The following is a 72,089-nucleotide window of genomic DNA, read 5'->3' on the forward strand; positions in this document are numbered from 1 at the left end:
GTTAGAGGAGTGCTTCTTCACAGGGTCAATCAATCAATCAATCAAGAGTATTTGTAAAGCGCGCTACTCACCCGCTAGAGTCTCAAGGCGCTGGGGGGGTGGGGGAGGGGGGGCGGGTGCTACTGCTGGAAAAGCCAGGTCTTGAGTTGCTTCCTGAAGGAGAGATGGTCCTGGGTGAGTCGTAGGTGGGTGGGAGGGTGTTCCAGGTCTTGGCCGCCAGGTAGGTGAAGGATCTTCCTCCGGTGGTGGTTCTGCGGATCCGTGGGACGGTGGCGAGGGCGAGGCTGGCAGAGCGGAGCTGGTGGGTTGGCGTGTAGAACGTGAGGCGGTTGTTGAGGTATTCGGGGCCCAAGTCGTGGAGAGCCTTGTGTGTGTGGGTGAGGAGTCTAAACGTGATCCTCTTGCTGACGGGGAGCCAGTGCAGGTCCCTCAGGTGGGCGGAGATGTGGCTGTGTCGGAGGATATCCAAGACGAGTTGTGCTGAGGCGTTCTGGATGGGCTGGAGTCTTTTCTGTAGTTTGGCGGTGGTCCCAGCGTAGAGGGCGTTCCCGTAGTCCAGACGGCTGGTGACGAGGGCCTAGGTGACCGTTTTCCTGGTTCCAGTGGGGATCCAGCGGAAGATCTTATGGAGCATACGGAGTGTGTTGAAGCAGGAGGAGGTAACGGCGTTAACTTGCCTGGCCATCATGAGGGAGGAGTCAAGGATGAAGCCCAGGTTGCGTGCGTGGTCCGTGTGCTTGGGTGGGGGGCCCAGAGCAGGGGGCCACCAGGAGTCGTCCCAGGTGGAGATGGATGGGCCGAGGATGAGGACTTCCGTCTTGTCTGAGTTCAGTTTCAGGCGGCTGAGCTTCATCCAGTCTGCGATGTCTTTCATTCCGTCCTGGAAGCTGGCTCTGGCGGAGGTGGGGTCATTGGTGAGGGAGAGGATCAGTTGGGTATCGTTAGCGTAGGAGATGATGTTGAGGTTGTGCTTGCGTGCGATGGCTGCGAGGGGACTCATGTAGACGTTGAAGAGGGTGGGGCTGAGCGAGGAGCCTTGAGGTACGCCGCAGATGATCTTGGTGGCTTCTGCGAGGAAAGGCGGGAGACGGACTCTTTGGGTTCTGTCGGAGAGGAAGGAGGTGATCCATTCCAGGGCCTTTCCTTGGATCCCGGCGTGGTGGAGGCGGGTTGTCAGGGTGCGGTGGCAGACCGTGTCGAACGCAGCCGAAAGGTCGAGCAGGAGGAGGGCGGCGGTTTCTCCGTTGTCCAGCAGGGTCCGGATGTCGTCGGTGGCCGCGATGAGGGTGGTCTCGGTGCTGTGGTTCGCTCGGAATCCGGACTGCGATGGGTCGAGGGAGCCGTTCGTCTCCAGGAAGGCTGTCAGCTGTTTGTTGACGGTTTTCTCTATGACTTTTGCAGGGAAGGGGAGGAGCGAGATGGGGCGGAAGTTCTTGAGGTCTGAGGGGTCTGCAGTGGGTTTCTTCAGGAGGGCGCTGATCTCTGCGTGCTTCCAGCTCTCCGGGAAGGTGGCGGATATGAAGGAGTTGTTGATGATGTCCCGAAGTTTGGGTGCGATGATGGAGTCGGCTTTGTTGAAGATGTGGTGTGGGCAGGAATCGGCTGGGGAGCCCGAGTGGATGGTGTTCATCGTGTGGGTGGTATCTTCCGTGCTGACCTGAGTCCAGGCGCACGGGGTGGTGGTGGGGGGTGTAGGTTCGGTGGTGGTGTACGAGTTCTGAGCGCCGAAACTGTTGTGTATGTCGACGATCTTACGGTGAAAAAAGGTGGCCAGAGAGTTGCAGAGGTCTTGAGAAGGCGTGATGTCGTTGTTGCTGGCATTGGGGTTGGAGAGCTCTTTCACGACGTTGAAGAGTTCCTTGCTGTTGTGGGTGTTGTGGTCCAGTCGTTCTCTGAAGGATGACCTTTTGGTGGTGCGGATTAGCTGGTGGTGTTTGCGGGTGGCGTTCTTGAGGGCTATCATGTTATCCGTTGACTGGTTGTGGCGCCAGGCTTTCTCGAGGTCACGGCAGGATTTCTTGGAGTCTTTGAGATCGTTGGTGAACCACGCGGCTTTCTTGCTGTTGAGGTTGCTGGGAGGGTTTTTCAGTGGGGCAAGGGTGTTGGCGCAGTCGGTGATCCACTGTGTGAGGTTGCGGGCTCCTTCGTTGGGGTCTGTGGTGTTGGTGGGAGGGTTTAGGCTCAAGGAGGTGGTGAGTCGGTCGGTGGTGATCTTGCTTCAGCATCTTCGGGGGGTTTGTTGAGGGCGGTGGTGGGTCGTTGTTTTCCTGAAGTTGAAGTGTACGCAGCTGTGGTTGGTCCAGTGGAGCTCGGTGGTGTGACTGAAGGAGATGTGGTTGCTGGAGGAGAAGACGGGGTCGAGCGTGTGGCTGGCGTAATGGGTGGGGGTGTTGACCAGTTGCTTGAATCCGAGGATGGCGAGGTTGTCTAGTAGGGCGGTGGTGTTGTTATCCTGGTCGTTCTCCAGGTGGAAGTTGAGGTCTCCTAGGAGGATGTAGTCGGGGGAGGCGAGGGCGAGCGGACTGATGAAGTCTGCGATGGCCTCGCTGAAGTGTGAGCGTGGTCCCGGGGGTCTGTAGATGAGGGTTCCTCTGAGGGTGGTCTTGGGGTCGGTGTGAATCTGGAAGTGCAGGTGCTCTGCGGTGGCGAGGGTGGCGTCGGTGTTGGTCGTGATGCGGATAGTGTTTCTGTGGGCGATGGCGATGCCTCCTCCGGTCTGGTTGACGCGGTCCCTCCGGATGATCTTGTAGCCGTCCGGGATGGCAATGGTGATGTCGGGGGCTGAGGAGGCATTCATCCAGGTTTCCGTGAAGAAGGCGACATCTGGTGCCGTTTTGTCCAGGAGGTCCCATAGATCGACGGCGTGCCTGTGGATGGAGCGGGTGTTGAGCAGGATGCACTTGAGGTGGTTGTTGTTGGCGGCTGTTTTGGCTGGCGCGGTGCAGGACCGAGTGCAGGTGAAGTAGCAGGCATGGCAGGTGAAGGCTCCGTGGGTGCGTTTCGGGGTGGCTTGGTAGCAGGCTGGATGTCCGCCGGTGTTGAGTGCGTGGAGGGTGGCGGCATCGTAGCTCAGTCGGGTTGGCTGGCTCTGGCGGGGTCCAGGGGTTCCGGCGCGTGGCGCGCTCCAGGCGTGGATGGGCGTAGACGGGCTTGCCTTTGGTGCGCCTTCGGCGTGCAATCGGCGCGCCCGCTGCGCATGGCAGCTGCGCGTACGCACAGTCCCCGCCATTTATGGCGAAGTGGGAGGGAGGAGCAGCTGGGAGGCGGGAGCGGGGCGGCTAATGGGGAGCGGGAGACAGGAGAAGGGGGCGGGGCCGCAGGAGAGCAGCGGCATGGAGCAGAGGGGGGGGGTTGGAAAGAGCGGGAAAGCGGAGCGGGGGAGAGCGAGAGCATGCCTGGGCAAGCCTGGAGAGCGAGGGCAAGTCTGGAGAGCAGGGGCCCTAAGGAGAGGCTGCAGCAAGAGGGCCAAGCAGGCAGCAGCAGCAGAATCCGGGCATACTGGGGCCGTGCGGTAGTGGAGTGACCGGGTCAAGGGTCACCTGGCACTTGTTCACCTGGGTCCTGGCACTTGTTAACCTTGAGCTAGAAACTTAGGCCCAACACTCCAAACCCATTTAGCAGTTGCAAAGCCTGAATTGGCTAAACAACGAGTTGTGAGACCCATAGCGGCTTTTAAGCATGTGCTAAATGCATTTTGCGATTCAGTAAGAGGGTACTGAGGGCCAGATGTATGTAGGTAGCATTTTGCAATTCCCTAATTGCGAATCACAAGGATTCGCAATTAGGGAATCGCAAAATGTAATGTTTGAGGGTGTATAGTACACCTTTATCGATTCCTAGGGGGTCTCAAATGGCCTACCTCATGAATATTAATGAGGTAGGTCGCAATTTGCCATCCCCTGGGGAATCGCAAAAATCATGGGAATGGTGGCCTGCTGAGATCAGCAGACCACCATGTCTGTGATTGCTTTTTAATAAAGCCTGTTTTTCTTAAAGGGAAACTAGATACTTTACAAAACGAAAAATGAAAAGTTTTCTTTTCATTTTTTAAGAGCAGGCAGCGGTCTGTGGGACCACTGCCTGCTCTTAAAAATGGTTTTACAAACTTTCCCAAAGGGGCAGGGGTCCCTTCCCATTTGAGAATGGGTTACCACCTACTTGAAGTAGGTGATGAAATGCAAATGTTTTGCGACCCCAATTGCGGTCACAAAACATTAATACATACTGATGCGATTCGGTATTAGGAAGGCACGCCCTAAACCGGCCGAATCGCAAAATTAGGTTTGCTGCATCGGAAAAGCAATTTTTGCATTTACAAACGGGTGAATCTGCCTGTTTGTAAACGCAAAAATTCTTGATACATCTGCCCCTGAATAACAAAATGGGTGTATAAAGGTGTAACCCATGTCTAGAGTCGACTATTGCAACAGCCTGTATTTCAATATACAGGAACATTTTGTGAATAAATTGCAACTGCTCCAAAATGAGTGACTCTGTTTTCGGCAGTGGTGTTGTCTAAGTGTCTCTGAAAGTAACATCGACCCATTAGCCTGACAGAAGCTGCTTCCATCCGCTGATGCTGCGAGGATTTCCAAGTGTGGTTTCTTGGCATTCCCAATGCTATGGTGAACTCATTTCCCCTGCCTTTTCATCTTTTATGTGCACATTCCACCATTTGTTATTAAAGGAGTTGACAGACAAGGCTCCTCTGATTATTTGTTTCTGTTTTTTCTTTTTGATGTCGTCCTATATGAGATTCCCAAGATGCTGCTAGGCAAGGGACGCCTACACCTCTGCGTTGTGTGTGTGTTGGTATTGTACAGTATAGTAGGACTGATATATCGCATCGTACTCCTTACAAGGCTGTGAAGCGCGGTTTCACATGGATGTACCTGGTCATCTTTTCGTAGCGCATGGTTGATATGGGCGGGGGTTTAGTGTGGCATTTATGAAGGGTTTGGTTGGGACGCATGCGCAAATCATGGTGCGATGAAGTGCTCGCGTCACATGCGCGTGGAGGTTTGTATCACGTTACAATGCATACTTTTACAACGCATACCTTTACAACGCATTTTTTTACAACGCAACATCCATTACAACGCATTCCATTACAACGCATGCCATTACAACGAATTAAAAAAAACTACCTTTACAACGCATTCCATTACAACGCATACTACTTTTACAACGCATACCATTACAACGCATACCATTACATTGCATGTATGGTAAGTATTGGATAGTGTAGGGGTAAAAATTGCTATTCTAACTCCAGGGGGTGCAACAGTAGGGTAAGTGTTGGATAGTGTAAGGGTACTATGCGTTGTAATGGTATGCATTGTAATGGTATGCGTTGTAATGACTGCGTTGTAATGACATGAGTTGTAATTGTATGAGTTGTAGTGTCATGCATGGTAATGGTTGCGTTGTAATGGCATGCGTTGTAAGGGATGTTGCGTTGTAATGACTGTGTTGTAATGGTAGTGCGTTGTAAAAGTTGCATTGTAAAGGTTGTTTCCCGCGTGGAGAGTTGCAGTACGGTGTGAGGATAGACGTGCTCGCGCATGTCAGAAAGGTTGAGGGCGAAAGTTTGTGTGTGACAGAGAGAGAGACAGAGTGAGAGTGTGTGAAAGAGAAAACGAGAATAGCGTGTGTGTGAAAGCAAGAGAGACGGTGATCGCGTGAGAGTGAAGAAGAAAGAGAACGTGTGTGAGTGAAAGAGGGACAGAAGGGGGAGAGAGAGAGAGGGAGAAAGGCAGATACAGAAAGAGAGATGGTTGTACTGGCGGTCTGAAACATGTGCGTTGTTTCTGTCTGTGAAAAGGCAGGCACGTGTCTACTTGACGCCAGAAAAAGCACTAGAGATTTCTTATAATTCACCTATCACTTCTGCCTCTCTTTATTAGCGAGGGTTAAATTGTTGACCCAGATTTTGCTCGTTGTTTTTTTTGTTTGTTTTTCTGTTACTGAATTTTCCGGGGCGGGACCTCCAGTTCCTGCCTGCTGCTGGTTTCTGGGGGCACAGTTGCTGCAAAACCAGCCTCAAAGAGGAGATAACTCTGTCAAGGCGCTCTATCTTTTCAATAAAGATTTGTGTATCTTTCTCCAAAAGGTGCGTGTGGTCGTGTTTAATCTTTGTGGGGCTGTCTCTGGGTAGTTCTGCTCATCTCTCCCTCACACTGCCACCGACCCGGTCCCCTTTCCCTCACACTCCACTGCTACCTCTAATCTCTCACTCCAACGGATCCTGTGATATCTTCCTTGCACTCCCTCCGACCATGTCATCTCTCCCTCACACTACCACTCCCACTGGCCCCCTCTCTTGCAGTTCCACTGCCACTCTCCTCTCTGCCTGGCACGGCACCCACACTGCCCCCTCTCACACTCCCTGCCTCCTCTCTGAGCTGCCTGCTCACATATGCTGCCTTCCTGCAGCACCTCACGCTGTGCATTCATCCACCTCTGCCCCCCCCCCCCTCTCTCTGGGTGCCCCTCCCACTCGTCTGGATGCGGCTCTCACATACTCTGAAACTGGAAGATGTGCACAACCCATCTCTTTCTTTGCTTTCCCTGCCAGCTGGAGGGTGGTCATTACCTCTTTGAACACCTGCCTGACTTTGAGGTCAATAGGGTTTCTTTCGGAAGAGCAGCTAGTCAGCCCCCCCCCCCCCCCCCCCACACACACACACCCTTTCTCGTACTCTCCCCCCACTCTGCCTCCCACTTCTAGCTCTCTCACACACTCTTCCAACCTCTCTAATCTCCTTCACTTCAGGTCTTCAAGGTTTTTGTCCCTCACTCCCACGCTCTCCTCCTCTTCTTGAGGTGTCTTCTTCGCACACAGACGCACCCCTTGCTGCGTCTGTCGCCTGCTCTCTCTTTCTTTCTCACGAACTCTTTCTTCTTCTCTGCCTGGAGTTTATTCAGTGCTTCCCGCACACACCACCCTTTCCTCTCTGTCTTCCTGTCTCTGCATTCTGTGCACCTCTCACCCCTTCCACCAGTGTCCTCTCCTTGCAGTGTACGCCGCGCGCTCTGACGCGCCCTCCACCCTCTGGCTCCAAGCGCTATGTCCGGGACCCCAGTTCCAAAGCCCAGGTGCGTCGCCGCGGTCCTCGCCATCGCTGTGCTCCTCGTCATCACCCGCCTGCTCTGGTCCTGGACTGTGGTGACTGCCCTGCTGCTCCTGTGTGCCACCCTCTTCCTGCTGCTCCGGACCGGTGTCCTGCCTCCCACGAGCCTCATCCAGACCGGGGTCGGCGCGCCTGGCCAGGGCCCCTCCGCAGAGCCAGTGCTCAGGTGCACGCCGTCCGCCCTGGCCAGCTACCTGCTCGTGCACTGCCCCAGCTTCCGGGGCCCCAGCTGGAGCGGCTGGCCCTGGTGGGCCCTGCCTTCCCTGCAGACGTCGGTGTCCCTCCTGGCCCCCCCAAGCAGCAGAGTTCACTTCGTGCGGGAGCACCTGCAGCTCAGAGACGAGGGGCTGGTGGCCCTGGACTGGGCGGTGGGCCTGGGGGCGCGGAGGCGCAGGTCATCCTCCAACTCCAGCGCCCCAGTCCTGCTTTGCATCCCAAACTCCTTCGGGAAGATGACCCGCAACTTCACAGAGGTGAGTTTGTCGTCAGTGGGGCCTGGGTGATGCTGGTGAGTTTATCACTTGTTGTGGGTTCCCGTGCATCACTGCTTCCTTTGGTATACAGAAGACAGGCTCGCGCACCCGAGAGCCGCCAGCACTGAGCCGCAGATGAGTCCATCATCAGAGGAGGGCTGGGTGATGCTGGTCAGGATGCCACCATGGCCATACCGGGTCAGGCCTGTGCTAGGTGAAGGCATCAGGGCCAGGGTCCGTGGGGTCACGCAAGTGAGTTTATCAGAAGAGCCAGTTAAGACTTTTCCATCCGATCCCATGGGTTGCTGGGAGCAGCCAGGGACGGGAGCAGTGAAGGACTGCCCTAAGAAGGGACACCGGATACTGTGTCTGGCTGTGTTTAGCCAAGCCTGCCTACGCTTCCGTCACCCTCCACTGGTAGCTGTGGGCGGTCTAAGCTTCTTGACCCTCCACTGGTAGCTGTGGCCAGTCTAAGCTTCTTGACCCTCCACTGGTAGCTGTGGCCAGTCTAAGCTTCTTGACCCTCCACTGGTAGCTGTGGCCAGTCTAAGGTGCTGTGGCCAGTCTAAGGTTCTTGACTCTCAACTGGTAGCTGTGAGCGACCCACGCTTCCTTGACCCCCCACTGGTAGCTGTGGCAAGTCTAAGCTTCTTGACCCCCCACTGGTAGCTGTGGCCAGTTCAAGCTTCCTTGACTCTCCACTGGTAGCCGTGGCCGAGCAGTCAAGGCTTACTACTAAAAGTAATGTGAACGTTTATCATGGACCCAATGTATCTCACAAGTAACCAAAGTTCATGAATTTCAATGTGCAGTCAAAGACATTTAATTGAAGAATACACATATAACATGAATAACAGTGAAACACAGAGTACCCGGCAGTGGTGTTTGAACAGAACGGGGGTGTTCACCTCACTGAAGGCATAGGGGTTGTTCGACAGCCCTACTTTGAAATATCACCAAATGCTGTCCCGAGAAAAATATTTGAATATCCCTTTAATGTGCGTTGTTCTTCTAAACCCCTCTGTACAGCGCCTCCCGCACCCCTAGTTCCAGCGCATAGGCCTTTTATTTATTTTTGAAGTTTTTTATAACATGTCGTACGTCGTTGCCCAGGACAGAACACTCTACATCTAGTAAGACAAAAACGGAGAATCCTTTCAAACCAACATTCACGCGGGTCATCAGAGGCACAGAGTCGAATTCAGCGCAGAGACGATGAATGCACACAGTGACCTCACCCAGCCGAGCTCGAAGGTAACCGTACTGTGGTAACGGAGGAGATTTTCATCACACGCCTTCTGTAGTATTACTTAATAACAGCAGCAACTCCAAGAAAATGTTTACAAACCCAGGTCCTTATTAGGCGTCTGACAGAGAGGGTACCCCCACCGAAGTCCTGCGCTCTGGGGGCGCTCTGGGGGAACTGTGTTTCTTCTGGCAGTCTCTGATGCTGGAAGCCTACGAGCCAGGGCTCAGATCACATCAGGCCATCATTCTAAGGGGCCTATTTACAAGCCCTATCGCCACAGGAAGATCACTTTTAAAGACGTTCCTGTGGCGTTTTATATTTACAAGGCAGTTTTTAACCCCTTAACGTGCCTTGTAAATAAGGTACTAGCGTGAAAGGGTGAGCAAAGGGTGTTGCTGTGGGCATTCCATCGCAGCACCCATTGATTTTGACACTGCCCTCTATTTACAAGTGTGGTGTAAATAGGAGGCAGCGTCAAAATCAAGATTAAAAAAACCCTGGTCTTAACATTGCGAACCGAGGAGAAATGCTTCATTTCTCCTCGTTTTTGCTGTTTCCATGTGTGCTGCAGCACACATACAAACAGCTAAACGCCATGCATGATTGTTTATGTGCAGGAAGGTGACCCTTACTGCACATAAACATTAATTTTAAAAATATTGAGTTGCAACTTCTATGTGTGTTGCACAAAGCAGCATACATAGAAGTTACAAATGGCCATTTAAGATTGTTTATGTGCAGGAAAGGACACCTTCCTGCAAATAAACAATCATTCCCACAACGCAGGCACCGTTGTATCGGCACCCTTGCTCTATGGTGCAGCCCTGCCTTTCAGAAGTGGAGGAGCGCTGAGTTAAGCCATGAAGGCTAACGCTGCTCTCCTTCACTTCTTCATAAATATGCCCCTATGTACCTCAGACCATCTGCCCATGTATATGTAGGAGCCAGTGCTTCATTTTTAAAATAATTGGTGCCGGTGCCCAAAGAGCTGCTCTGACGCCTGCACTAATAGATGTCAGTGTGCTGAATACCATGACCACCTCATGTTTCTGTAATCCACAAAGAGACACTCCCTGACCCTTAATCTCTCTTTTGCAGGTTGCAGGTCAGTGCTTTATTTGTAAAAATATAATGTCAGGTAAGAAAAGATAGGTGTCAGCCCCCAAAAACGAGTGCCGGCGGCACCCACCGAAACCACAGGCTCAAATTAAGCACTTTCACTCTGGAGGACGTGCCACTGTCCTTTCTTCCTGTTTTGGACCGCTAGGAGGAGCCTGCAAGTCCCAAACAGGAAAGCAAACAAGCATTTGTAATGCAATAGGTCTCACATTTGTCAGAGTTAGAGCTATTGGCACTGTACATTACTGTTAGAAAGGCGACCCCGGGGGAGGCAGAAGATGTCTGACTGACCACCCCTAGGTCCACCTCTCCGTCAAGAAGTAGCCGAGCGTTACTGAGAGGCCTCCTGGGTGAGGGCCCTCTCCTAGGATCGTACAGCAGAGTAACCACACACTACAAATGGACACCACACCAGAGGTCGAGTTCGTACGCTTTATCAGGAAATAAAGGCTGCTGGTTCTCAGCGATAGGTACAAGTAGACCGAGGGGGTCTGTAAAGTCTCGTGAAAAGGGGGGTCAGGGTAGCGGGACAGTCTCGGTTGGGGTGTATGGAGGGATACCCTGCGCACAGCTCTCAATCCTCGAGCCGGGGGGTTCCGAGAGGTCGAGCCGCGGCAGCGCCAGCAGGCTCACAAGATGGTTCGGCAAAGGTGGGCCGCGGCAGCGCCAGCAGGCTCTCGAGATGGTTCGGCAAAGGTGGGCCGCGGCAGCGCCAGCAGGCTCTCAAGGTGGTTCGGCAAAGGTGGGCCGCGGCAGCGCCAGCAGGCTCTCAAGGTGGTTCAGCAGAGGTGGGCCGCGGCAGCGCCAGCAGGCTCTTAAGATGGTTCGGCAAAGGTGGGCCGCGGCAGCGCCAGCAGGCTCTCAGGGTCTCTTCAGGTTACAGGCAATGAGTTCTTCTGGTGTCGGCCGTGACAGCGTCAGTAGGGCTTTCCAGTCCAGGATACAATTGCCGTCCTACTCCGGGGCTGGCCCAGATATAGGACTGGCGTCCTTTGATGTCCGGACCCTCGCGCCTGGGGGGCCAGAGGGGCCGGGATGATGGTGTTCAGACACCCAGCAGGGGGGTGGAGCCAGCACCCAGGGATGCCGGAGGCGATCGATACCAGGCGTCCGGGGACGGCTGGAGGCCCATCGAAACTCCCCTTCCTCCGGGATCTGTTGAGTGGCCACTCGACCACCTGGGTAGATCTTGGCGCCTCGATGTCGGGGCTTCGCTGGGGCCTGGGCCGGGGCCGAGGCCATGTGTTCGTGACGTGGTGGTCCCAAGATGGAGTCAGGCGAGACCTCGTGCTCAGGACGTGATGGGCCCATGATGGAGTCAGGCCGGTAGTGGGGGTCCGGGATGGTGGCCGGACCGGTAGTGTTGGTGCGTGCAGGATCGGGCGGAAGGGTCCGCCCGGGCTCTGTGGAGGGCCGATGTCGTACGGGGCCCGCCATGCGGGAGGGGTAGGACCACGCCAGGAGGCCGGGTCCAACACGCGTCCCCCCCAGCTGAAGGCAGAGGAGAGTCACCCATCTTCTTGGGGATTCTCCTCGCCGAGGCGGAAGAATCGGGACAGGCCGTCAGCATTGGCGTGGTCGTTGCCGGGGCGATGCTCCACCGTGAAGTTCATCCCTTGGAGGGAGATGGACCATCGCAACAGTTTCGGGTTTTCTACCCGCATCTGCATCAGGCACCGTAGAGGCCGGTGGTCGGTCTGGACCCGGAAGTGTGTGCCGAAGAGGTAGGGCCGGAGCTTCTTTAGGGCCCACACGACGGCGAAGGCTTCCCTCTCGATGGTGCTCCATCGTTGTTCTCTGGCCAGCAGCCGCCGGCTGATGAAGGCAACGGGACGGTCGGCCCCTTCAGGGTTTACTTGGGAGAGGACCGCCCCAATGCCGTGCTCCGAGGCGTCGGTTTGAACCACAAACTCCCGGCTGTAGTCGGGGGCTTGGAGCACAGGGGCGGTGCACATAGCGGTCTTTAGGGTGTCGAAAGCTACCTGGCACTCGGGGGTCCAGTGCACCCTTTGTGGTAGTCTCTTTGAGGTCAGTTCTGTGAGGGGCCCCACAATGCTCCCATAGTTTTTGATGAAGCGCCGATAGTATCCAGTGAGCCCCAGGAAGGCTCGGACGGCGGTCTGGGTGACCGGGGGCTCCCAGGCCTGGATAGCGTCAATCTTTGGCTGGAGGGGAGCCACCTGGCCGCTCCCTACTTGGTGTCCCAGATAGGTCACGGACCCTTGTCCGATCTAGCACTTGCTGGCCTTTATGGTCAGTCCGGCCCGACGGAGGGCCGTCAGGACCTCCCGGAGGTGGGTCAGGTGCGCATCCCAGTGGAGGCTGTACACCGCAATGTCGTCTAGGTAGGCGGCGCTGAACTCTTCTAGCCCGGCCAGCACTCTATTCACGAGTCTCTGGAAGGTGGCCGGGGCGTTTTTCATGCCGAAGGGCATCACCTTGAAATGGTACTGGCCATCAGGGGTCGAGAAGGCGGATCGCTCTTGTGCTCCAGGTGTGAGGCCGATCTGCCAATACCCGGCCGTGAGATCGAAGGTGCTGAGATACTTCGCAGCCGCCAGGCGATCGATCAGTTCATCCGCCCGGGGGATGGGATGGGCGTCGGTCCTGGTGACGCATTCAGCCCCCGGTAGTCAACACAGAACCGGAGCTCCGGGGGCGTGCCGGGGGCGGCGGCTTTAGGGACCAGGACAACTGGGCTGGCCCACGGACTGTCGGAGGGTTCGACTACCCCCAGCGCTAGCATCTTGGCCACCTCGGACTAGATGCAGGCCCGCACTCGGTCGGGCACTCGGAAAGCTCGGTGCCTTACAGGCGGGCTGTCTCCGGTGTCTACATCGTGGACACACCACCGGGTGACTCCAGGGGTGAGGGAAAACAGATCTGCAAAGTGCCCCAGCAGCTGCCGGCAGTCATGGTGCTGTTCTGGGGTCAGGGTGGAGGAAAGCACGACCCCTTCGCTGGAGCCGTCCTTCTCAGTGGAGCCCATGAGATCTGGCAAAGGTTCGGAGTCGTCTTCAGCTCCGTCATCGGTCGCTAATAGCAGACTTAGTTCAGTGCGGGCAAAGTGCGGCTTGAGCCGGTTAGCGTGTAGAACCCGGAGGGGGTTCCTGGGGGACTCCATGTCCACCAAGTAAGTGACGGGGCTCTTGCGCTCCACCACCTTGAAGGGCCCCGTCCATTGGTCCTGGAGGGCGCAAGGTTCAACCGGGGACATGACCCAGACCTGCTGGCCCGGCTCGAATTCGATGGACGAAGCGTTCCGGTCATACCAGCGTTTCATCTCCTCCTGACTAGCCTCCAGGTTGGCTTCGGCCAGTTCCCGGAACTTCCGAGTTTGGTTGCGGAGGGTCAGGAGGTACTGGTAGACATCTGGTGGAGCACCTCGGACAGCCGTCTCCCAGCCTTCTTTGACCAGGCTGAGGGGGCCTCGGACCGGGTGCCCATACAATAGTTCGAAGGGGCTGAACCCCAGGGACTTCTGGGGTACTTCGCGATACGCAAACAGGAGGCAAGGCAGCAGAACATCCCATTTGCGTCGTAGTGGCTCCTCTAGGCCCTTGATCATTCCCTTCAGTGTCCGGTTAAACCGCTCCACAAGTCCATTCCCTTGGGGGTGATACGGGGTGGTGAACTTATAGGTGACCCCGCACTGTTGCCACAGGGATCGCATATGCTTGGAGATAAAGTTTGTGCCCCGATCACTCACGACTTCTCGGGGGAAGCCGACTCTGGAGAAGATCCCCATTAGGGCTCGGCCTATGACCGGGGCCGTGATGGTTCGGAGGGGGATGGCTTCCGGATAGCGGGTGGCATGGTCCACCAGAACGAGGATGAAGCGGTGCCCTTGAGAGGTGCGGGGGTCCAGGGGCCCCACGATGTCTATCCCCACTCGCTCGAAGGGGGTGGTGACCACGGGAAAGGGCTGGAGCGGGGCTTTGACTTTCCCCCCGCTCTTCCCGCTGGCTTGACAGGTCGGGCAGGTTCTGCAGTGATTATGCACATTGTTGCGCATTTTCGGCCAGTAGAAATGAGTCACCAGGCGGCTGTAGGTTTTGTCCTGCCCCAGGTGCCCGGCGAGGGGCACATCATGTGCTAAGTTCCAGAGGAAGTCTCTAAATCGGAGGGGAACGACCAGCACCCGGCTGGCCCCTAGTTCGGCAATCTTCTGCTCACTGTAGAGAAGGTCGTTGTCCCAAAAGACCCAGTGGGACCCCGCAGGGTCTCCAGCGGCTTGAGTGGCGGCTTGTCGTCGAATTCCCTCGCAGGAGGGACAGGTGCTTTGTTCTTGTCGGAATTGTTCGCGGGTGGGGCCACCTTCTTGGCGCCACTGAGCTAGTTCTGGAAGGTGACCGAGCTCGATGATTTCTTCATGGCTGGGCCCCTGGGGGCCAGGTTCAGGGTCGGCGTCCTCGGGGACGGCGGGCGGTGGAGGTGCGGGCCACTCCAGCTCCTTGATCGGGGCTTCCTCCGTTGGGGTGGAGGCTCGGGCGGACATGGAGCGGGTGGTCGCACAGACCCACTCTGGAAGGCCTAGCATCCCCAGATGCTCTCTCCGCTCTACGCCGGCCCAGAGGGAACTTTCCAGGTCGTTCCCGAGGAGGCAGTCCACGGGGGAATCGTCTCGGACAGTCACTTTTAGCATGCCCGACACCCCTCCCCACTCGAAGGGGATGCGGGCCATCTGGCACAAACTCTCAGAGTTGTCCGCCGACCGTACGGGGCACAAGACGTTGGGAAGAATTTGTTCGGATGTCACCAAGTGGCAGCGGACCGCCATCACGCTGGCTCCAGTGTCCCGGAGGGCTTCGGCCCTGCGTCCATTGATGGTGACCCATTGGCGGTATTTCTGGGTGTTACCTGGGATCGGGTCTCGGGGGATCATGTCTCGATCACCCAGGCATGCTAAGATCATGGCGGCGGGTTCCCACTCGGCCTGCTCGGTGTCGTTGTCCTCTTCTTCGCCTCCCTCTGTACTCAGGGCGGCGGCCGCGATCTGGCGGCTCGGGGGTCCGGTGGTGCCGGGTCGCTGGTTCATCGGGCAGAGAGGGTCGTTCGCATAATGGCCCTGCCGCTGGCATCTGTGGCAGGTAACATTCGGGCGGGGCCCGGGTCTTGCTGGGGGGCCCCCCCTCCAACCCAGGGATGGCGACTGGGAGGTAGGGGATGACCCCGTGGGGGTGTCTCGGCCCCTGCTCTGGCCTCCTCCGCCGCCTCGTGGTCGGTGGTTCCCCGGGGATCCCCGGCCGTAGTCTCCCATCGGACTCCGGGGAACTCGGGTGCTCACCCATCTATCCGCCTCGACAGCGAGTTTTCGTGGCTCTGTCAATTTGCTGTCGAGGAGGTGCTGCCGGAGTTCGATGAAGCAGTTAGTGGAAAGATGTTCCCATAGGATGAGGTCGACCAGCTGCTGGTAGGTGGTGACCTGGCAGCCTCTGATCCACCCTTCGAAGGCTCTGCTGTAAAAGTTCACGTACTCCACCCAAGTGGTACCGGGGATTTTTCTACAGTCTCGGAATCGCTGCCGGTACATTTCGGGGGTGAGTCCGTAGCGAGTGAGGAGGGCGGTCTTCATGTGTTCGTACGAGGTCATCTCGGCGTCGGGGAGCTCTAGCAGGGCGTCTCTCCCCTCGTTGATGAACTTTCCCCATAAGCCGGCGCCCCAGTCTTTGAGGGGTACTCGATGGGCGGTCATGGCGACCTCGTAGGCTTTGAACCACTGTTGGATGCCGTCGTTCTTATAGTATTCTTTGACGACCTCCTTGGGTATGTGCACCTTCGGGTCCGCCGGCGGGGGTGAGGTCTTGCCCCCGGCGGTGCCGGTTTCGCTTGTCTTGGCCTTGATTTCCAGTTCTTTGAGGCCGCGCTCATGCTCGAGCATGAGTTTCTTTTCTTCGAGGTCTCTTTGTCTTCGCCTTTCCTCTAGGTCTCCTTCCAGCCTTAGTTGCTCGAGGGCTAATTTCCTTTCTGCCAGCGGTATCTCTCCTTCTTGTTGGAGTCGGGCGAGCTCCAACTCGTGGAGCCGGTTCCTCTCTCGTTCTCGGGCGTCTCCGTGGGGGAGGCCCATGTCCAGGTTTGCGGGTCTTTCCCCCGCTGGGTTCGCGTCGGTCTCCGGGCGTCCGTTCGGGCCCGGGTTGTCGTCAGTCTGGGGGGGCGCGTTATCCGCGTCCGCCCAGGCTTGCAGGGATGATTTAAAGTCCTCTTTGGTGTTGAGGCCCGTGGAAGCGATGCCTAGGTCCTTGCAGAATTGTTTTAATTCCTTGTGGCTGTAATCTTCCATCTTTTCTTTCTGGAATTCCGCAGTCGGCCTGGTTTCCTGAGTAGTCATGGTCGCGGTGTGTTTTTCTCGGTAGTGAGTGAATTACTCTCTGTATGATCTGCGTCGGCTCAGATCCTGTCGCCTGCCACCAATGTTAGAAAGGCGACCCCGGGGGAGGCAGAAGATGTCTGACTGACCACCCCTAGGTCCACCTCTCCGTCAAGAAGTAGCCGAGCATTACTGAGAGGCCTCCTGGGTGAGGGCCCTCTCCTAGGATCGTACAGCAGAGTAACCACACACTACAAATGGACACCACACCAGAGGTCGAGTTCGTACGCTTTATCAGGAAATAAAGGCTGCTGGTTCTCAGCGATAGGTACAAGTAGACCGAGGGGTCTGTAAAGTCTCGTGAAAAGGGGGGTCAGGGTAGCGGGACAGTCTCGGTTGGGGTGTATGGAGGGATACCCTGCGCACAGCTCTCAATCCTCGAGCCGGGGGGTTCCGAGAGGTCGAGCCGCGGCAGCGCCAGCAGGCTCACAAGATGGTTCGGCAAAGGTGGGCCGCGGCAGCGCCAGCAGGCTCTCAAGGTGGTTCGGCAAAGGTGGGCCGCGGCAGCGCCAGCAGGCTCTCAAGGTGGTTCGGCAGAGGTGGGCCGCGGCAGCGCCAGCAGGCTCTTAAGATGGTTCGGCAAAGGTGGGCCGCGGCAGCGCCAGCAGGCTCTCAAGGTGGTTCGGCAAAGGTGGGCCGCGGCAGCGCCAGCAGGCTCTTAAGATGGTTCGGCAAAGGTGGGCCGCGGCAGCGCCAGCAGGCTCTCAGGGTCTCTTCAGGTTACAGGCAATGAGTTCTTCTGGTGTCGGCCGTGACAGCGTCAGTAGGGCTTTCCAGTTCAGGATACAACTGCCGTCCTACTCCGGGGCTGGCCCAGATATAGGACTGGCGTCCTTTGATGTCCGGACCCTCGCGCCTGGGGGGCCAGAGGGGCCGGGATGATGGTGTCCAGACACCCAGCAGGGGGGTGGAGCCAGCACCCAGGGATGCCGGAGGCGATAGATACCAGGCGTCCGGGAACGGCTGGAGGCCCATCGAAACTCCCCTTCCTCCGGGATCTGTTGAGTGGCCACTCGACCACCTGGGTAGATCTTGGCGCCTCGATGTCGGGGCTTCGCTGGGGCCTGGGCCGGGGCCGAGGCCACGTGTTCGTGAGTGGTGGTCCCAAGATGGAGTCAGGCGAGACCTCGTGCTCAGGACGTGATGGGCCCATGATGGAGTCAGGCCGGTAGTGGGGGTCCGGGATGGTGGCCGGACCGGTAGTGTTGGTGCGTGCAGGATCGGGCGGAAGGGTCCGCCCGGGCTCTGTGGAGGGCCGATGTTGTCCGGGGCCCGCCATGCGGGAGGGGTAGGACCACGCCAGGAGGCCTGGTCCAACAATTACAATGTCTTTTATCTGTGTGTTTTGGTTTGGTGTGTAAGTGAATGTATGAACAGAGACACAGCTTAGGCACTCCCTAGAGGACATAGAATGAGGAATTACCGTTAGGACCAGAAAGGTAGCTGTAGCACTGTCTAGAGGAGTTAGAATGAGGAATTACCAATGAGACCAAAGGAGCAACTAGCAGCACTGTGTAGTGGACTTAGAATGAGGAATTACCGACAGGACCAGAGAAGCAGCTAGCAGCACTTTCTAGAGGATTTACAATGAGGAATTACTGACAGGACCAAACATGCAGCTGCAGTACTGCACAGAGGACTTAGAATGAGGAATTGTCTATGAAACAGAGAAGCAGCTAGCAGCACTGCCTAGAGGACTTAGAATGAGGAATTACCGACGGGGCCAGCAAAGCAGCTAGCAGCACTGCCTAGAGGACTAAGAATAAGGAATTACCACGGGAACAGAGACACTGATGGAGCACTGCCTAGAGGTCTTAAAATATGTGAATTTCTGACAGGACCAGAGTAGCAGCTAGCAGCTAGCAGCACTGTTTGGAAGACTTAGAAGGAGGAATTACAGACAGGTGTGGAACAGTAACTAGCAGCACTGTCTGAAAGACTTAAAATTAGGAATTACCGACAGGACCAGAGTAGCAGCTAGCAGCAAAATGTAGAGGAGATAAAATGAGGAATTACCATTGGGACCAGAGAAGCAGCTAGCAACACTGCCTAGAGGACTTAGAATGAGAAATTACAGATGAGATCAGAGTAGCAGCTAGCAGCACTTCTTAGAGGACTTAGAATGAGGAACTAATCACTGGGAACAGAAACACAACTGCAGCCCTGACTAGAGGACTTAGAATGAGGAATTACCGACAGGACCAGAGCAGCAGCTAGAAGCACTGCCTAGAGAAGGAAGAATGGGGAATTACCACTGGGAACAGGGTCACAGCTGCAGTAATGTCTAGAGCACTTATCATGGAGGAATTACTGACAGGACCAAAGAAGTAGCTGCAGCACTATGTAGAGGACTTAGAGTGAGGCATTGCCAATGGAACCAGAGAAGCAGCTAGCAGCACTGTCTAGAAGATTTAGAATGAGGAATTACCGATGGGAATAGAGAAGCAGCTAGCAGCACTGCCTAGAGGACTATGAATAAGGAATTACCACTGGGACCAGAGAAGCAGCTGCAGCACTGACTAGAAGACCTGGAATGAGGAATTACCACTGGGACCAGAGAAGCAGCTGCAGCACTGCGTAGAGGACTAAGATTGAGGAATTACTAATGGGAACAGAGACACAGCTGCTGAACTGCCTAGAGGAGTAAGAATGAGGAACTGCCACTGGGATCAGAGAAGCAACTTCAGCACTGTCTAGAAGACTTAGAATGAGGAATTACAACTGGGATCAGACAAGCAGCTGCAGCGCTGTTTAGAAGACTTAGAATAAGGAATTACCACTGGGTCCAGAGAAGCATCTGCAGCAGTTTCTAGAGGACTTAGAATCAGGAATTACCGATGAGATAAGACAAGCAGCTAGCAGCACTGCCTAGAGGACTTAGGAGTGAGAAATTACTCGTGAGAGGAGAGTAACCGTTGGTAAAACTGTCTAGAAGACTTAAAAGGATGAATTACAGATGGGACCAGATTAGCAGCTAGCAGCACTATCTAGAAGACTTAGAATGAGGAATTACTACAAGGACCAAAGTAGCAGATAGCAGCACTGTCTAAATGACTTAGAATGAGGAATTACTAAAAGGACCAAAGTAGCAGATAGCAGCACTGTCTAAATGACTTAGAATGAGGAATTACTAAAAGGACCAAAGTAGCAGCTAACAGTACTGTCTAGAGGACGTAGAATGAGAAATTACCACTGGGACCAGAGACACAGCAGCCTCACTGCCTAGAGGACTTGGAATAAGGAATTGCCAAATGGGACCAGAGTAGCAACTGACAGCACTGTATAGAGGACGAAGAATGATAAATTATCCCTGCAACCAAAGACACAACTGCCTCATTGCCTAGAAGACTTAGAATGAGGAATTACCAAATGAGACTAGAGTAGCAGCTAGCAGTACTGTCTAGAAGACGTACAATCAGGATATACCACTGGGGACAGAGAAGCTGCTGCAACACTGCCTAGAGGACTGAGAATGAGGAATTACCACTGGGACCAGAGAAGCAGCTGTAACAATGTCTAGAGCACTAAGAATGAGGATATTACGACTGGGACCGGAGAAGCCACTAGCAGCACTTGCTAGAGGACTAGAATGAGGATTTACCACTGGGAACACAGACACAGCCACAGCACTGCCCAGAGGACATAGAATGAGGAATTACCACTGTGACCAGAAAAACAGCTGCAGTATTGCCTAGAGGACTTAGAATGAGGAATTACCAACGGGACCAGAGAATCAGCAAGCAGCACTGGCTAGAGGACCAAGAATGAGGAATTACCACTGAGACCAGGGAAGCAGCTGCAGCACTGTCTAGAGGACTAAGAATGAGGAATTACCACTGGGAACAGAGACTCAGCTGCAGCACTGCCTAGAGCACTAAGAATTCGGAATTGCCTCTGGGAATTGAAACACAGCTGCATCACTGTCTAGAAGACATAGAATGAGGAATTACCACTGGGACCAGAAAAGCAGCTGCAGCACTGTCTAAAAGGACTAAGAATGAGGAATTACCACTGGGAACAGAAACCCAGCTGCAGCGCAGCCTACAGGACAAAGAATGAGGAATTACCACTGGGATAAGAGAAGCATCTGCTGCTCTGTCTAGGGTACTTAGAGTGAGGAATTACCTATGAGACCAGAGAAGCAGCTAGCAGCCCTGTCTAGAGGACTTAGAATGAGGACTTACCACTGAGACCAGAGTATCAGCTAGCAGCACTGTCTAGAGGATTTTGATTGAGGAATTATCAAAGGGACCAGAGTAGCAGCTAGTTGCACAGTCTAGAGGACTTAGAATTAGGAATTACAGACGGGACCAGAGAGGCACCTAGCAGCACTTCCTAGAGGACTAGGAATTACCACTGGGACCAGCGAAGCATCTGTAGCACAGTCTAGAGGACATAGAATGAGAAATTACAGATGAGACCAGAGAAGCAGCTAGCAGCACTGTGTAGTGGACTTAGAATGTGGAATTACTAACAGGAACAGAGTGGCAGCTAGCAGCACTGTGCAGAGGGCTTGGAATATGGAATTACACTGGGACCAGAGAAGCAGCTAGCAGCACTCTCTAGATGACTTAGAATGAGGAATTACTGAAGGGACCAGAGAAGCAGCTGCTGCACTGCCTAGAGAACTTAGAATGAAGAATCATACTGGGACCAGAGAAGCAGCTAGCAGCACTCTCTAGATGACAAGGAATGATGAATTACTGAAGGGACCAGAGAAGCAGCTAGCAGCACTGCCTAGAGGACTAAGAATGAGGAATAACACTGGGACCAGAGAATCAGCTAGCAGCACTCTCTAGATGACTTAGAATGAAGAATTACAGATGAGACCAGAGAAGCAGCTAGCAGCACTGTGTAGTGGACTTAGAATGAGGAATTGCCGACAGGACCAGAGAAGCAGCTAGCAGCACTGTGTAGCGGACTTAGAATGAGGAATTACCAACAGAACCAGAGTGGTAGCTAGCAGGATTGTGTAGAGGACTTAAAATGAAGAATTACCACTGGGACCAGAGAAGCAGCTCGCAGCACTGCCTAGAGGCCTTAAAATGAGAAATTACAGAGAGGACCAGGGAGGCAGCTAGGAGCACTGCCTAGAGGACTGAGAATGTGGAATTATCGACGTGACTAGAGTAGCAGCAAACAGCACTGCCTAGAAGACTTGGAATGCGGAATTACACTGGGACAAGAGAAGCAGCTAGCAGCACTCTCTAGATGACTTAGAATGAGGAATTACTGAAGGGACCAGAGAAGCAGCTGTTGCACTGTCTAGAAGACTTAGAATGAGGAATTACCCCTGGGAACAGAAACACAGCTGCAGCGCTGCTTAGAGAACTTAGAATGAGGAATTACTGAAGGTACCAGAGTAGCAGCTAGCAATACTGCCTGGAGGACTTAGAATGACAAACTACCAATGGGGCCAGAGAAGCAGCTAGCAGCATTCTCTAGATGATTTACAATGAGGAATTACTGTAGCGACCAGGGAAGCAGCTAGCCGCACTGCCTAGAGGACTAAGAATGAGGATTTACCACTGGTACCAGAAATCAGCTGCAACACTGTCTGGAGGACGCAGAATGAGAAATTACCTATGGGACCAGAGAAGAAGCTAGCAGTACTGGCTAGAAGACTAAGAATTAGGAATTACCACTGGGAACAGAGACACAGCTGCAGCACTGCCTAGAGGACTAAGGATTAGGAATTACCTCTGGGAATAAAGACACAACTGCAGCACTGTATAGACGCTTAGAATGGAGGGATTACTGACAGGACCAAAGAGGCAGATGCAGCATTGTGTAGAGGACTTTGAATGAGGAATTACAGATGAGACCACAGAAATAGCTAGCAGCACTGTCTAGAGGACTTAAAATGAGGGATTGCCACCAGGAACAGAGACACAGCTGTAGCACTGCCTAGAGGACTTAGAATGAGGATTTAGCAACGCGACCAGAGTAGGAGCTAACAGCACTTTTTAGAGGACTTAGAATAATCTGCAGCACTGTCTAGAGGACTTAGAATGAGGAATTTCTGATTAGACCAGAGGAGCAGCTTGCAGCACTTTGTAGCAGACTTAGAATGAGAAATTTCAGACAGGACCAGAGAAGCAGCTGAAAGCACTGTCTAGAGGACTTAGAATGAGGAATTACTGACATGACCAAAGATGCAGCTGCAGCACTGCCTAGAGTGAGGAATTACCTACGAGACCAGAGTAGCAGCTAGCAGTACTGCCTTGAGGACTTAAAATTCGAAATTAACGACGGTACGAGAAAAGAGTTACATGTACATTTATTCCCAACCTAAGGGTTTATCTTTTATTTTCTGATTATTCTCTCCAGCAATATGTGTACAAGCATTAGTAATATGCTTTGTTAAATAAGATTGTCTAGTCAGAATTTGGCATGCACATCTATTTCACTGTATTGGTACCAGTTGTAATATTTTGGTTATTGGTTCCACAATAAATGGGTGGGTTGTGGTTGGGGGCTCCATTGGGCATACTCGGCTGAGTTGTTGGTCAGTACCCACTTGGGTGACCACTGGGTTGAGGCTTTTTATGAAAGATGTCTGTAATGTACCACTTGATATTGTTTTAGTTTTTAGGTCTTGCCTAAACCATCCCGTTAGCGATACTTTGGCGAGATATTAAGTAGGGGCTTTCAATAGGGCTCCCAAAGGCTTTTCCAGGCGGATTGCCTACAGTGCATGCGTGCGGGCACGTGCACATCGCACACCATTTGGCAGCCTGTGAGCCTCTCTCTGCACTCATGCTGGTTTGCAGCCGGCATCAGACTTCAAGCACTTCAAAGGAATCCACTCCCCTGCCTCCCACCGCGCAATGCCGAGAGCTTGTTGTTTAGAGACAACACCCCAGCTGCTTTTGACCCACCACGTCCATCTCCCTGCTCTGTTGTTTCACCCAGCCCCCTGCTTCAGCCATGTCCTGGCCCTCACTCGTGTACCCGAAGGCATTGAAGTGCTTTACATGAGCACCATGTACATGACACTGACACTTTCACTTTTCCCCTTTTTTCCAATTACACTGGGGAGATTAAGTGATTTACCCAGGATCGGAGCATATCGAGCCCCCGCCGAGAGTTGAACCTAGTTCCAGGGTCAGCAGCTCTACCTTAGACATGCATTTCTTGTGTTAACTCACTAGCCCCTGACCTTCTTGCCGCCATGGTTTTTAACAAGCCCCCCTGCTTTTAAAACACCACCTCATTCTGCTCCCCGCAGTGGCATAATGAAATTTGAGCCCCCCCTTACAAACTATGGGGTCAGTGGGGGTTTATTTTCCTATTGTGTCAGCATGTTAAGTTTCACTTTTGTTTTTAATTATCGTGCAAGGGCGTTAGGTTTCACTTTCACCGCTGCTAGTCATTCGGTAACCCTCACAAGGGACGCGCACAGGTTTTCATTCCAGCCGCTCCATTGTTAATCTGCATTCCTTGGTCCCTCCCGACGTGCGCAGCAGGGACAGGGGTTTTATAATCTGCGCAATGCCAGGAGCTTGTTGTTTACAGACAACACCCCAGCTGCTTTTGACCCACCACGTCCTTCTCCCAGCTCTGTTTTACCCATCCCCCTGCTTCAGCCATGTCCTGCTCCCTCACTCGTGTACCCGAAGGCACTGGAGTGATTTACATGAGCACCATGTACATTATACTGACACTTACACTTTCCCCCCTTTTTTCCAATTACACTGGGGGGATTAAGTGATTTGTCCTGGATCACGGCATATCGAGCCAATGCCGAGGGTTGAACCCAGTTCCAGGGTCAGCAGCTCTACCTTAGGCATGCTTCTGTTGTGTTAACCTACTAGCCCCTGACCCGCTTGCCACCATGGTTTCAAACAAGCCCTCCTGCTTTTAAAACACCACCTCATCCTGCTCCCTGCAGTGGCATAATGAAATTTGAACCCCCCCCCCCCTTTGCAAACTAGGGGGTCAGTGGGGGCTTATTTTCTGCCACTGGCTCTCTGTTGATTTACCCACCCCTCGTCTCAAAACATGCATAAGTAATAGAAAAGCGCCTACGCGCATAATCAGAAAGTCCGTATTCCAGGAATACTCCAAAACAATAGTAATACAAGCATTGATAAAGCCAATCGATCTCACAAAGGGGAAAGCTAATGTCTTTGCCAATGCTTTTTCCGTATAGAACATTTTTCCATATAGGACACTTTTATACAATGTCCTACTTGCTTGTTCGAGACAAGTCCTTTTCTCGGAGGTTATTGCAGGTGTTAACTTAGAGACAGTCTCTTAGCCTTAATTATTGCACTTTGCTTTGGGCGCCCTGTTTGTTGTTAACCAATCGTGCATTTATTTCACTCATTTAAAAACAGAATTATATTGTTTTTCCCTACAAAGGGAGAGCCTCCTTTACTTTGTAAAGAAGATATGTGTCGTCTTGTAAACAGGTATCTAAAAAAAAGAAGTGGGTGCTGCTCTCAGAGATACAATACTTTTAAAACCGCATGTACAAATTGCATGACCTTTAGATACAGAGCTCAGTGTGAACGATGTGGCTTGTACACACACAACCACACACACACAACCACACACACACACACAACAACACACAACCACAACCACACACACACACAAGCACACACACGCAAGCACACACATAACCACAAACACACACCCAACCACACACACAACCACACCCACACCCATACTCACACAACCACACACAACCACACACACACAACCACACACACAACCACACACACAACCACACACACAACCACAAACAACCACACATACAACCACACATACAACCACACACACACAACCACACAAAACCACACACACAATCATAACCCCACACAACCACACCACATACACAACCACACACACACGCACAACCACACACACACACAATCACCCACAACCACACACACACCCACTCCCAACCACACACACACAACCACACACACAACCACAAACACAACCACACACAACCACACACACAACCACACATACAACCACACATACACAACCACACACACAACCACACACAACCACACACACAACCACACACATAACCACAACCACACACACAGCCACACATGCAACCACACACACAACCACACACACAACCAGACACACAACCACAAACATAACCACACCCAACCACACACATACAACCACACACACACAACCACACACACAACCACAAACACAACACACAACCACACACATACAACCACAACCACACACACAACCACACACATACATAACCGCACACAACCACACACAACCACACACACAACCACAACCACACACAATCACAAACACAACCTCACACACAACCACACACACACACACAACCGCACACACACACAGCCACCCTAACCACACACACAACCACACCCACACCCACACCCACACAACCACACACAACCACACACACAATCACACACATAACCACACACACAACCACACATACAACCACAAACAACCACACATACAACCACACATACAACCACACACACACAACCACACAAAACCACACACACAATCATAACCCCACACAACCACAACCACACACACAACCACACGCACAACCACACACACGCATAACCACACACACACACAACCACCCACAACCACACACACCCACACCCAACCACACACACAACCACAAACACAACACACACAACCACACACACATACAACTACAACCACACACACAACCATACACACAAACATAACCACACACAACCACACACAGCCACACACAACCACAACCACACACAACCACACACACAACCACACACACAACCACACATACAATCACACATACACAACCACACACACAACCACACACACAACCACACACACAACCACAACCACACACACAGCCACACATGCAACCACACACACAACCACACACAACCACACACACAACCACACACACAACCACACACATAACCACACACAACCACACACATACAACCACACACACACAACACACAGAATCACAAACACAACACACAAGCACACACACAAACACACAACCACACACACACAAGCACACACAACCACACACACAACCACAACCACACACAACCACACACAACCACACACTCAACCTCACACACAACCACATACACACACAACCACACACACACAACCACACACAACCACACACAACCACAAACACAACACACAGCCACACACACAACCACACACACAGCCACACATACCCAACCACACACACAGCCACACATACCCAACCACACACACAACCACACACACAACCACACACACACCACACATACCACACACACCACCACACACCCACACACACAGCCACACACACAACCACACACACACAACTACACAAACAACCACACTCACAACCACACACACACACAACCACACCCAACCAGACCCACACAACCACAAGTACACACACAACCACGCAACCACACACACAACCACAAACACAACACACACAACCACACACACACAACCACACATACACAACCACACACACACACAACCACACACACAACCACACACACACAACCACACACACCACGCACACAACCACATACACACATACACATACAACCATACACACAACCACACACACAGCCACACCATCAGTGCACACTTTCACCAGGCACAGACACCATCAGTCGTCAGTGCATGGTTTCACTGGGCACAAACACCACCACCGTCAGTGCACGCTTTCAGCGGGCACAAACACCACCAGCCGTCAGTGCACGCTTCCACCAGGCACACACCACCAGACGTCAGTGCACGCTTTCACCAGGCACACACACACCACCAGCAGTCAGTGCACGCTTTCACCAGGTACGCACACACTACCAGCCGTCAGTGCGCGCTTTTAACAGGCACACACCACCAGCCGACAGTGCACGCTTCCACCAGGCACACACATCACCAGCCAGCAGTGCACACTTCCACCAGGCACAAACACCGCTGGCTGTCAGTGCACGTTTCCACCAGGCACACACACTACCAGCCGGCAGTGCACACATCAATTGTTAGCGCATCCACAATTAACTATTGTAGCAATCGCAGTATGGCGCACTTTACTTTTAAACATATTCATCTGGGGGCGTGGCCAAGATGGCAGACTGAGTGGTCGCACTCACCGTGAGCTCCGCCGTCCCTGAACCCTGATCCTGCTCTGAAGGCACGGATTCTCCCCCCGGGACACCGCGATTCAGGGTGCAGGGGAGTGGTGCCACGGAGGAGCAATCAAACGTTTGCTGGCGGACCCCGGAACGTGGGACGGACTCCGGAGGCGGCACCGCTGTGGAGACCGAGTGGGGCCCAGCACACGGCCCGGCGGAGAGGCGGACCCCGCCCGGCCCTGGTGATAGCAGCTGCGTTCCTGCATTGCCCGCCTATCCCGGACCGCTGCGCTCCTCGTTGCTGTGGGGGTCGGCACCGGGGTTGCCTGATCCGGGGCCGCAGAGAGTCCGACGTCGGGCCGGCATCGGTCTTCACGCAGGGCCGGGGCTCGGGCCTGAGTCCTGGGCCTCGCCTACCCTAGCGGACTCTAGGCGAGCGGTGACGGACTGTGGGTTTTACCGGCTGGGCCTGGATGGTCCTGCCTAGCCCAGCGGCGCCCTCCCGGAGCGTGGATCAGCTGGAGCGGAGGTGCCGGAAAGGAGGAGCCGGTCTCGGGGGGCCCCCTGCTACGCGAGGTCGGGGCTTTGGCCTGTGCCCCGGGCCTCGAGGGCGCTGCGTAGCAGTGTGCTGCCGGCCTGCCGGTTGAGACTGTGGGGCTTGGAGCGGATCCCCTGACCGACGGAGACCCGGCGGTGAGTCCGGCGACGGAGGGCCCCTGGGGAGGAGAGTTACAATCGACATCCCCTGGAACCGCGGGGGCCTGGGGGCAGGGCTATCGAGTCTCGGGCTTTCACTGCACCTGACCACCGGCCTGGCACTGGACCGGACCCCCTTGGTGGCATCTTGGGTCTGACTGTGGGACAAGGTGGAGATAGACTGGGCGTTGTCGCAGCCCCCACGTGGTCCCCGAAGGCCCGTTGAGACCCAGCCTGGAGGGAGATCCCACATTGGCACTGGTGACGCCGAGGCCGCGGGGCTTGTGGCGTGTGAGGAGGGTGCGCTGCCAGACGGAGTGGAGCTAGGGGACTGGACAGTGGCCAGCAGATCGCTGATCAGTGGGGCATCCCGGCCCCATAGGCCATTTGGGGACGGAGTGGCAGATCATCAGCCCGGCTCCTACGTTGCTTCCAGGGTGAATTGCAGAGCTTCCAAGAGGGACGTTGCGGTGGCTAGCATGTCGAATAACAAAGGGAATCGGAAGGGAGATCGCACGTTGCCGGAGATGTTGCACCGGAACGCTGCGAGACAAGACCGAGGTCAGCCATCCCCACCCCACCCGAGTACCGCCCAGGGAGCGAATGGAGGAGAACCCCCGGTCACGAGGTCCTTCCTGGAGTCCCTCTTCAGCTCATTGAGGGACGACTTTCAGACGCTCAAACAGGAGGTCGCAGGTGAGGTCCGAGAGATACGGAGGGAAGTGGACGGTTTGGGGGACAGAGTATCCACGGTGGAAGACGCAGGCCGTGCCAGGGACGAGGAAATCACGCAATTGCAGCAGGAGGTCATCCAACTCCGGGAACAGCACCTTGACCTGCAATCGCACACGGAGGACCTCGAAAATCGCTCCAGGAGAAACAACATCCGCGTTCGGGGCGTTCCGTCCCGAGAAGAGGGGGAGGATGTGGCGGCCTACCTCGGCGAGCTGTTCAGAGAGGTGCTGGGGGAACCGGCTGATTTCACTATCCGAATTGACAGAGCACACAGGGTGGGCCTGCAACGCCGGACCTCTGCGCCTCCGCCCGACATCTTGGCTTTCTTGCCGGACTACCCCTTGAAGGAACGAATCCTGAGGGAAGCTCGGAGGAGACCATCCCTGGAGTTCAGAGGCCACCGGGTAGCGCTCTATCAGGACCTGGCGGCGTCCACTCTGCAGAAGCGCAAAGCTTTTAAAATTGCGACCGACTTTCTCAGGGAGCATGGCATTCAGTATTCCTGGGGACATCCCTTCCGGCTCATCTTTAGGTGGAATGGGACCTTGCACCAGCTGCGTTCGCTTCAGGATACGTGTGGTGTGTTGGGGATTACTGCCACTGAGGATAGAGCTCACACGCCGCACAGGAGCCGTATCACCAGGGACGGATGGCAGACAATCCCCGGCCGACGATCGACTGCTCCCATGACGGAGCCGGGTTCTCCCACGGCCCGGGCAGAGTCGGGCCTTGCAGTGCAGGATGAACATGGAACTGCCAATGCATCGGAGGTGGCGCTCACAGCTTAAGTGAACTCCGGGGGGAGATCGACATCGATATGATGGAGCTGCAGGTTTGGGGGTTCTGGGGGGGTGGGGGGAGCGGAGGGGTGCGAGGTGGCTGGACGTCCACTTTTTCTGATTTTCCGCAGGCTTGTCCGATAAGGACCGGACTGGGACAATGGATCTACAGTTTTTTGGGGGGGAGGAGGGAGGGGTGTTTGAAGTTGTTGATCTGGTCTCAGTTGTGGGAGGGGACAGGATGAAGGAGGATGGGTGGGGAGACCGGGGTTCAGTTGAGGGGGTTCAGGGGAGTTGGGGGGGTTGGGGAAGGAGGGGGGGATCCGGGAGTTGGCAATGGGGAAGGGGGGTCGTCCAGTGCACCCTGAGGTTTCTGGTTGCTCGGGCAGTGTCCGTACTTTTTGGGTTGCTTCCTCTGAGTTACAGCGCCTATGGCTTGGCTTGTCTTCGTGGCTTCTGTGTGACTTGGAGGGGCGGGGGGCATTTGGTGCGATGCATTTCGAGGGCGGTGGGTAGGTGGCAGGATGGTGTGCTCACTGGTTTGCATGGCGCGGACTGCTTCTCATGCCCCTGTGTGTTGCTTTATGCTCTACGGCGCCCTGTGCCGTGCTTGGCCTTTGTCCTCCCACTTTGGCTGACGGGGGACCTTGCTGCTTTTTGCTCCGCTGTTGTCCATGCCTCCCACCACATGTAAGGTGGTGACCCTGAATGTTCGGGGTTTGAATAATCCTGTCAAGAGGCGGGCAGTCCTCTCGCTCTTAGAGAACACACAGGCAGACATTTGTCTCTTACAGGAGACGCACTTGCTTTCACAGGACACACACAGACTCAAGTCCCACAAGTTTCCTACACAATTTTTTTCCTCTTGCACCACTAAAACGGCCGGGGTGGCGATTCTGGTGGCGCGCCACTTCAAAGGGGAAATTCTTCACAAATTCACTGAACAAAAGGGTCGACTGCTGGCTTATCGGTTTGGGATAGGGGGTCTTCCGTTTACAATCGGGTCCTTATACGGTCCCAATGAGCGGCAGGACCGCTTTCTGCAGGCTGCGATCGAAGAGGTCTCTGCTACGCAAGATAGGCATATCATACTCGGGGGGGACTTTAATATTGTCTTTGACTCCGCACTAGATAGGTCGGCGCAGCGCTCCCCCCAGGTCGGGGAACTCTCTGCGGACCGCAGAGCCCAGCTCGCGGAGGTGGACCTCCTTGACTTATGGAGACAGCTACACCCGAATGATAGGGATTATTCATATTTCTCCCACGCGCACAAGACGTATGCACGGTTGGACTACCTTTTGGTTACATCCCCAGTAAAGACGCTGGTCTCGGGAGCGGAGATGGGGGTGATCTCCCTTTCGGACCATGCTCCGGTTGAGGTTCTGCTTGATATGCCTCCGACGGCCCCTCGCCCTCGGACATGGCGCCTTCGTGACACGCTGTTGCACAGGAAGGAGGTAGTGGCTCGCATTGAGACGGTGATTAAAGAATTTCAGTCTCATAATGACAACACTGACACTAGTCGGGCTACGCAGTGGGCGGCCTTGAAGGCGGTTGTCAGAGGGGAATTCATTGCGATCTCATCGGCGGAGAATAGGGCGCGGCAGGCCAAACGGGAGGAACTTACAGATCGGGTGAGAGAGCTGGAACAGATCCACCGCAGGACGGGGGCTCCCCGAATTTGGCGGCAGCTCAAGGAGGCCTGAAAGCTTCTGACAGCCCTGGATTTCGACCGGGCCGAGTATGCAGCGTTACGGCTGCGGCACACCTTTTACACCGGTGGGGACCGGTGTGGCCGGTTATTGGCAAATAGGCTCCGAGCGGCGAGGCAATCTCAGCTTGTCAAAGGCATCACTGACCCATCGGGGCGACTGGAGACTGATGACGCGCAGATTGCGGCTGTCTTCCGCGGGTTTTATGAAGATCTTTATTCAGGGACTCCCCCGAGTGAGGAGGCCCTGGATGCATATTTGGGCTCGGTTGCCTTGCCCTCCCTAGAGCCGGTACAGGCGGACCACTTAGACAGGGATATCCGGGTTGAGGAGGTGATCTCCGCTATTGCCAGGCTCAGGCATGGTAAGGCACCAGGGCCGGACGGCTACATTGCACTATTTTACAAAACGTTCTGCACTACGCTGGCTCCCGTCCTGACACGTCTGTTCAACTCCTTTGCGGAACATGGGGCCATTCCACCTGATCTGCTCCGAGCCACCATCTCGGTAATCCCTAAGCCCGGTAAGGATCCGACAAAGTGCGGATCGTATAGGCCGATCTCCCTTTTGGATATTGACCTGAAGTTATATACAGGGATTCTAGCAGCTAGACTGGCACTCCACCTACCCGGACTGGTCGATCCCGATCAAGCGGGTTTTGTCCCCGGACGACAAACGGTGGACAATACGAAACGTGTAGTACATTTGCTGGAGAAAGCATCTCGGCTTCCTGGGGAGCGGATGCTGTTAGCAGTGGATGCGGAGAAGGCATTTGACCGCGTCCACTGGCCTTACTTGGAACGGGTGCTGCTCAAAGCAGGTATCGGAGAGAAATTCCGCTCCATGATTCTCAATTGCTACAATCGCCCGTCAGCGGTGGTCCGGGTCAATGGGTGTGCCTCAGCCTCCTTTAGCATTGAACGGGGCACCAGGCAGGGCTGCCCGCTCTCGCCTCTGCTTTTCGCGCTGTACATGGAGCCATTAGCCCAGCGGATGCGGGATAACCCAATGGTGACTGGCATACGAATGGGGGGCTTTGACCACGCTATTAGCCTCTACGCTGACGATGTTATTTTGACCATTGACCGGCCTCGCGTGGCCCTGCCTGCGAGTATGGAGGAACTGGCCTCTTTTGGCATCGTGTCCGGGTTCAAGATGAACATGGGGAAATCGGTGGCGCTGGATGTCTCCCTCGAACCGGACACTAGGTTGTATCTGCAGCAACGGTTCCCTATGCTCTGGTCCTCGGGAGCGGTGCCGTATCTGGGGATCCAGATTGCCCCTACCTTGCCGGCCATGGTCTCAGCAAACTACCGGATTCTAGGTGCTAAGATTAGGGAGGAGTTGAGCCGGTGGAACCGAGGCATTCTTTCCTGGCTTGGAAGGATAGCTGCTGTCAAGATGACGGTGTTGCCTCAGGTACTATACCTTTTTCGGGCTCTGCCGCTCCAGCCACCGGTGGGATGGATCTCGCAGCTCCAGGCGGACGTATCTCGGTTTGTCTGGCAGGGTAAGAAGCCTAGGATGCGTCGAGCCCTCTCGTTGCTGGCCCCAGAGGCTGGTGGGTTGGGTATCCCTGACTTCCGCAAATACTTTCAAGCTGCTCAATTGCGCTACCTTGTAGAGTGGAGTAAATGGGTTTCTGATAAGCATTGGCTTTTTCAGGATCAGTCGGTAGCGGGGAGGCCCTTGCAGGAGATCCCTTTCCTGCGTCGCCCACACCGGCCTAAAAACCTCTACGCCTCCTTTGTCACGAGAGTGCCTCTGCGGGTATGGGACGCTACTGGCGTTCTGCGCGGTCTTACCACGTTTCCGTCTCCACTGACCCCGCTGGTGGACAACCCGGACTATACCCCGGGGATGGAAAAGGGGGCTTTTACGGAATGGCGTCAGGCGGGATGTAGGGCCTTATGTCATCTATATGGCCCGGAAGGGGTTCACCCCTTCCTCCAACTCCGTCAGGAGTTTTCGCTTCCGGAGACGGAGCGACTTCATTATCTGCAGGCTCGCCACTGGGCTCTTCAGCCGCAGGTGAGAGGAGCGGCCGACCGGCCTTTTCTCCCCTATGAACATTGGCTCATGACGCGGACTTCGGACTCCAAACTGATCTCTGATTTGTATAAACTACTGCAGCCACCAGCGACACACCTTTATCACCCCGGGAGGGAGCGATGGGAACGGGAGTTGGGGAGGACACTAAGCCATAAAGAATGGGAACACATATCATACAGAGCGAGGCATTCCGCGTATCACATGGGGCTCACGGATACACTAACGAAAGTTTCTACCTACTGGTATTACACGCCTGAACGAGTGCGAGAGTTTGATCGCAGTAAGGATGATACATGCTGGAGAGGATGTGGGCTCCGAGGTACTCTCACTCACATACTTTGGGACTGCCCGCTTCTGGAGCCTTACTGGAGGGAAGTGCTGGATGAAATTGATTCTAGCTTCGAAATTGAATTGCCCCGCTTCCCTGCCTACACTCTGTTGGGGCTTCCGAACGATCTAATGTACCCCCTTCGATCTCGCAGGGGCAGACAGATTGCGATAGCCCTGGGTTCCGCAGTCCAGAACATTTTAATACACTGGCACACGGCCACGATCCCGTCTATCACTGGCTGGCTTCACAGATTGTGGCACGTGTTGGGTATGGAGAAAATGTCTCTTACAGTGGCGGGGGATGTGGATCAGTTTAGAGAACTCTGGCAGCCCTTTCACTCCCTGTTGCTTACTGAATTTCGGGAGCTCACCTGTCCCAAGTATCTCCGCCTTCTCAGGCTCCCGATTCCGGAGGGCTCTGTTTCATGATCTCCCTATGGACTGGTCGTCGTTGATACTGAGGCTTTGAGGTGTGTCACGATTTAGGAACTGTGCACTGGACGAGGGGTGGGGGTGGTTGGGAGTTGGGGGGGCAGTTGGGAGGGGGGGGTTTTGTTGGAAATGTCATGGCACATTGAGGCGACATTTGTACTATGCTACTGAGTGATCGGACTTCACAGGGTGTTACTTGTTGCTGCCGCTTTTGAACTCTGGCACTGCGCCCTGCTATGTCTTTTGTATCATCTGTCTGTCTTTATGTGTCGTGCTGAATAAAATACTTTAAACCTAAACATATTCATCTAAAGCGCAGCATACCACCATTGCTACAAAAATAAATACACTTTTTTTGGCCTTCAATTTATAGACTTTTGTTGCAATTGGTGTTGCAATATTTAGCAATGCCAATAGCTCAAACTTAATTAATGCGAGACCTATTGCATTGCAAATGCTTGTTAAGGACTGGGACTAAGGTTTCTGATTGGCTGAACCCATGCAGATCACATAAAGGAACCTCTACCATCCCTGCATGAGAGGCTCCACCTACACGTGCTTGAGGGTCCTGATTGTGTGAATTTAAATAATGGTAATGATATATAGGACAAGGGGCGCCCTTCCTTCCATATATATTCTGTATGGGGTCGCATATTGGCCTTCTGCATGTTCTGTGCCTCTTGGTGCTGGTTTGCTACCCCCTTCCTCTGGGCGCCTGGGTCACCCTCCTGCAGTGTGGGTAAAGGAATCACTGTCTCTGCAGCAAAGTGCCAGATTCAGTCTCCATCCCCCTGATGTGATTCACTCTCCACACCACTGACTGTACTTAGTGCACTCCCTCCCACTGACAAAGGGATGCACATTCCATCTCTGTAAGGGCCAAGACTAACACAGCCCCCCCTACATTGCTTGCACTCCTTCCCAATCAGCTTGGGTTCGCTCCCACTGGGTGCTGGATTCCCAGACCCTGGTCTGGGGTCAGCATCCGCTCATTTGGCTCCTAAGTACATGATTCATACTCCCTCTTTCTGAGCTTAGGATTCTGCTGGCTGCTCGTGGTCCACTAAGGGGACCCTCATAAGAGGGCGACCGCCTTAGTGCCACATGTGGGCACACAAGACAGTCTAGTGGTAGTACTCCCCTCCCCCTTGAGGGGTCCGCGCAGTGTCGCTTCCGGTAGTGGGTGGGCGGGGATGAGGTATAAGGGCCTCTCCCCGCTCACCTGGCAGCCTCTTTGCCGCTGCCCTTGACGCCGTTCCACAAACAAGGTGAAGCAATGAGGCTACCGCCTCGGCATCCAAAAAAATCATCACTGTCTGGGGGCAACCGCCCCGGCAGGCAACCAAAACCCTTCACTGTCTGAAGGCAAACCACCTCGGCAGGCATCCAAAACTCATCACTATCAGAATGTACTTGATAGACAAAGACAAAACTCTTTGAGGAAACATGCTGACATTTCTGCAAACTCAATTGACCGCTACCCGCGGCCCATCACAGAGCGGACCTTGTGAACCAACTCCAACTGTGACAAAGTGTCACAGATCAATAAGAAAACCAAAAACAGCGACTATAAAACTCAAAAAAGAATGTGGAGTAATGAGGCAACTGCCTCGTTATCCAAGACACACAACTGTCAGAAGCCGCTGCCCTTGACGCCGTTCCACAAACAAGGTGTTGTGTGGTTTATTTCCGAATAATATTGCTGAATGTGGGATGGGGAGTGTTGCTGATATTGTCACTAAAGCCCATCCTTCCCCTTGAGCTCAGTGTTTATTAGTACTGCCTCCAAAGTCTTTCTCTGAGTCTCTGATTGTGGGATCTCCATTGATAACCTGTGACCTTTCTTTTCCAGCTGTGCCAGCTGGCTCTGACCCACGGGTACCACCCTGTCATCTTTAATCGGCGCTGCCACAACGACTGCCCTCTGAGCACGGCCAAGCTGCAGCCCTACGGTGACCCCTGTGACCTTCGGGAAGCCGTTCAGTACATCCGCCACCGGCGCCAGGCCTCGCGGCTCTTCGCGGTGGCGGAAAGCACCGGCGCTGGCCTTCTCTTCTCCTACCTTGGGGAGTGCGGCTCTTCCAGCTATGTGACGGCCGCGGCCTGCATCTCCCCGCTCCTCTGCCCACAGGAGTGGTTCGAAGATGGCTGCCCCTGGATCTGGGAGAAAGCCCTCCTCCTGTATCAGAAGTTCACACTGAGCAGGTGAGTACACGCCGCCGAATCCCATTTCAGGTGCAGAAATAGAGACATAAATTGGCACTTTGATCCTCTACTGCAAGATGGCGGGGGGTGGGGGGTGGGGTGAAGGGGGGTGCCAAAGCCTGCTGCTTGAGCCCTGGGTAATGCGATCTTCATCTGCAGTGGGTTCTTAAGGAGCTCAACAATGGAGCAAAGTGGTTGTTGCTGAGAAAGAAATGATGGTGCAAAAAGTTGAATGTAGTGTATGAGGTAGTGTGTTAAGGTTGGGGATTTGATGCGTGGAGGGATGTGGAGAGTACAGGCCATGGGTGGCCTGAGAAGGGAGAGATGTTTAGGTTGAGTGTGGGCAAGGCGCTCACTGAGCTCTACACTTCTGATGTTTGGAACCCTTTTAGGATAGTTTTTTATTGGATATTTACTGAAAGCACACAACTATTCAGCGACAAAACACATGCTATCCAACTATTAATCCTATGATCGATTGATGGCCTTCCCAGATATAAAGAATAGAGTGCCTAGATTGAGATTGTGCTACACAGCCATAACAATGGTGAGCACCGCATAAAAATGTGAATGACAAAACAAAACATCTGAAACTTTTATGTACTTCTGCCCAGAATTCTTGCCTTTCTTCTCAGTCGGGGATCTGCTGACCCATTTATTTCGGCTCACTCTGCAATTCAATTCATAGTAGATTTGGTGAGAGCACCACACACCCCAGCTCGAGGTGTGACTGGAAGAATGGGTGATAGGAGATAGTCAGATACCATGCATTAGCACAACCATTGCAGTGCCCCTGACTACTATTTTACAAACAAATATAAGTCACAAGCTATCCATGAAGCACTCTCTGCCTTACTTTAGAGGTATATCAATAAACAGTGGTTTCTTTGGAGGAAGCTAAAGCAGCCTTTCCTTTCTAGACTAATCATGCCTTCAATAATGATTCTCTGCTACTTGATATAATGAGATTGCACATAAACATATAACACAGTAATATAAATTAACTTTATCATCATAAAGAAGGTGCTCCAGTAAAAGGCGCAATGAATTGTGAAAAAAGTGAGAACAAGTGGGCAATAAGTAATATCAAACAAAGGTAAGATCATCAGGTAGAATTATCCACACTATGTTTAGTCCAAAACCGACCCAAATTTGGAGTATAGTACACAGTGGTTATCAATATATGTGTGTCTAAATGCTTTAGCGTCTGCGTTTTGACCATTTTATTGATCATATTTCCTCCTGGTCTTCATCAGGACAAATAAGTAGCACCTATAATAAGACAAAGACACAAAATCTCTGTTGAAGTTGGTACTCAACAACTTAGTGGCCCTCTGTTACTCATCTTTATATGTGTCGTACTTACTAAGAACCATAAATGTTCTAGGTTAGAGAAATGTATTATTTATTTATTTATTTAAAACATTTATATAGCGCAGCTATCACCTTACAGGTATCCTGGCGCTGAGATAGCTCCTAAGAGAGATGCACTGGGAGAACAACAGTTGAATAAGCAGCGGCTAACAATTTGGAAACAGCCAAGTTTTAACCCGTTTCCTGAAAGGGAGCAGTTCACTTGTTTGACGGACATCCAAAGGCAAGCTGTTCCAGAGTTTCGCTGCAGCAACCCTGAAAGATCTTCCTCCTGTCCTGACTTTTTAAAATCTTGATACTTTGACAAGACAGGCCGTTGTAGATCGGAGGGCTCTGGTTGGAATGTACCAGTCAAATATCGATTGCAGGGGGCCGGGCCCGACTCCATGCAAAGCTTTAAAAACAAGACAGAGAGATTTAAAAGCAACTCGCTGTTTCATAGGGAGCCAATGAAGCTTGGCCAAAGCCCCGGTGGCCGAGGATCTCCTAGGCCAGCCCAGGGCCAGTTTGGCAGCGGCAGTTTGGACTCTTTGGACTCTGTCTAGCAGCACAGACGGGGCCTCAAGCAAAAGCGCATTGCAATAGTCAAGGCGACTAAGAATGGTGCACCTGACTATTAAGGCCCGGGCCTGTGAGGGAAGGAGTGGCAAGATCTTGCGAAGTGATCGAATAAGGACGGAGCAGGTGGACACTGTTTTCGCAACCTGGGCTTCCATGCTGAGTTTGTTGTCCATCATAACCCCCAGATTGCGAACAGTGGTGACCGGCTGTGGCTTTTCCAAGGTTTCTGGGGGACAAAACTCCGCCGGGAACGGGCGTGGAATCCAACTTCCGGCACAGAACAGAACCTCGGTTTTAGAGGCGTTGAACTGTAGGGAGTTTTTGTGTAGCCAACCAGCCGTATCTCGCAGACAGTCATGAAACGACTCCAAAGGAATCGCTTCCTCGCCCTCCCAAGAGAGGATGAGCTGAGTGTCGTCGGCATAGTTAATTGCCTTTAGCCTGTGGGATTTTATTAACGTAATCAGTGGTTTTAGATAGACGTTAAATAAAATCGGGCTGATGGACGAGCCCTGAGGCACCCCATGGATCACCGGGGAGAAGGCAGATTGAAACGGGGGGAGGGACACAGCCTGCTTCTTATCCCGCAGGAAGGAGTGAAACCAATGCAGGGCACTGCCGACGACCCCGGCCTCTCTTAGTCTCTTCAATAGAATCACGTGATTGACCGTATCGAATGCGGCAGACAGGTCCAACAGGATCAAGGCTACTGCTTGGCCCCTGTCTGCACGCATACGAAGGTCCTCCATGGCAGTAAGTAAAGCAGATTCAGTGCCATGGGCTGGACGAAAGCCGAATTGTATTTCGTCCAGAAAATGATTCTGCTCCAGATGTACGGAGAGACAAGAGCTCACCCAGCGCTCGGCAATTTTTGCCGGGAATGGTAACAGGGAGATTGGTCGATAGTTCTGTAGACACTCAGGGTTCAGAGAGGGTTCTTTAACAGTGGCCTAATGAGAGCCTGCTTCCAAAGGGCAGGGACTAGACCACTGCTTAGGGACTGATTGCAAATCCTGCGGAGAGTGGGAAAGAGCTCCTCTCCGGAAGCCTTCCAGTTTTTAGCAGGAATAGGGTCAAGAGGAGAGCCCGAAGAGATCCCTTGAGCCAGTCTGTCAAATTCTACCTCAATCATAGAGGGAAACTCCCATAAGTGGTCCATAAGCTGGCACCCTGGGCTCGCCACTCCATAATCAATGAAGAGGCCCTCAGGGCCAGTGGAGCCGACCAGAGTGGGGGAGATGCTCAAGTTTCAAATAATAATTTCAATTTTTTCTTTGAAAAACAGCGCCAGATTGTCGCAAAGGGATTGAGTGGAGGGATTGATTTTTTTGCGCAGTCAGGGTGGGTAAGGTTATTCAAAATCTGGAAGATACTTTTGGAACTGTTGGCGGCTGTAGAAATTGTGGAACAATAGTAAGCGGACTTGGATTTCATAATCGCGGTTTTATATTCCAAAAGTTTGGTTTTCCAGAGTTGCTTGTTAGCATCGAGGTAACCCTGTCTCCATTTTCTTTCAGCCTGCTTACAGGCCAGTTTAAGGGCCTTTAGAGAGTCGTCAAACCAAGGAGCTGATACTCTACCCTTGTGCTTGCATTTTTTTAGTGGAGCTAAGGAGTCAATAGTTGTCCCTATCCTAAGACAGAAGGCCTCATAGTTATCCTCAGCTGGACAATTTCGAGAGAAACTGTCCTCCACTTGGAACACGGCACCAGTAGTTCTCCGCCTTTCCAGAGCTTTCCAGTCTCTGTACATGACTTCAGAGGAGGTACTGCGTGCCGGCATTTTAGCTCCCTTACAGTTGATATAGAATTTAAGTATCAACCACCTCCTTACCTTGTCACAATGCGACTTACATTCTGGGAACTAAAATAAAGCCACAAAATATGTTTATCTATTGACCATTTTGTATGTAGAGATACTAGTAATTTCCTGAGATGAACCTCTAATACAAGCCGGTAGTTCTGACACCCAAATTATCAGAATGTTATGTGCAAAACCTTATTAAAGAATGGTGTTCAAAATGTAGACACACAATGCTTGTGTTTTCGTGCATCATAGTGTTATAGATGCAGAAAACTGGAAAATCTCATTGTGTTTTATTGATAGCCAACTAAATACACCATACAAAATATAATTAAAGTCCTATGTACTTAGAATGAGGACCGACGTAGAGAACCGTTGGGGTATGCTCCAGACATCACCCGCACCCAGAGCATTTTGGACACAAGCAACATAGAAACATTGATCTCATACAGAAGGAAACCATTAGTGAAAACACCACAGAGATCAGAAACCTATGCTATGCAAAAGTTACCACTGATCAGCAGTATCGCTGTCTAAGCAAAGGGCCATTACTTCACCCGTACGCTAACACACCGTCCTATGATCGGTGTGCCAATAGGTTTCTGGTCTCTGCGGTGTTTGCACTCCAACTTGCACTTTAATTCCATATGAGATTGCTGTTTCTATGTTGCTTGTGTCCACGTCGTTATGGGCAAGTGAAAGAAAGCATGTCTGGAGTATACCCATATGATTTCCCAAGTTGGTTTTCACTTTAAGTAGATAGGATTTTAAATATACTGACTTTGTACGGTGCAACGAGTTGGCTATCGGTAAAACACAACAAGGTCTTCATGTTGTGATCATCTATTACACTACGAAGCATGAATATACAAGTATTGTGTGTGTCTATGTTTTTAACACCATTCTGTGATTAGGTTTTGAACACTAAGGGGGTCATTAGGATGGCGGGCGGAATAAGTCCTATCGGTGATTGGGACCGCCCGCCATAAGGGCGGGGGTCCTGTGGGGGGTATTAGGATGCGCCCGCCACTGTGGCCCGCCACTGTGGCGGGCGCATCCTGCATGTTTAGCATTGTGGCGGGCGGTTCTCTCAGCACCGCCCGCCACAATGCTAAACATGCATGTATGCATTTACATAAACAAAGCGGCAGGCATCGCGTGGTGCCTGCCGCTTTGTTTATGCAAATGCAGGGGGGTACCACAGGTACCCCCGTGTGAACCCCTCACCTCTCCTTCACTCCGGGGGCCCGCAGGGGGCCCCCAGAGTGAAGACCGCATGCGTTTCCGTGGCGGCACCGCCATGGAAATGCATCCAACTGAACCCATGGTAATAAGGCTGGCGCCATATTAAAACTTTTCTGCCCCTGCCGCAAGGCGACCGGGGCGGAAAAGCGGCAGACGGTCTTTCCATCCGCCGGGGTCCCCCCCGCCATACTAATATGGCGGGGGGTCATTTAGCTGAGGATGGCGGGCAGATTGCCCCCGCCAGGCCGGCGGTGACTACCGCCAGCCTGGCGGGGGCAATCCGCCTGCTATCCTAATGACCCCCTAAATTCCGAAAATTTGGGTTCCAGGGCTCCTGACTTGGATTAGAGATTCACAGGTTTTTAAAGGTATCTCTATGTAACATAAGTTTTTTCTTTCTTTTGTTTCCCAGAATGTAAGTCACATTGTGACAAAATAAGGAGTTGGTTGATACATTTCTCTGGCCTAGAACATTTATAGTTCTTGGTAAGTGTGCACATATATAAATAATTAAAAGAGGATAACTAAATTGTTGAGTACCAACTCCAACAGAGATGTTGTGTCTTTGTCTTATTATTGATATTACCTGTTTATCCTGATGAAGGCTCAAAGGAAATTAAATCAATAAAGGGGTTGAGACGTTGATGCTAAATCATGCAGACACACATTTATTAGCATTCACTGTGTACTGCACTCCGACTTTGAGTCGGTTTTGGAGAAAATGTAGTGTGAATATCTCGATGTGCTGTTCTTACATTTGTTTGGCATACACACTTGTTTTCACTTTTTCTACAATTAACTGTGCAGTTCACTGGAGCACCTTCTCTTTATGATGATGAAGTTAATTTATAACATATTAACACTGTGTAATATGTCTGTGTGCAATCTCATTAAATCATGTAACAGAAAATCATTATTGGATACTTGATGAGTTTTGCCTACGAAGCAAAGGATTGTTTAGCTTCATCGGTAGGAACCATTGTTTCTTGATAAAGTAGATACCCAGGTTGCTAGGAATACAGGGTTGCCCGTTATTGATTATTTAAGGTTTCTTTAGAGGTAGCCTGAACTTAGGAGGCCTCACTTTGCCAGAGGTTTTCAGGCAGAAGTCAACAACCACATTTGCGATCCACTTGAGTGTTAAATAACTTAAGAGCAATTCAAAAGTGTTATAATAAAAAGTTACATTTATTTCTAAAACTAAATTGAAAAAGAAATGGGAGGAAAACGTTTGATAATGCACACACTAATTTACATTGATCTCTATGGGAGCGTTCATTATTATGGAAGGCTATGAAAACCCTCTAAAATCTATGGAAGGTAAAACAAATCTTCACAAATATTTACATATTCTCTTATGAGACTGTTAAGTGGATCTGGGATCTAATTATCAGCAATGGAGTCTGGTAGATGTGAGGACGCGGTTGCACCCAGTAAAAACATTTTCCTCTGTCCTTAAAAAATTGCTGGTGGTAAACTGATGCTAGATGCTGGTGATGGTTTTAGTAAGTTCTACAGCCTGGCGCAGGTCCTCATTGTAGCACACCTGCGAGGAATGAAAATCTCAAGGTGAATAAATGTGCATCTGGTTGCCAATGATGAGATGCTCTTCTCAAACGCGGCATAGCACACGATTAACTAACATTTTGCTTTGTTCTGGATTACAATGACCCTGGATGCATCCCTAATATTGGAGGATTTTGAATGAAGAAATGTGAGAGTTCTGCTTCTTTCTTCACTATCATCAACAGGCCTGGTTCGCTTTCATTAATAGTAATAGCCATTGACCTCCTCTAATTCCAGGCCACCCAAGGGGCGCTTATCCTCTGATACTCCCCTCCCAGGGTTAAGGGATGAGTCTTTAGAATTTAAATAACACTGGTCCTCAGGAATCCTAAGCTGCAGACTTCTTTGCGTATGATCTAATGTTTTGACATCATCTGCATAACGGAGGCATGGATGCCCCTATATTTTAACAATGCTTGATCGTTACTGGCATCTTTTTTGGCCTCTCTCTGTCCTTGCTACATTTTGGTATTGGGTATTTCTCATCTCATTGTACAAATACTGTAAATTGTTTGTTCTTTGTTTTAGAGTTTTATATAGCGCGAACTAGACCCGAGACATCGGGTATCAGAGCGCTTTACATGAGCACCAGTTTTGTGTACAGAAACACATTCATTTTGGTAGGCACGGGGAGATTACGTGATTTGCCCAGAATCACAGGATGTTGAGCGTCATTGCCGAGACTCAAACCTGGTTCCCCAGCTTTGAGGTCGATCCTCTAGCCTACATCCTCTCTACAACATCTACAATTGATAAACAGTTGGCATTAGTATTAAAACAACAATGCTGCAGAGCCATTTAAGTCACTAACAATGTAAATAAACACCACGTCTGAACTTTATTACATGCTGATTAAAGACAGCAGGAAATGAACAAAATTGCCACGTGGTTTTAATTACTCACTGAGACTGCTATGTTACGATTATAATAATGCAGTTGCTTAATAGATTTTACTATATTTTAGATATGTATGTGGTGATAAACAAAGAAAACCGACATTTCATACTAAGACTGGAATTATGAGGCACAGAGACTCAGAAGAACTGTATCCTTTAAGGGCTGATAGATGTAATGTTGACGTGAAAAAACTTACATCACTGGTTACTTGGCTCGATCCTTGAAAGCACTGCAATAAAATTGCCTTTAAAGCAAATAATTGAGGACCCCTCTTGTGTGCAATTAAGCACGGTATCAACATTTTTTTATCTCCTAAGGAAAGAGTGGAAAAATGCTGTCAACACCTCAATATTGGTAGATATGAACTACACCAGCCACAAAGCACAACAGAACTGCAAGTCCGATAGTGTAGCATAGTGCCAACACCGTCATCCGCCCCCCCCCCCAACATTTTGCATTTGCCCATATCTCTCCCTCCCTCTCTTTCTGTCTATCTAGCTGTCTCCTTGGTTTTCTGTCTTTTCCCAGCTAGCTCCTCTGTCTTCTACCCATCTTCAGTGTCTCTCCTCTCGTCTACAAGCCTATTGTAGTCTGCTTGTTGTTTGTGTCATTTGTTTCCTATCCCTCTTCTTCGTGTACCATTCCTTTGTGGGTTCTCCTTTTCTTGTGCAAGTTTTTTTGGTATCGCTTCTCCACAAACACTTCACCTGTATACTACGTTTTCTATACACATGTTTATTTGTCCTCTCTTTACCTTTTCCTCACATTATTTGTTTCCATATCATCTTCTTCTAACCCTTCCCGTAGCCTGCCATGCTTCTCTTGTACATTTCTCTGGCCTCTTTCTCTTAGTTGTCTTGCCACTTGCTCGAATCTTATCCTGCCTGTCTTTCATCCTTGTGCCATCCTGCCATAGCCTGCCCTCTTCCATCCTTCCATCACCCTTCCTCCTAATCATGCAGTTTGAGTTTACCTTTCATCTCTCTGCTTTGTGCACATGTTTTGTACTCTCTCTACTGTTGTGAAGTCTTTTGTAGCTCGTCTCCTGTTTGTTTACATGTCCTTAACATCTGTCTTCACTCTCACCCTCCATCTTTTTGTCTGGCACCCTTTTGCCCTATCTCCTTCTCTTTGTTAAGTGTCTCGTGACAACTTCCCTCTGTATGTACACACTTGCTAACCCCTCTCCTTGTGAAAGTGTCTTAGTATAACCTCCGCTGCTCTTTTCACACTTGCTGTCCCATCTGTGTGTCCCATGGTCCAGTCTTTTGCGGCTTCTCTGTTCTCTTTGTACAAGCCTTACATTACCACTGAGTACTCCCCGTGCTTGCCTAGTGCCCCTCTCTCTGTGCTTCTCCTAGTCTCAAGTAATCCCACTGCACCTTTATGCTTGTACAACTAAACCGTGGTCTCCCCTTCTTGCAAAGATATTTTGTGTCCTATGCCTTCTACTCCTCACACTCATTGTTCTCCTTGAAAAAGGTATTTGTGACCTACAGCCTCTTTCGCTCTATCTCTGTTTGTGCAAATATTCTGTCACCTCCCTTTTCTTTCTGAACATGCCTGTTGGCCCCTCTTTCTCTTCTCGTTGTTCAAGTCTATTGTGGTCTCCCATTTCCCCTTACAAAGTATCTCATGGTCTTTCTGCCTCTCTGTTCATGTAAAAGGAACTAGTGGTCTCCCGTTCTCTTCACTGTGAACTATTACCTCCTTCTCTCTGTCCTTTCTTATTTTCCCACATACTTTGCCCTTTCTTTTTTTTCTTTGTGGCCTCTTTTCGCTTCTTGCTCGTGGTTTTGTGGCCTCTCTAATCCTTTTGGAATCTTTCAAGGCCTCCTTTCAACTTGTTTAAGATTTATATACTATTCCATCTTGTTCAGATTTGGGCTGATTTAGACCTTGGCAGATGAGCTACTCCATCACAACAGGGATGGACATCCTGTCTGCCGAAATATAAATCCCATTATATCCTATGTGATTTATATTTTTACAAACGAGACCTGCCCACCGAGATCTAGACCAGGCCCATAGTTTCTGGCCTCTGTTTACTCCTTCTGTCATTGTGCCATGGCCTCTCACCACTTTTTCTCCACTTTTTCTCCACTTTGCAGGTATGTTACTGCACTCGGGGAGGCAATCAGCATGGAGAAGGTGCTAAGAAGCAATTCTCTCAAGGAGCTGGAAGAGTCCTTGTTTTGCCAGACAGGGGCCAGCACTACTTCCTGGGAGTCATACTGGGAACGAAATGACCCACTTCGAGATGTGGATGAGGTGGCCACCCCAGTCCTCTGCATCTGTAGTCACGATGACCCCATCCGAGGGCACCCCGTCAACACTTTACCCTTCGGTCTGTTCGAGACAAACCCTCATCTCTTCCTACTCCTGACACAGCATGGAGGGCACTGTGGATTTTTGGGAGCTGGGCAGACAGGGGCTCCCTGGAGCCATGAAGCGCTGCTGGAGTTCTTCAAGTCCACCGTAGACTTTTTTGTGATGGAGGAAAAACTTAAGGGGTTGGCCGACAGGAAAAGGGCAGGTCCTGGGGCTTCACATAAGGCTGCAGCGGGGGCTGGAGTTTGCAGACAGGAACCAGTCTGCACCCACAGCATGCATCAGATCTACAAATGGCAGCGGTCCTATACCAGGTGACAGCTTCTATAAACGACAAGATGTGCATTGACCTGCTGAGTGTTCTCCGAGACCTCAGGGAACTTCTCCATGGACACAGAGTGTCACAGCTTAAGTCTCTGCGTTGACCTGAGAGCTGAAGGGAGCGAGTAAAGAAATGACATACATCTGAACATTAAAGATTCATAAGTATGGCCGCGTGGTGTGACTGTGACAGAGGTGGGCAGTAGGGGGCACACGTGAGTTCTCAAGAAAGCACCTGACCTGTGTGTTGTATAATAAAAGTTAATATTTAAACGGGCTCTTATAGCGCTGAGCTAGGAGTGTCACTCCAGTAGGAATGAAAGACAAAGGACATGTTTGTTATCAAATGTGGACTATGATTTACGAGTATAAGGGCACCATAAATATGACTATTTACAAGTCTACCCAAAGCAGGAAGATATACCTCAGTCCCTCTTGCTGCTTGCAGACCTTGATGGAGCTCACGCCACTCTGTTCACACAGAATAGTTTGGGAAAATTAGAAGTGTCTCGATACCTAGGGGCAGATTTACAAGCCCCTCTCTCCACTTTTGCGTCATTTTTAACATGGGAAAAGTGACACAAAAGTGGCGCAAGGGTCTTGTAAATCTGCCCCCTAGTTTATAAGCTAGTAACACAGGCTCTGAAGGTAACCCCATCTGTTCATGGGCCGAGGAAAGAAAGTTCTGCACAACAATCAAAAGCAAGTCATTGGCAAGAGACTGTAAAATGCCTGGCAAGAAGTCTGGACTTTTTATTTTTATAACTATATGGACCCGAGAGAATTTTTGCAAAAATGTATTGTTACTTTTTAAAATGTTTATGATGTTTGTGCCATAGTTGCGGTTTCACAAAAATCCCAGGGATATCAGATCGTGCACCCCTCGACCACCTGTAAACAGCAGAGGGTTGGCCCTCTGCACCACCTTTATGCAGATAGTGGCCTCTAATCTGTTGCTGCGGAGTTGGTGGAAGAGAAATACATTGAAAAGGAATACATTTTCAAGGGATGGGACGAATGGGCATCAGGGCCTATCTTCTATAGGAAACATATGACGTTCTGACTTTGAAACCATTAAAGTGTGGATGGCTGTGGCACGCCACGCACAGGAGAGCTCACCCTGTTTGCGGTTTGATCATGAGTAATGGACACTGGGTTGATGCCGACTGATCAGCTTTGGTACCCAGGTCTTTCATCGCCTTTTTTTTTATCCAAGTGACATGGAACGACCTTGGGTAGCCTTTCTGGTCTGGTCTTGTCCTTGGGTGACATTAAAGCATTGATGTTTCTAATGGTGATTTAGCGTGCTCATGCTTTAATGACTCACTGTTGAAAACTTAAGAAAATATGTTTTTGTTTGGTCTTTCCGAAGCTGAGGACAGTCTTTGAGATGGCTTTAAATAGTGCTTCGTACATGGATCTGGAGATGTCATAGTTTTGGTGCAGTATACACTTTGCCACTCTCCATGTATTCAGGTTGCATTTCCCTCAGAATTTGGACAGGCTTTTAGGGTTCTCTTGGTCATCAAAATTTGAGGGGTTTACCTTAAAGATAATTTTGCATATGCACAGATTTAGTATCCTGTATCTTATCGTTGGTTTATGCATTTCCACTCTCAAATTCAGAAACGTTTTTTCTCTCAGCTGATTTCCTTGCCAAGGCTTGAGTAACATAGATCTTTTGGCAGTTCCAGAGGAGCATTTTCTTTTCCTTGGACAAATTTAGCAATCGTATCACCTGAGTGTATTGTAGGTGAATGAGATGATGTGATTCCGATGCGAGTGATATTTTTTCTAGGTCCTAGCCTGTGCACCCATTAAATGCGGTTGTTTGCTGTTGCTCGTAAACTCCAGGAGCTTAGGTAGTGAGTTTCCAAACAATTCATTCATATTATTCTTGAACAATGCATATGCACTGTCAGTGAAATTGTTGTCAACAAAAAAAGCTATAAAATGTTCTGGGAGCCCGCCCAATACTCACAGTTGCTTACCATTGGTTGGCTTCTAAGTCACTCTTGTTTTCTTGCTTTCTACTGGTCACCGCCTCCTGATTGGCTCCTACTTCCTGCTGAGCCTACAGGTGTTTGTCCCTGCAGTGGAACATGGATGAAGTACAGTTTTCTGTCTGCAGCCAGTGTCCTACTGGCTGCATGCGCTATATACGAGTGCGTGTGTCTCTAGTTTCTACCTCACCCCAGCGTCTGTGCTCTCGTCACCCACCCTCGCGCACTCTCCATTGTCTTACTATTCCCTCCCTCCTTCCCCACACCTCCCTGGTGTTGCTTGCCCCTCCCTTTCCCCCATTGTGTTGCTGCTCCCTCCCCATTGTGTTGTTTGACCCACCCGCAGTTCCCTGCCCTCAATGGTGCTGCTGCTCCCCCCCTCCACACCTCCCTCGTGTTGCTTGACTACCCCGGCCTCCCTTGACCCTCTGTGGTTTTGCTGCTCCCGCCCTCCTCCCTCACACCTCCTTCATGTTGGTTGACCCCCCGCACTCTTCCAACCCTCCGTGGTGTTACAGCTCCCTCCCTCCTCCCCCACAACTCCCCCATGTTGCTTGTCCCCCCACTATCCTCCACATGTTTGATGTGTTGCTAACCCACCCTCATGGTTCTCCCTGCTTCCTTCAGCCCTCTCGTGTCCCAGAAAAAACATTAAACGAGGCCAAATAGCTCTTTTGGATGTAAGTACTATTTGGCTTTGTGTAAATATTTTTAGACATACGGCACAGAAAAGCAGGCTGGCATGCAACATGGCTTGAAGAAAAAAAGCTTTATAACATGATCAACGATGGCCATATCATAGCACTTTTGAATTTTTTTTTTTTACTGTAAGCTATGTTGTACAGCAACCAACGCTGCTGGAAAACATTTAGAAAAAAACATTGACAAAGCCAATAGAACTTGCATAGGCAAAAACTATTGACTTTGCCAATGTTTGTTTTAAGTTAGGCATTCTAGTATTCTATATCTTGTACTATTGGTGGTATTTGTTCCAGTCTTTGAATCTGTGTGTTTTAGGTTGAAGCCTGGTTTACTAATGACATCTTGGGGACATTTGGAAATGCAATCTGCCATTGCTTACTATTGGCTTTTTGGTTTGTAACTCACATTTGCTTGCTTTCTATTTGCTGGCTTTATTTGTTTTAGGCTGTCCTACTTGAGCTTGTCCCTTCCGGGGCCCATACCTTATTTACTGCATAGTTCCACCAGTGCTGGCTTTCTGTTAACAGGCCTTTAAATCTTGTTCTTATCTTGTCACATTAGCTGTGCATTCAAAGACAGAGGATAAATGTCAGGCTCTGTCTATCAAATGAGCTTGGTGATTACTTTTCTTTCTCTGACCTCAAATTGAGAGGATTTATGTGCCAATCATGCTGGCTACTGGGGGTGTGCCGAAGGAAGTCTGTACAATGTTATTTTTTTCTAACACACAACAAAATGTAAATGTCTGTAAATGTACAGTGCAGATATTTCAGAATATATCAGAATTAGGAAAGCACGAACAAAGTACATTTTTTGATAATGCAAAGTGTGGTGGAAATAAATATTTTATTACAATCAAAATAAATCAAAAGATTGCTGACACTTCTGCACATTATCGTTTGTGTGCTGTATACCTTTATTAGTAAAACTGTATCTCTGGTCAAATGTAATGTTCATTTCAATTGAAGATGTGTTGTCTGTAATGGCATGTACAATCACACCGTGCATACACCACTTTAATCCACTCCACTCTACCCTGCTCCACTCCACGACACTGCACTGTACTCTGCACCACTCCACACTATGCCATCCACTCGGCGCCACGCCACACTATGTCAATACACTCTACTCTGCACCACTCCACTCTACTCCACTTCACTCTATGCCTCTCTACTCTACTTGGCACCACCCTACTCTGTGCCAAAGCACTGTACCCCACTTTACTCTACTATGCACTGCTACACTCTACACCCCTCCAGTGTAGGCAACTTCACGCTACTCTATACCACTCCATTCTATGCCACACTACTCTGCAACACTGCACTCTATGCCACGGCACTTTACGCCAATTTATTTTATTTATTTATAAAGTTTTATATCACTCCACACCAAGTGTATTTTATGGCAATTCACTATACACCAGTCTAATCTACTCTGCACCACTTCCCTCTATGCCACTCTACTCTATGCCACTGCACTCTACCCTGTACCACTTCACTCTACCGGGCATCACACCACCTCATTTCACAATCTAGTATATGCCACTGCACTAAGTGCCCCTGCACTTTGCGCCACTCCACTCTGCGCCACTCCACTCTTCACCACTCCAATCTGCTGTATGCCACTGCACTCTGTGCCACTGCAATCTACACTGCACCACTTTGCAACACTCTATTCTGCACCACTCTACTCAATGCCACTGCACTCTACTCTAACCAATGCACTCTACACCAATGCACTCTACACCACTTTACTCCAAACAATGCACTCAACACCAATATACTCTGCACCACTGCACTCAAACCACTATACTCTACTCTGCAACATTCTACATGGCTGCACTCCCCGCCACTCTATTTTACTCTGCACTTGTACTCTATGCCACTGCTCTCTATTCCACTCTACACTGCACCACTCTACTCTACACCACTACACTTTACGCCACTTATACAACACTGCACTGTATGACAGTCTACTTTGCACTCTCTGCTACCGGACTCTACGCCACTCTACTATAGGTCATTGCACTCTCTGCCACTGCTCCATCTGCCACTGCATTCTACATCACAGTACCCTGCACCAATCTATGCCACTCTACTCCAATGCACTCTATGCCACTACACATTATACTACTCTACTCTGCATCACTCCACTGTACGCCACTGCACTCTACCCTGCACCACTTCACTCTACTTTGCACCACTCCACTCTACTCTACTTCCCTTCACTCTGCAACACTTCACTGTCCCCCACTGAACTCTACACTAATCTACTCTGCACCAGTGCACTCTAGGCCACTGCACTTTATTCTGCACCACTCTACTCTACGCCACTCTACTGCACTCTACACCAACTCACTGTACAATACTACACTCTATGCCACGCTACTCTGCATTACTCCACTCTATGCCACTGCACTCTAATCCAAACCACTCTAAGCCAAACCACTCTAACATACTCTGCACCATTGCAGTCAGTGACACTTCTCTCTATGAGACTCTGCTCTATGCCACTGCACTCTGCCACTTAACTCCACTTTAAAACAACTTACTCTACCCCATTGCACTCTACGCCACTCTATTCCACTCTGTGCCATTCCTCTCCAAGCCACTTCACTCTTGGTCACTGCAATCTACCCTGCGCCAATCTATTTCACTCTGCCCCACTCTACTCTACTCCACTGCACTCTACGCCACTCTGTTCCATGCTGATGCACTCTATTCCATTGCACTTTACACCACTTTACTCAATACCAATGCACTTTACGCCAATCTACTCTGCACCAATTCACTGTACACCACTATATACTACTCTGCAACACTCTATGCCACTGTATTCTACGTCACTCTACTCTAACACTGTTACACTCTACGTCACTGAACTCTACGCTAGTCACTCTGCTCTACTTTTCACCACTGTACTCTATGCCCCTGTGCTCTATGCCACTTTACTCTGCACCACTCTACATTATGCCACTGAACTCTACACCAATGCACTCTTCACCACTCTACACTACTGCAGGCTACGACTTTCTACTCTGCAACATTGCACTCCCTGCCACTGAACTCTACACCACTCTAGTCTGTGTCAGTGGCAGTGCACACTATGCAACTGCACTCTACTCTACACAAATGCACTCTATGCAATGTACCCTATGCCACTACACTCTATGCCCCTACACTGAAAGCCACTACACTCTATGCCAAACCACTGTACGCTAATGCACTCTAATATACTGTTCACCACTGCACTCTGTGCCACTGCACTCTATGCCACTTCACCCTACGACTCTCTATGCTACCCCCCCACTCAACTCCCCATGCTAATGGACTCTACTATGCACCACTGCACTCTTCCCTACCGCACTCTACACCACTCCATTCTAGGCCACTCAACTGTACACTGCACCACTCCACTCTACGCCACTCTACTCTGCAACACTGCACTCTATGCCACTGCACTCTATACCACTACTCTATGCCACTGCACTCTACCCTAAAACACTGCTCTCTACCCTGCACCACTCCACTCTATGCCTCTTCACTCTACTCTGAAACAATCTACTCTACTCTACTGCACTCTATTCCACTCTGCACCACTCCACTCTATGCCACTGCACTCTACGCCACTGCAATACATGCTGCACTTCTCTATAAAACTGTACTCTACTCTGCACCACTCTACTCTATGTCACTGCACTCTACACCACTCTACTCTAAACCACTTCACTCTAGGCCAATGCACTCTACACCTCTTTACTCTAAACCAATGCACTCTTCCCCACTATACTTTACTCTGCATTGATCTACGCATCTGCAAATTACACCCCTGTACACCATTAAGCACTGTGTCTCTGCAGTTTACGTCCCTGTATTCTCCTCTCTACCACTGTACCCTACGCCACTGCTCTCTACACCACTATGCTCTGTACCATTCTACTCTACGCCAATGCTCTCAACACCACTGAATTCTATGCCACTGCACTCCACAACACTCTGCCCTGCAAGACTGCACTCTCCTCCACTGAACTCTACGCAACTCTACTGTGCACCCCTGCACTCATGCCACTGCACTCTACTCTGCACCACTCAACTCAACGCTACTCCATACACTCTACACCAATGCACTCTACACCACTACACTTGCTGCCACTCTACTCTGCATTACTCCACTTTACACCACTGCGCTCTGAGCCAAGTGAATCTACTCTGCACTACATCAATCCACGCCACTGCAACTCTACTCTACACCTCTGCACTCTCCCCCGCACCACTCCACTCTACCCTGCACCACTCCACTCTACGCCACTTCACTCTACTCTGACACAATCTACTCTATGCCATTGCACCCTACACAACAAACTCTAGGCCACTCTACTTCACTCTGCGCCACATCACCCTACGCCACTTCACACTACACAATTGCACTCTACGCCACTGGAACCCATGCTGTGTCACTACACTCTACTCTGCACCACTCTACGCCACTGCACTTTACATCACTCTACTCTACGCCACTGCCCTCTATGCCAATGCACTCCACACCACTTTACTCAAAATCAATTCACTGTATGCCACTACACTCTACACCAATCTACTCTGCATTACTGTACTTTATGCCACATCACGGTAGGCCTCTCCACTGTAAGATACTCCACTCCACGATACTCCACTCTATGATGCTCTACTCTACAACACACTACTCCACTGTATGCCAATCTACGACACTACTTCACTCTACGACGAAAGATGCAACTCCCTCTACGCCACTCCATGCCACTTTACCCCACTCTATGACACTCCACTCTATGACACTCTACGCCACTCACCTCTACAACACTCTACTCCACTGTATGTAATTCCACTCTACTACACAACTTCACTTCATGCCACTCCACTCTATGACAATCTACTCCGCTCTACACCACTCTTCTCTACAACACTAAGCTTCACTCTTTGCAAGACTCTCTACTCCACTCCACTCTGCTCTCCATGACATTCTATGCCATTCCACTCTACGACACTCTACACCACTCTGACACTCGAAGTCCCTCAACAACACTACAACACTCAACTCTACGATACTCTACTCCACTTTGGGCCATATGTATGTAAAACATGAATACCTATTCCATAATACAGAATTTTACCGATTCGGTATTAAGGAATCCGTAAATGCGATGTAGATAAAAAAATCGGTAAACATTACGATTCGTTAAAAATCGGTAAAAAATACCAATTCGGTAAAAAAAAATACCGAAAACCCAATACCGATTCGGAATTATAGAATTCATTACCGAATCGGTAAATACCGATTCAGTAATTCAAAAATTCATAATTCGATGAATCAGCCAATCCTGTGTCACCCAATCACCTCCCAAACAGGAAGTGGCCACACCCAGGCAGCTGCACATGACCTGGAGCTCACTGTGAGGCAGGCAGGTGAGCTAAGGAGCCAGCAGCAACAGAGCCTCACAGCTACAAACAATTAAAAAAAAAAAGAAAACAGCATTGAAATGGCAAGCCAGGACAGGGAGAAGGAGGGAAGTGAGAGAAAAAGAAAGCTGAAGTTCAGTGACAAGGAGCTGGAGGTACAGATCCAGGATGTCAGTCAGGACTATCACAGGCTGTTTGGTAAGCAGTCCCTCCATGTGCCCGAGTCTCAAAAGAGGCAGATCTGGATTGGCATTCAGGACAAAATAAATGCCATAGGTGTGACCCAGCGTACCATTAAGGACATTAGGAAGAGGTGGTACGACCTCAGGAAGACAGCGAAAGCAAGGATTGCAGAGAGGCAGATGCAGGCTGGCAAAACAGGTGGAGGAAAGAACAGAGCACCAGCACCAACACCACTGGAACTGATGGTGGAGACCACCCTCCAGCCGGAGAGTGTGAGTGGCGTGGGAGACGCAGACAGCTCTGCCAGAGCAGCAAGGAAACAAGGTAAGACGCATGCCCAGCATGCTGTGCTACCCCCTCCCCAACCCCAATCCCCATAGTGGCATAGGGGCTCCTACTCCACTCCATGTCTTACCCATTACCTGCTATGCATTTTGGGAGATGTAGTTAGAGGAAACTGATGTATAGGACAGTCAGGCTAGCAAACACATTAGCATGTTAAAGTAATTGGCAATGTCAGGACAAACACTGTGATCTGTAGGCATGATGTTTAATGTAATTCAAATGCAGACAGAGCAGTGAGTATATCTACATTTGTGTCATTACAGGTGAGACATCTCGCAGTGCTGCAGAGGGGAGCAGAGCAAAGACAGGCGGGCCAGAGCGGAGGCAACATGAGGAAGAAAGCATGCCTGCAGGGACCACAAGCTCCGCGCTACCACAACCACCAAATCCTCCATCACACGCATCACCACAGCGCCAGGGAACCCCGCCATCCCCTCATACCCAGTCCCCACTGCGACGATCACCAACACCACCACCACCACAGTCACGCAGGAGGCATGCCGTGGCCACCCTCCAGCAGATGGAGGAGTCGTCGGAGGAGGGCACAGGGGGCCAACAGACTCCAATCCATGAGGGAGGCAACAGGGAGAGGGTTGTTACTCCAAGTGTGTTTGCTGGACTGGAAGGCAACATGCTGAAGGTCCAGCGCCTGCAATGGAGGGAGATGAGATCACCGCACAGGTAGGTGGCACACATCAACAAGCACATGCACAGGATGGAAAAGGGCATCAGTGCAAAGGGAGACAACATGTGTAAGGGAATGCAGAGAGTAGCAACCTCTGTGGACAACCTCTGCAGCCAGCTGGAGCAGGACCGTCTTGGCAGGCGCAGGGAGAGGCAGAGGCTCCAGGCCTATACCAAGGCCGTGAACCGGCTGGCCACTGCAACCTCACTGATGTATCGCAGGTCCATCTACATGCAGGAGGAGATGGCGCATTGCAGCAGGGATGTGGCCAGGGGCATGGTTTCTATGACTTCTGCATTAGAGCTCCTGCAGAATGCGAAGGTGGCCACAATGGAAGGGGGGGGACAGTGAGGAGGCTACCAGCCGTGGTAGCATTACGCCCTCTCCCACCGATGGCAGGAGGCGCAGCGAACGCCACGGCGCTGCGCAGGAACAGTCTGACACTACAGACAGTGTTGCCAGGGAACGTGCACATGCAGCGCGTGGACGCAGGAAGTAGGGACCACTGCCTATTGCCAAACATTAGATGGGTGATGTAACCCATGTCCAAATGGACACTGCTTACAATACTGGTGCTGTGCTTATTAAACACCATAACATAAAACTGTTACTGGCTCTGTCTCGTTACTCACTCAGAAATAGTTTGACGTTATCTCTGCCCGTCTCTGTCTCCCATCATGTTCAACTGCAACACCAGCTGCGCAGGGCTCTGGCTGAGGGTTGTCCTCGTCCTCGTCCTCAGAGTCAGTTAGTTCCACTGCTGTTCCTTTTTTGTGGCCAGATTGTGTAGCATTGCACATGTAGCAATAATCTTGCAATATTTGATGGAGCTGTACAGACGTGCACCTCCACTTTTGTGGAGGCAACGGAATCTGCTTTTAAGCAGTCCAAATGTGCGCTCCACCACGTTGCGTGTGCTCTTATGTGCCACATTGTATCTCCTCTCCCTTGGGGTGGTTGGGTTGAGATATGGTGTGAGTAGATAAGGCCGGAGGGCATATGCGCTGTCACCTATGTACAGAAGAAAGTGCCATTAATTTGGTGACCAATAGCTTGAGCCAAGGTGTACATCAGGGTGTGTCACATTGACTTACCTAGTAGGTATCCTTCTCCAAATTCACCAGCAGCCAGACGTGTATGGATACCACTGTTCCGGAATATGTACGAGTCGTGGGTACTCCCGGGGAATTTGGCCACGATGTCAGTTATGATGTTCTTGGCATCACATATCACCTGCACATTGATGGAGTGGGTGTATTTGTGGTTTCTGTAAATGTATTCAGTTGCTGCAGGTGGGCAGATTGGTATATGGATCCCATCGACGCAGCCAATGACGTGTGGGAAAGGCGCAAGTTGGTAGTACTCCAGCTTTGTCCTCTGCAGCTCCGCCTGTGTACTGGGAAAGGTAATGTAATGTTCCATTCTGTCCATCATGGCATCCAGGATCCAGTATTCATTTTTTCGGTGTTCTCCGATGGGTAAATAAGGAATCGGTAATTATTTACCGATTCGTTATTACCGATGCCCTTCGGTAATACGTACATCTCACATGGCTAAATACTGGTCGGTAAAGCCGAAATCTACTGATTTTCGGCCTTACCGACCGGTATTTGGCCACCTACATATGGCCCTTTATGGCCTTCCATCGTAGGATACTCTACTCCCTCCACAACACTCCACAACATTGTACTCCACTCCACACACCTCAGCTCTACTCCACACCACTCAATGCCACTCCAGGACACTCTACGCCACTCCATAATTACCACTCTAATCCACAACACTCCACTTTATGACTCTCCACTCTACGCCACCTTCCTTTATGTCGCTAACTTTTAGCCATGCTCAACAACTTCCACGTTGGTGTACAACGGGGCTAAAACATATTGGCAAAGCCAATAGCTTTTGTATAGGCAAGACCTATTGACTTTGCCAAGGCTCGTTTTCATTTGTTTCCATAGCGCCTTTTTTCTGGATGGTTCACACTAGACATGTGGTGGTTTTCATGACAGGCCCTAGTCCTGTCACCTCGGTATTGATATGAAGGAGAGTTTGTCACTTTGCTTGATGGGCCACGGAATATTGCTTGTGGTCTTCCAGGCTTGATTTGGTAACAGTAGAGGCTCTTGTTCACTACGTCCTTGTTTGATGCGGCTCCTTCGATGGAAAGCTGTTCACTCGGCCAGGGGCCTGTGAGGGGCCAGTGGTGGTGTTCAGTAGTGCTATCGCCTCTGGCATTATTTACTCCTGCAGAGCAGAGCCAACCCTCTCGACCGCCCTCCTATCCTCATCCTCATGGATGTGGGTGCAGATTCGAGCGGAAGTGCAGGATTATGATCATACCTTAGGCTGTTTTACTGATGTCGGTGTTGCTCTCAGATTGCTTGCTTGTAGACAGGCAGTTGCTAGCACTGCGGTACTGTTATCAGTGCAGTGTTTACTATGAGCTTCCTGAATGTAGTCTTCTAGTGGTTTATTGCTTTATACCCCTGTGTTTGCTGGCTTGCTGGTCCTTATAAAGCTGCGTTTTATTGTTGAGTATTTTACGCTCCTTTGTCAGACCCCCCAGGATATAGCGGCATAGATTAGCAAATTTAGCGGCACAAATATGGAAATTTAGCGGCACAAATATGGCAATTTAGCGGCATTTCTGCTGTACTTTATTTTAATCATAATCATTCATTTTCAGCCTTAAATCAATGGAACTGTTTTAGCAGAGTATTCCACTTTGAAATAGGGAACCTGGGATATGGAACAGAGGAAGCAGCCCACAAGTGAAGGCTGTTATCCCTTGGAAATGCAATCCTCCATTTGCTTTAGTATAGTTTCTGAGAAGCCTGTCAAAGATGCTTTTACCAACTACCATGCGTGTGGCCTGACTACCTCATTAATTCACAATACCATTGAGTCATTGCGCCATCACCAACTGCCAAGCCTAGCTACCTCCATGGGCCTTGGTATCTTCAGCCTCTTCACAGCGCCTGTTGTGACGTCAAACAACTGAAATAGCACCCAGTCTGCGGCCTCGCCTGTTGTGACGTCAAGCAATTGAAAAAGCACCCCGTCTGCGGACTCGCCTGTTGTGATGTCAAACAATTAAACAAGCATTAAAAATGCAATAGGTCTCACCTTTGATTAAGTTAAAGCCATTTGCTTTGCTATACAATACCATTAGCAAAGCAAATAGCTTTAACTTAATTAAAGGCGAGACCTATTGCATTTTCAATGCTTGTTTTACGTTCCTTGTCAAATGTGTCCCTTTGCTTAGTTTAACCAGTCCCCAGGTATTAGGTGATAAGATATGTGAGATGTGCTCTCTAATAGATGTATTTATTTCATGTGAAGTCAGCATTGACTCGTTGCATTCTTCACCGAGGGCATGGATGATAGAACGGCTTCTTATGATAAAACATTAATAGAGACTTCCCTAACTTCACCAGCGCATGGCTTTTTATGTACTCCTGCCTTAGGTCATAGTTTCACGTGTACTCCTGCCTCACAACATGGGTTTACGTTTACTCCTGCATCAGTGCATAACTGCACATGTACTCCTGCATCAGTCCATTGCCAGTCTTCACATGAACTCCTGCATCAGTGCAGTACATGGCTTCAAGTGTACTGCCTGAGGTCATAGCTTTACATGTACTCCTGCCTCACTGAATGACTTCCCGTATACTGCTGCCGAAGTGCCCAGCTTCACATGTACTCCTGCCTCACTGCATGGTTCATGTGTACTCCTGCTTCATGCATAGCTTCACATTTACTCCTGCATCAGTGCAGTGAATGGCTTCATATGTACTCCTGCCTCAGTTCATAGCGCCACATGTGCTCCTGCCTCACTGCATGGGTTCACGTGTACTCCTGCCTTAGTGCATAGCTTCGCATGTACTTCTGCATCGGTGCAGTGCATGGCTTTAAGAGTACACCTGCCTCAGGTCATAGCTTCACATATACTCCTGCCTCACTGCATGGCTTCACTTGTACACCTGCCTGACTGCATGGCTTGATGTGTACTCATGCCTCAGTGCCCAGCTTCACATATACTCCTGCCTCACTTCATGTGTACTCCTGCATCAGTGCAGTGCATGGCTTCATATGTACTCACGCCGCAGTTCATAGCTTCACATTTGTTCCTGCCTCACTGCATGGATTCACGTGTACTCCTGCCTTAGTGCATAGCTTCACATGTACTTCTGCATTGGTGCAGTGCATGGCTTCACATGAACTCCTACATCAGTGCAGTGCATGGCTTCATGTGTACTATTGCCTTAGTTCATAGCGTCACATGTACTCCTGCCTCACTGCATGGCTATATGTGCACTCGGGCCTCAGTGCCCAGCTTCACATGTACTCCTACTTCAGTACGTGGTTTCACGTGTACTCCTGCCTCACTGCATGGCTTCACTTGTACTCCTTTCTCAGTGGATGGCTGCCTAAGAGCATGGTTTCACATATACTTCTGCTCCTCTACTTAATTTCACATGTACTCCTGATTCAGTGCACGGCTCTAAGTGTACTCCTGCCTCCGTGTATGGCCTCATGCGTACTACTATCCATGTGCATGACTTCGTGTTCAGCCCTGCCTCAGTGCATAGCTTTATTTGTAGTCCTGACAAATGCATGGCTGTAGAGGGGCTTGTCCATTTTAATGATCTAAAAACCCCAGCTCACATCAAACAAACAAACGCGTCACCACACGCACGCCTGTTGCTGGTGATTGTTAGAGCTGTGGGACTGGGGGGAAAAGAACCATGTTTTGCTCTACCATAGTAATGTACAACTTTGACCTTTGCATTCCTTCGCCGATTTCGCAGGCACTTTTGTAAAAATCGCAGCAATTTTTCAAACGTGCTGATTTCGGGGCAAAGTGCGAAATCCTGCAGGGTCTGCTTTGTCCGGGTCTTGCTGTACGGCCAAGTGCTTATACCTGTTTTGACTAATGTGAGTTGTTGAAAATTTGCTGAGTTGTTTCCAGTTTTGTTTTTAAAGAGTTCCTAAGAGCGCTGCGAGCCACCTTTCACATTTCTGTACCCCACAGCCCCCATCCCTCCAGCCCCCCAGTTTTGTCTCTAATATGTCACATTGAGCTTAAGACATTGTTTAGTTTTGTTATATCTCTATGTATTGTGTGGCGTAGACTCCTTGTCCAGTTGCCTATATGACCAAAAGTAAATTCATGTTGTTTTTGAAGGCTTTCAACTTAAATTTGTAAGAGTCTGGCATATCTTTGTGCTTTCAATTTGCCTCAGGCGAGTGAGAAGTTTTTGTAGGGCCTAGGTCAAACACTGAATTCCCTCTCTCCCCACTCCGGTCGCCCTTCCCCATTATCCTCCTTCAAGGGTCACCTCCATGTATACAGAAATTCTTTTTTGAGTGCGTGTGTTTTTTTTTTTGCGGGGAAGAGTTTATTATACTCCAGGTAGCCCTAGCCTTTAGTGCCATCTAGTGGTGCAGATGGTGTGCTGCCTCCTTATGACTGAACCACTGCTAGTATTAGGTCTCGCCGAGCAACGCAGCGCATGCGTAGCTGCTTACAAAACTATTGTCGTCAGTTTGCTTCAGAAGCGGGGTGGAAGCTCCACCCATGCTTCTGATTGGCACGCAACACAAATGGGCACTTTTAATTGGAAGAGAGGCATGTTTGTACCCTCCCTGTCTCATGTTTGCAGTGCCTGACTGGACAGGAGATGTGCACGCGTACGGGGCATGTGCATTACAAGCTTCCTCTTTCTTCTCGGGGGTGTCTCTTTTGATCATGGTGTTTCAGCACAGCACGTGCATGGTGTGCTTTCCCTTTCTCTTACTCCATATTGAAGAGCAACATGAATAAGGGGTGTTGGCTCAGGGCCTGGTAAACTGTGACCTTCTCTTGCCCTGAACTCCCGCCGGAGAGCCCGTCTCGCCCTACTGCTGCCCCTATCCACTTTCGGCTGCATGCGGTGGGGGACCGGTGAACCCCAGGCCGTCCGGCAGGATCAGAGCCCTCACCCCTGGAGAGCTACAACGACAAGGACAGCACCAGCCTCGACACAGAGCCTGCTGCTTACACAAAAGCCAGCAGCGGTACTGAGGACAGAACAGGGCGCCTGCCCCCTGAGCCTTGTGCCAGCCCGTGCCTTGAGCCACAGGGACATAGCGCTGACCCACCCCCGAGGAGGTTGCCACTTCCACCCTAAGTCATGACTCCCCCACCATGTCCCCAAGAGAGGCTGGCATCCTTCTGCTTACCGACGACACCACGCAGCAGCAGCAAGAGGAGTGGGTGGTGCTGTACTTGGCAGGCACCCCTTGCTCTGCAGGGGGCGCCTTGGAGGAGAAACACCCTGATCATGCCACAGAGGTCACCACCCCACAGAATGGCTCCATCAGCAGTGGCAGCCTGACACCCCCAGTTCACATGTCTTCAAATATCACTCCCCCAACTCGGTATAGCCCTATCCACCAATCCCCCCCTACTACATAAAAACCACCACCCGCCAGTTCAGCTCACCCAATCACTCTCCCAGTGGCTCACCTGGACAGAGCCCGCACTTCCAGCGTCGCCAGCAGGAAGGGTTCAACCTTAGGTGGGTCGCGACCACCCCGGAAAAACGCACAGGGTCCAGAAACGGGGCCAGACTGTCCCAGAGCCGCTCAGCAGACTGGACCGAGGAGTTATGCAGAGGCTCCAGGCAGCTACATGAGGGCGAGGGCACCACCCCAGAACTTTTGGAGAACTCTGGCCTGGGTGCTGAGAGCCTGCCCACCCTGAGCAGGAAACACTCTGTGGCAGCGGCCGGCAACAACACATTCCTAGATGTCTTCTCTGCAAAGTCTTCCTGGCTATCACGTGTAGGTACTGGGCTTTGGATACATTACACCAGCCATAACTTACAGTGCAACTCAACTTTCTTTTGGCTCGAATCCTTCTCACTGCCCAATACCAAAGGGGAAGTATGAGCAATGCCTTAGAAGTGAAACAAGCAGGAAGTTTCAGTCCTAGTGGGTCAGTGGGTAAATACCTAAAAAAATTGATGCCAGAGAAGCTATGGGAGTGATTTGATGGATTGTACTGTGAGCATGTCAAACACCCTTAGAGTCAAAAAGAGAAAAGTTGAGGTATCTGAAATGCACATATGCACATTTTATTTTTTGCCGGACTGTGAAAACATATTTACATTTTTTGCTTTCTTTATAAATGTATGTTACGGTATTTGTGTAGCACGAACCTAGCTCGAAACCAAAAAAGAGCGCATCACAAGGCTTTTTTAGTATAAAATAACAGTGGTTCAAGTCCTGGATGCTAAAAATGTTAGCGTCCTTGGTATGATATAAAATTAATGAGTGATATTCTAAAAATGTGTAAGATTTTTTTTTTTTTTTAAACCATGGAGTAAGGGAAATTAAGGGGTGAGGAAAATGAGTGTAATTTGCTTTCGCTTAATTAATACTAAAATCTGCATTATTATGTGAAATGCAAATCCGTCATTTCACACTATATTCTAGTGCTAAATGCAGGCTTGGTTGAATTTTTAACACAAGGACTCATTTACACACAAGCACCATGAACTACAGCTTCTCGCATTCTGTTCCCATGCATTCACAGTAAATCTTACCATGAATTGCAAACTTGTTTTATATTTGTACCACAAGTTGTGTGTAATTACACAATGCTTGTTATGTACTGACTTGACAGGGCTACTGTCTCCAGACATTTATGTGAGCATCACTAGAGCGGGGATTTGGCACACATATTGGGAGTCAGGAATACATGTTTTGATTGGATCAGAAGTTGTGTGTTCCCACAAAAAGTGATTGCACTCCACACAGCTGTGATTATTTTGTTTATCCTGATACTTGAGGTTGAAGCCTGAGGGGCACACATGACATTGTAATGCTAATAAAGTGTCTTAGATAACTAAATCCTTTATAATGCTTTTCTCTCCAAGCAGCATGGATGAGGGGAGGGCATTCATTAACCTACATGGATTTTGAGGTCCCGCTTGACAGTACATTCATAAGCCAGACCGATTGGCATTGCCATTGCTTGTCTATACTATAAATGTATTTTCTAGCAGGAGCATTGGGCCATGGAATGCGCAGGGCATGGGGAATAGAGACCTGGCTGCCCTCCCCTTATGACAGCTGCGTTCTCCCCCTTTCTGACTCAATTTGATCTTTGCTTCTTACATTACACTCTGTTTAGTAGCACCACTCTTAGCAAAAAAGATTTGTATTTATTCTTTTTTAGGTAGAGCCCAGCGCAGCACGCATGCACTGCTCTATGGGAGACTTCATGTAATCACTCCAAACTTCTCCGTGTGGGTAAGACTCCTCCCATACATCTCATTGGCCTTTGCGTGTGTCTTTCAGTAATGAAAGCACACAAATGGCCAGAGGCGGGTGCATGTACCACCTTTTCTCCAAATGTTAACTCACTCCCATAGCATTTTGCTCTCTGGAGCGAGCAGCAGTGCGCAGTGTGACAGATGCATTCCTGTGCCTGCCTCCACCACCACTTTTCAGCAGCTGGTTTTAATTATAAGCCTGCGCTCCATGTTTGCACCCCATCCCCCTTTTCTTTGTCTGTTATATTTTGCGCGGTCCGCTTTCACTTTGGGGACCACGCTTGCTGAAAGTGTTATGTTAGCAATTGGAAAAAACATAACCAATGTTCAAAATTAGGCGTTTTAAAAGTAAAATGAAACTTTTACCCGTGCTCCTACCTTTACCGCTCTTATATACATACACAGCGGTATGATGGACGGAGCATCTGAACTAATCAAACACTCACACCCAGTCAACAGATCTGGGTTTAATCCATCACCGTCCTTTAGCCTACTCTGCCACCCCAGTTCAGACATGGCCATATGCAAATAAGTCTGACCCTGTGCCTCATGGGAACAGTCCAGCCCGAACTGCCAAGCCATGCCTTCCCTGGACCGGAAACAAGCTTCCTAGGACCGGTTTCTGGCATTTCAGCCAGGCTTGCTTGAATCCAGTGCCAAAGTGAGCAAGGGACTCACGTCTGAGCATACCCTGCCAACTAATGGCGCACAAAGCGGTACAAAAGGGGGTGGTGATGGACGGAGCATCTGAACCAATCAAACACTCACACCCAGTCAACAGATCTGGGTTTAATCCATCACCCTCCTTTAGCCCACTCTGCCACCCCAGTTCAGACATGGCCATATGCCAATCAGTCTGACCCTGTGCCTCATGGGAACAGTCCAGCCCGAACCGCCAAGCCATGCCTTCCCTGGACCGGAAACAAGCTTCCTAGGACCGGTTTCTGGCATTTCAGCCGTCTTCAGCCAGGCTTGCTTGAATCCAGTGGCAAAGTGAGCAAGGGACACACGCCTGAGCATACCCTGCCAACTTATGGTTCAGTACTTGAACCATTGTCAAAATTTGCTGATCAATTTTTGGAAACCACTAGTACAGAAGACTCCCACCTTGGCCCTAAAAGTAAAAATCCAAACAAGTGAAGCAAAATTGAAGACAGTAGTTCACATATCAGTATACAAAAAAAGATTGGAAGAAATAAACAAAGAAATGGAAGAAACAAGAGAATTCATTACTCAAAGTAAAATACAAAAATTAGGAAAGGACCTAAAGCGCTTTACAAAAGAGAAGATGCACCCATACTCTAAAGATGATTACACCTTACCTGAACAAACTACTGCTAATGAATCTACAGGAGGTAACTCCTCTGATAATTCAGAGTGGAGCGGAGATGACTACACTCCACGAAGAGGTCGAAACCAATACCGGAATCAACCACGGAGGAGAACGAACAGATGGCTAAGACCAAATTATCACAACCAACAAATGCCATTTTTCCAACCCTATATGCCAAACTATTAGAGTTGGATGAATCCATATAATCACGGAATGCCACAACCTCCACAAATGATGGGTCCCCCAATGATGGGACAAGAGAACACAAAACAACCCCCTTTTTTAGGAAGAGGCCAAAATCTACCGAGAGGAAGACGGAGAAGAATAACGTGGAACGAACAACCACCCCAGATGATGACACGGAGCAAGACCAAAGAGAAGGCAGACCCGAGCGGAATGAAGTACTAATAGTGAATTTAACTGATATAGTGCTCTCAGATGACCAAATACGAGTATTAAATAAAGGTCTGGGATTTGTCCCCACCCCTTCTCTAGACACCTTTAAATTGAGATGCAAACTATCAGAGTTCTGCAGAAAGCTAAAACTTAGAGCTTTTTTTGAAGGGAAGGAAGACATGAGACCGGAAGGTGACACCAACCTAAGGAAAAAATCCACATTCAACCCCTCAAACAGCATGGTTCCTATAGAGATATTAACGTTTGAACAAGCTATCATGAAAGAAGCAAAAGAGATTGAAGGTCTGACAAAAAAAACATTTTTCAACTTAACAAGAGTGGAACAAACAGCACTGAATAATTTGAAGAACAATGACAATCTAATAATCAAACCCGCCGATAAGGGGGGAGGCATAGTACTTCTTGACAAAAAGGGATATGATGAACAATGCCTCAGCCTTCTTTCAGACAGAAAGTTTTACGAACAAATCTCCATAGATCCAACCACAAGACTACAAAATACCATTAGAATAATGGTTAATGAAGCGGAAGTGAATGCATGGATAACAAAACATGAAGCAGAATACCTGGTTGTACAAAAACCTAAAACACCTTATTTTTACTCGTTACCAAAAACTCATAAGAATAGAGTACCACCACCTGGGAGGCCAATTGTCTCCGGCATAAGTTCAGTACTTGAACCATTGTCAAAATTTGCTGATCAATTTTTGAAACCACTAGTACAGAAGACTCCCACCTATTTGAAAGACACCAGAGATTTACTGAACCAACTGATCAATATACAATAAATGAAGACGAAATGCTTCTAGTTGGACTACACGTAGAAAGTCTATGTACGAGTCTCCCACAACAAAAGACCTTGGAGACTCTAGAAACTATTCTTTTTTCTGGCAGGTGGGAGCACAGAGCACCGAAACACTTTGTACTAGAATGTTGTAAATAGGCCTTACTGGAAAACTATTTTGAGTATGATGGCCAGCTATTTGTACAAAAACATGGTACATCCATGGGGAGCGTCTTCGCGCCTTCGGTAGCAGGGCTCTATGTCAGTGACTTTGAATCCAAATATGCCTTGAGTAACAGCAATCCTTTCTTTGTCCAAATTTTATTTTGGAAAAGATTTATAGATGACATCATTGTCATCTGGCAGAATAACAAAAACATTTTGCAAGAATTCATCAATTGGCTAAATGAGAGAGATGAAGGTTTGAAATTTACATCTACTGCAGACAAAAAGGAATTGGATTCTTAGACATATCCCTGTATGTAGAACAATATAAGATCCAAAGAAGAACATACCTCAAACCTACAGCTAAGAATAGCTTATTATCATATAATAGCTTCCATGCCAAACCACTAAGAGAAAACTTGACATATGGTCTATTCCTTAGATTACAACGCAACTGCAGCAAGCTAGAAGATTATAAAATCTAAGCTTAAGAACTAACAATCAAACTGGCAAACAGAGACTACCCAAGGAAGATTGTAGAGAAATGCCAGAAGAGAGCAAGACACCAACCACGGGAATGCCTTCTAGATGCTACCCCTAAAGAAAATGAAGAAAATTCAATCAAGTGCGTGACAACGTATAGTACAGCAAGTAACGAAGTTAAGAAGATAATCAATAAGAACTGGAAGATTATCACATCGGGTAATTCGAAATGGCAAAAACCAAGGTTTGCTAATCGCAGAACCAAGAATTTGAAAGACTTATTGGTTCACACTCGACCACAAAAAAGATCTGAAGTCGGGAGCATCACGAGATCTTGGAACATGGTTCCAATAACTGGACATTATCCGTGTGGTGCATGTACAGTATGCAAACTAACATCAGCATCAAAAACGCTATCATTATCTTCAAACCTACTTTGGACTCAACGTCAGCATACTAACTGCAACTTATCCCATATAATCTATATGATTACTTGTCCATGTGGACTTAAATATATTGGGATGACGTGTCGTAAAGCAAAAGTGAAAATTGGCGAGCATAAGAGCAACATAAATACAAAAAAAGAAACAACAAAAATGAGCAAACATTTCTTGGAGTCTAATCACAAAGCAGATGAATTAAAATGGACAATAATAGAGATGTTAACCAATAAGGACAACAATGCAGAGAGAATCCTATTTGAAAGAGAACAAAGATGGGTGGATCGCCTAAAAACAAATAGCCAAGGACTGAACGATGACATACCGTGGTGTCAACTCTCATAATTCATCCTGATCCATTGAACTAGGGATGAATTACTCATTCTCTTAATTGTCCCGATACAGGCTTGTGCATAAATGAAATGAAAATAAATACACACTGTCGTTACTGTGGTCTCCTAAAGTGCCCCCAAGATGAAGCAACCATCTGCAAATATATGTATACCAATGCCTGTGCAGACACACCATCTCCACATAATAATATTAGCACTTACTCTTGTAATTGTAATATAAATGGCCGAATAGCTATCAAATGTTATACACCATTTCTAAATAATTTATTCTTCACACAGTTCTATACATCACAATTAGGAAATGAAAGCGAAAAATTTACTTTATTGACACAAAGTTCGTAAAATTATACAGGAGTCTGTCTTCCACGTTGAGTCTTTTCTCAGTCCTTTGTAGGTATCGATAATAGAAAAAGGACCGAGGAACCGCACCCGTCACTCCCGGGGGTAGCGGCAGCACAAGCAAGGGACTTCCATAGAGCTGGTGAGAACCGCCATGCCGCCATACCTACGAGGAGAAAACCAAGTATGACCGTTCCTTTAACAATGTATTTCCTTTTGATATAGGCGACGGAGAAGACTATTTCTTGACCCCCGAAGGAAGTATTATCTAAAGACTTAAGAGGTACGGCTAGAATAACAAACGCTTATTAGCCACAGACGTTACTAATAGTTACGAGTTCTATTTGGCACAACAAATGTTATAAGAGGGGCAACTATTTAGGAATCATGATAATATTGATCACGTTAAAACGCATTACTCATTTTTTAACATAGGGGACATTTTACACACTATGAGTCCTCCATACAATTAGAATCAACTCCACAAACAAAGTGCGCTAAATGCAATCTTTATCTTCAGAAATTGGAACTTAAGACAAACCATTTTCACATCAAATGGTGACAGATAGGAAGAACTTGACAGCCTCAGTAACATATTCACAGTATTTTTTCCTATCACTAAATTAGTGTTTGCAGTTTTTTCCTATCACTAAATCAGTGTTTGAAGTATTTAGACATGCATATATGGTTATATATGAGCAATAGATATTTATATATAGTTTTTTCTTCGGTTGTAGGTACTACTGACCTCACCAAACAGAAGGTGGAGAATATAACCACTGTTGTACTACACAAATTGTGCGAGTATTTTAACTTTCATCTCGGTCCTGAAGAAAGCCCCCCAGACCCGGCTGGGCACAGTGGGGCTTAAACATGTCGACCAACTCTGACCAAATTTGATGTATAGTAGATCTAGTAACACGATCCCCATCTATACAAAATTCTTTTTAATAATTCTTGAATCACACATCCTTATTAAAAATTTCTTTTGGTGATCCAAGGATTTTTTAGACTCACAAACACACTTTTTTTTAGAGCACCATTTCTGGACACTGCTACATAGCCAGTGGTTACCTCTGGGTGGAGGTTGCATACAACTATATAAAGACCCTATGATGATGCACCCACGCTACGTATAATGGTGGAGAACCAAGATATACCACCACAGCGCTTACGTGCGTGTATGAGGGTTTTTTAAGAAGGTCTCCAAAGAACCCTGGTGCTGTAGTATCAAGTGTTCCACTCTCCATGTGATTTTTTGAATTTCTCTTGCTGCCACATTTTGTACCATCTGAAGTCTTTTGATCAGATAAGAAGGAAGCCTTAGGTAGAAACTGTTTGCATAGTCCAGCTGAGAGGCCACAGTAGCGTGGACTATGGCCCTACCACTTTCCTCCGACAATAGGTGGAGGAATTTCCTTAAACTTCGCAAGAGGAAGATATGTGTTGAACTTGGGCTGAAAAGGAAAGGTCTGTATCCCATTTGATGCCAAGGTTCCTTGTCCGCATTTAAATTTAGGCTGTTGTTGTTCATCCAGCTCGCGATATCTTCAGACACCCCTTGAATCTGCAAATGAATCAACCGAGTGATCCTTGAGTGAGAACACCAACTGGGTGTCATCTGCATAGGAAACTACCCTCACTTCCCAGGAAGCAAAAAGAGTGAAAAGTGGCACTAAATAGTTGTTAACAAAGAGCAGAGGGCTTAGGGCAGAGCCCTGGGGCACACCGCACCACAGTGGATTGTGTTCAGATTGATGCGGTTGGAGAAAGACCCTTTGAGAAAGGGTCTGTAAGGTAGGACTGAAGCCAAGAGAGTACTGTCCCCCACAAGCCCAGCTGACGGTCCAGTAGAATTGGGTACGCAACTGTTTCGAACGCAACCAACAAATCTAAAAGAACCAGCAACGCAGGTGCCTCAGATCTTAAGTCATTCTCAGAGATTCCACCACCATGCTGTCTCGGTGCTGCATCTTGACCGAAAACCGGACTGAGTGTCATGCAAGATGTCATGAGCATCTATGAAATTGGCGAGTTTTCGTTGCACCAGTTTTTCCAGCATTTCTGCAGGTGCTGGCAGCAGTGAGATCGGGCGGTAGTTACCGAACTCCGTAGGATCAGTATTTGTTTTTTTAGAAGGGGTTGTAGGAATGCATGTATCCAGATATCTGAAAAAATGCCAGTGGATATTGAGGTGTTCCAAATGTGATTTAATACTGTGTTAATCATGTGAGCCAGAGACCTGAAAAGCTTAGGTGGGCAAGGGTCCACAGGGGAGCCAGACGTACATCTTAGGATTTCTGGCAGTGATTCCTGTAAAGTTATAATGAGAAAGTCAGAGAAGGTGCCAATTGGATAAGGAATTCCAAATGGTTGTGGCTCTGCCATCGCCTCTCCAATTGTGAAAGAGGCATACACTTTCTGATTTTCCCCCTTGAAAAAGTCAGATAAGTATGTTCACAAGGAAGGAGAGGGCAGAATGTTTCCCTCGATTGCGGAAGGATTGGTAAAGGATCTGACAATCCTGAAAATTTCCTTTCCCGAGATCTCCGCACACTCTCTATACACTTGACAAAGTATTCCCTTCTAGCTGCCACCATCAATTTGCAAAGTTTCTTCAAGGTGTCCCTTCAGGCTAGTTTGGCCGCTGGGCTATAATCTTTCCTCCAAAGCCGCTCAAGCCTTTTACACCTACTTTTTTCTGCTCTGAGGTCTGCCGAGAACCAGGAGACAGAAGGAGACTCTCTTGGGCCCTAACAGATCTCAACGGTGCCATTGAGTCAAGGGTGGAGGAGATTCACCAGTTAAGCGTGACAGCATCGTCATTAGGATTGCCAAATATTGGTGGTCCCCTGTCCAGAAGCACTGGGCTCAAGTTGTCAGCTGTTGCCTTTTTCCAGTTCCTTTTTAGGTTGAGCCATGAGCCAGTGCGCATGCGCTGCTCTGCGAGGCTTCTTGTGTTTACTCTGTGTGGGTCTGACTCCTCCCACACATTGGATTGGCTTTTGCGTATGTCTTTCAATAATGAAAGCCCGCAAATAGTTAAAGGCGGGTGCATGTCCCACCTCTTTTGTAATGGTCACTCCCATTGTGTTTTGCTCTTGGGAGCGAGCAGCGGCGTGCAGGGTGGCAGCTGCCTTCCTCGTTCTATTTCCTTGCTGTGAACAGCTGTTCACGCATGTTCGAGTGATTCCCTCTATCAGCGCGGCACCTAATTTCAACTCTAACCATGGTAGTTGCCAGTCGGCTTCAGGACGCTCCTTGCCTGCAGGTAAAATTTTAATTGTAATCAGTGCGGCGGCCAACCCAGCCTCATATAAGTATTGCGGCCGCACACATTTCTTTTGTCAATTCCTGCATGTGTGGATCGCGAGTTTTGAAGCAGGGCTTCGTTAAATTTAGTAACGAGTCAGTTTCCTTGTATGCATATACCAACTACGTCTGCTCACTGAAAGGTGCAATCTTGTGCAGCTCGCTGCTTCTTGCACAGTAGTAATGACAATGCGCTCTTCGCCCCCTCTTCCCCCCCCCCCATGGCTGAGTGAATCACGTTTTTGAGGTCGAGCAGAGTAGTCTGCTCGAGACCTATTGCTGCCCGTAT

At 49.8% G+C, this 72,089-nt stretch overlaps 1 protein-coding gene across 1 annotated transcript; it reads left to right on the forward strand.

The window, feature by feature from the left end:
• Positions 1–6,925: 6,925 nt before the first annotated feature.
• Positions 6,926–50,094, forward strand: LOC144824564 (protein ABHD15-like). The gene is made up of 3 exons (XM_078683622.1): positions 6,926–7,606; positions 36,044–36,396; positions 45,954–50,094. The coding sequence occupies exons 1-3, from the start codon at positions 7,070–7,072 to the stop codon at positions 46,489–46,491; spliced, it is 1,428 nt and encodes a 475-aa protein (XP_078539748.1). The 5' UTR covers positions 6,926–7,069; the 3' UTR covers positions 46,492–50,094.
• Positions 50,095–72,089: the final 21,995 nt, after the last annotated feature.

The sequence above is a fragment of the Lissotriton helveticus genome, chromosome 3_1 (genome assembly GCF_964261635.1).
Source record: "Lissotriton helveticus chromosome 3_1, aLisHel1.1, whole genome shotgun sequence".
Classification (NCBI taxonomy): Eukaryota; Metazoa; Chordata; class Amphibia; order Caudata; family Salamandridae; genus Lissotriton; species Lissotriton helveticus.

Excerpts from the sequence above, each read along its gene's own strand:
- LOC144824564 (XM_078683622.1), top strand. The coding sequence starts at position 7,070 with ATGTCCGGGACCCCAGTTCCAAAGCCCAGGTGCGTCGCCGCGGTCCTC. Across the intron at positions 7,607-36,043 it reads TGACCCGCAACTTCACAGAG|CTGTGCCAGCTGGCTCTGAC; the intron begins GTGAGTTTGTCG and ends TTTCTTTTCCAG. Across the intron at positions 36,397-45,953 it reads CAGAAGTTCACACTGAGCAG|GTATGTTACTGCACTCGGGG; the intron begins GTGAGTACACGC and ends TCCACTTTGCAG.